Raw genomic sequence first — 72,089 nt, 5'->3', positions numbered from 1 at the left:
TGGACAGGTTCAAGTGAACTATTACTTGAATTTGTACAGACGCTTAATGTAAACGACTTTAACTTGAAATTTACGGTTGTGTTTGATGAGAGTCAGGTCCCCTTTTTGGACCTGACTGTCATTAAACAGGCCAATGGCATACTCTACACGGATTTATATAGAAAACCTACAGCAGGTAACACCTTACTATACGCTTCCAGTGCCCACCAAAACCGCTCATTCGAAGCATCCCATTTGCCCAATACTTGCGGCTACGTAGAAATTGCACATTGTCAATGGATTTTAAGAGACAGGCAGATGAACTACGCGACCGTCTCCTGGCTCGCGGCTACACCCACACCAACCTAAAGAAGGCCTATAACAGGCATGCCTTCGATCTAGGCATTCCCTGCTATACGATCCTTCCAAGAATATTAAAAAAGGTTCTCACGAGTCAGTGCGATTCATTACAACTTATTCGGCCAACCACAATGAACTGCGCAATATATTACAAACCCATTGGCATATTATTGCCGAGGATAATATCCTAAAGAAATATGTTAAACCAAAACCTGAGATGGTGTTTCGTCGAGCCAGTTCATTGAGGGATCGACTGACTCAAAGTCACTATACCACACAACATACGACCGACACATCACCCCGAGGCACCTACAAATGTGGCAATTGCCCAAGATGCCCCTGGGTGATGGAGGGACAACATTTTTTGGTTGCCGAATGGTCGGGAATTTTACCCCCCCCCCTTTTCTGCCAATTGTGGCACTAAGGGTATTATTTACCTCATGAGCTGTATCTGCGGTGCTTTCTATGTGGGGAAGACCTTTAGGGAACTTTGGCAACGGATGGGTGATCACCTATACGATTCCGATGTAGGTAAATTAACCACAGTGGGACGTCACGTGGGATTATACCATCGGTACGACCTTTCTGTTATACGTTTTTTTGTTTTGGAAGTTATTCCCCAAACTAAACGGGGAGGTGATTGGAACAGGGCCATCCTACAGAAAGAATGCCTATGGATCGAAGATTTAAATGCCATGAAGTTCCCAGGATTGAATGAAGTCAATTCCTATAAACCATTTTTACGGGAACATTAATATATGTATCTTATGGGGGAATGGCCTTGTCCCGACCCACTCCTCCCTGACCTTGCTCCCTCTCCCCTTACCTTTCCTCTGTATTTAAACTCCCCTTTTCCCATCCATCAATTGCATCCCCCACATCCTTAGGCTATAACTATGGCCTGATGTGTGGGTTATATGGCCCCTGAGCCATCACATAGATGTGACACTACGATATCCTTATCCCTTATGTAAATTTATGTGTCCTGTTTGGACTTCAGAATGTTGTGCTCTAATGTAGTTCGTTAGGCAAAATGATGGATTAATCCCCCATCAACTATATGTATCGAATAATTGTGATGTTTATCGCTGTAATTGTTATTTAAATGTCATGTATAATGTTTATTTTCCAAATCCAACTTGCCTCCGGAGTTTGACTTCCCCGATTGGCTGATTCAGCCTGATGCCCAGCCTGTCCTTCACTATTGGCGCACGGAGTGTCGTCCCCAGCAGGGAGCTCCAATCATGGCTCCCCGTTTGCAGCCTATGACCTGGCGTTATGCCATTGGGTCTACGGCCGCACACCCACGCATTCACGTGCAGGGGTTGGTGGGACGTTGGACGGCGATAACGTCGCCTATTGATGACGTCACATATTGCCGTCCAGGGATCCTTACAAAAGCGGCTGAGAAAGCCGCCTTTGTGAGTTAGCACGGACGCTCTCCCTGGGGACACACGTGGAAGAATATCAGCCACGGTAAGTCAGATCACTACCCATTCATTGGGTTTCTGCTCTGATTGACTTGCATGACTAACTGGCCCTCTGCCTTCTAACTTCCTCAGCTGGAACCAGTGCATTGCACTGTCTATACCCTGGCAGTTGAGCAAACTCTAGAATGGACTGACAGAGACTGTCTTTCTGTGCCCCAGTATAATCAAGCATATATAACCTGTATACAGCTATGGTAAGGACCCATCAGGGTCTACCTATATAAATATTATTAGATTGCTTGGTGATTGGTTTCCTTAACTTTTGATTCCCTTGATATTCCTTGCACTCCCTTAATTCTATATTTTCACGTTCACTTCAGTCACTCTGCATGTTTGCAGAATTAAACACATTTACTTATTACCCTAATCCCCCCTTTTTTATTTATATATTTATTCTTCACTTTCCCCCTCCTTCCCATTCCCTTCCTAGAATAAACCCCCCCCCCCTTTCCCCCCCCCCTTTTTCCTTTTCCCTTTCTCACTTTTATCTCACTTCAATTCCTGTCCCCCCCTTCCCCTCTCTTTTCTATTCGGCTCGTTTCTTTTTTTCTTTTTGCTCCTTTTCCCCCCCCTATTCCCGTCCATTCCCCTTTCTTCCCCTCCCCAGCCCCCATCCTCCCTTTCCCCCTAACCATTCCCGGCCCTCTTGCCTTTCCCCTTCCCCCCCCCGTTTTCCCCCCCTCCCCCCCTCCCTCTCCCCCCCTTTCCCCCTCCTCCCCCTCCTTCCCCCTCCCTCTCCCCCCCCCCCCCTCCTCCCCCTCCTTCCCCCTCTCCCTCCCCCCCCTCTTCCCCCCCCCCTGTTTTGTTTTCCTGCCCCTTCCTTCATTACTAACTTTTTTAACACAACCCTTTTCACCTCAGCAACTTTAGAATACTTTACTCTTATGGTGTCACTACACATACCCACTATCCCCCCTCCCTCCCTTCATCTTTCCCCTCCCCCCCCTCCCCCCTCTCCCCCCCCTTCTCCCCCCTCCTTCCCCCCCCTTCTTCTCCCCTTCTCCTCCTTCCCCCCTCCTCCCCCCTCCCTTTCCCCCCCTCTTTCCCCCCCCCCCCTCCCCCCCCCCCCCCCCCCCCCCCCCCCCCTTTTTTTCTTCACCTTCCCCTCCCCTCCCTCTCCCCATTACCAATTCCCTTCCCCTTCCCCCCATACTCCCCTTCTTTTATTTCACTCCCAACCTTCCACTCTCTTTAATTCACCTTCGTCACTATGTTATATCATTTTTACACACTCCACGGTGATCCCCACCCTATTAAATAACTGACCACCTCGCTACATATGAAACTATCAATGTTATTCCTTAATAGAGCCCGTTCTAAATAAATATATCCCCCTCCTTGCGCCAAAGAAGGTTTTCAACTGGGTTCCTGGCTCGATCAATTGACCAGTCTGGGTGAGTTTTTTCACTCCATTATATGGCATGTTGTTTGGATTATGTTATAAAATGTTTACAACTACTGTATAAACTTGCTTGTATATTTATATGTTTTATGCATATCTTGTAGACAAACCCTCTCCTGAAGAAGCGGTATATTACCGCGAAACCGGTCGAGACGATCAACTCCTTACATGCAGATATAGTTTGTGTATAACTTACGGTTGTGCAATGTGGGGATTGTTTTTAAATGTTGCTCTATGATACCTGTTTTATGTTCAATAAATACTTGTTATTTTTATTATACTGTGTTTAACCAGTGCCGTGAATAGTCCCCCCCAAAATCCCCTTTCCCCCTTCCCCTTGACCTGATTGGTGACAAACATTCGGTTTCAAGCAGCCAATGGTGTCTTAATTAGTTAGGTCTCCTTATTTTACATATCAGCAATGTAATTCTCACTTGCATGTATTGACAGATGAGGCATACTTTATTATAGTGTTTTTTTTTTAAGAAGGGTCTAGTTATATATCAACCTCATATATTTAATGATTAACTTTAAATACAGTAAAACTGGTTCTAAACCACACAACATACGAAAAGATATTATTCAAATTCCCTTTGTTAAAAATTGTGTTAAACAGCTTAATGAAATGGCATAAATCAGATATTTTCGCTGCATGATTATGAGATGCATAGAATGTAATAGATATTCCCTTGACAGGAATGTCAAAATAGAGCAATTACAAAGAGCAATGTTTGGCTCTCAAGCTACTAGTTGGAAAGTAGTATTTCTCTTACTCATGGGATTGGCTTTTTTACAGCCCTCAATGCATTTGATTTAAAGGGTGAAGAAAGGGGATGTTTGATGTCTGATCCCTTAAGGCTGGGTTCACACTACTGTGAATTGGATGCAGCTTACATTGCATCACATTCACAGAAAAAAACATTATTTTGAAACCATGTTATTTTGAATAGGTGTGGTTCACATATGTGCGTTGCAACTGCACTCCTCATTGCACAAAGATCGTGTGCATTTTCTAGGCAGTGCAGTGCGAATTGCAGGCACATAGGCCCAGATTCTCAAAGGAGATACGACGTGGTTCCCGCATCGAAATTTGAAAATGTTATGTTGTTTGCATAAGTCGTTTGCGAATAGGGCTGAACGTCATTTACGTTCACGTCAAAAACTTTGGCTTCTTGCGGCTCAATTTGGAGCATGCGCACTGGGATACTTTTATGGATGGCGCATGCGCCGTTCGTAAAAAGCGTCATTTACGCGGGGTCACATAAAATTTACATAACACACGCCCACATCTACCACATTTGAATTAGGCGGGATTACACCGGCCTATTTACGCTACGCCGCCGCAACTTTCTTTTGAAAATATGGCACTTGCCTGTAAAAGTTGCGGAGGCGTAACGTAAATATGATACGCTACGCCCGCACAAAGATACGCGCATCTACGTGAATCCGGGCCATAATCTTCAATGGGAACTCATCTGATTCACAGATGTGTTCTGTTCTGAACAGGAATGCTCTCCCCCTTCTCTTACACCTCTTCCCTCCTCCAGGTCATCTGAGCAACTTTCCTGTCTGTTTCCTGTTCTGAAGTGTGCAGCCATGGCCAAAAGAGGCAGAAAAGTATCTGCAAAGTCCAAAGAAACAGTGGATTGTGAGGAGCTGACCTGGCTTGTCAGGGAGAGATCCAAGATATATGACATGAGGGATCAGATCCTTTGGGTCTGGTATGGATTTTAAGGGGAACGCCATGCCAAAAAAAAGGAAAAATAACGGTGTGGGGTCCCCAAAAAATCCATACCAGACCCTTATACCAGCATGCAGCCTGGCAGGCCATGAAAGTGGAGCGAACAAGTGAGCCCTCCTCAACCATACCAGGACACATGCCCTCAACATGGGGGGTGGGGTGCTTTGGGGCAGGGGCGCTCTGTTCCCCACCACAAAGCACCTTGTCCCCATGTTGGGAAGCTAAGATTAGCTTAGGAGAGCGAAGTAACAGAACCTACAAATGGGAACAACCTTTTTTGTTATTTGCAACAGTGCACTTCACACTCTGGGAAGCACAGGATATTAATTGAACAAAAAAATTTGAATTCCTCAAACAAACAACAATAACAACAATATGGGTCAATCCTACATCCTCCTGATTTTTCATCTCACTTTTACATCTGCCCTCTCCTTTCCCTCCCTCCTCCCAAAAAAATATATCCATTATTCGAAAATTCGAATTTTGTATAGAATGATTTTGAATTGGAAAAGAAAAGATTAGAAAATAGAAAAAAATAGAATAGAAAAAAATGGAATAGAAAAACAATAGAACAGAATAGAATAAAATATAACATATTATATATTCATGGGCTAGTACAGAGGTATTGAATAAGGAGACCAAACAACAATTTGATACAACATTTTTATTTAACTTTGGTAAAATTGGCCACGGTGTCATCCATAAAATGTGGGGGCGGGGTTACAAAAATTTTCTCAATAAATAAATTAAATTACAAAAGGCCAAATTGGCTAAACTTAAAACTTTAAAATCAAATTAATTTCTGTCCATCCAGCAAAAGCTGGACGACTACTCCCCCCATACAGACGACCCCATGACTTATTATGACAAACTGACAGGTAAGGGTGGGCGGGCGGGCGATGCTGCTTGTCAGGAGATGTGACTGAGCAAATCGCCTCAGCCTCTCCCTTATATAGGCTCGTCCAGTGCAGGTTTTACCTCACGCGAACGGACCTATCAGAGAAGGGGGCTGCCGCAGCTGACCAATCAGAGGCTGTTACTACCCCAGAGCGCGGCAGCCCACTTCTCCCTCTGCTCTATCCCATGCAGGCTCAGCATACTGCCGTAGCCTCACATGGGCTAGTACAGAGGTATTGAATAAGGAGACCAAACAACAATTTGATACAACATTTTTATTTAACTTTGGTAAAATTGGCCACGGTGTCATCCATAAAATGTGGGGGCGGGGTTACAAAAATTTTCTCAATAAATAAATTAAATTACAAAAGGCCAAATTGGCTAAACTTAAAACTTTAAAATCAAATTAATTTCTGTCCATCCAGCAAAAGCTGGACGACTACTCCCCACCGGCCGGGGCCAACCGCGAAGCTGTTGGCCGAGGCCCCCCCACCACCGTGGCTGATTCGATCATGGACTGGATACCCATATTAAAAATGTCCAGGCCAATGCCTGACAGATGAATTTGGTCAACCCGAAACAACCCAGGCAAAAAACCCTCTAACTCGGAATGACGAAAGGAAGAGCCACCAATTGAAGGCATAAAACTATGAATCGTCCTATTTAGCCGTCTGCGGATTCTATCCACGTAGAAAAGGGTGCTGTGCGGCGACCATAACAGCCTGGGAACCATCTCAGAATATACTAACACTGAACCTGGGAACATTTGAGTTATGGAATAGAGATCCCTTTTCATTTCACATAACAAGTCCCATGTGTTGAATTTACCCAAGTCATTAGCCCCCACGTGGATAACTATCACTTGGGGTTGAGGCCAGACAGAAGACAAATAAGCGAGGTGGTCTTTTAAATTGCGCCACCGCATACCTCTAACACCTGACCATAAAATTAAAAATAAATCAGGATCAAGCCCCAGGTTAGCAGAGTATGATCTGGATCCGGAGTGCTTGTAAGCCCAGAACACGTAGGAGTGACCTATGACCCAAGCGATATTCCTGGATAAATCTGAAAGAGAATCATAAAGTTAGAAGACTGGGACGAACATATAACTTATATCTATTGCTGCCCCACCTGCCCACTTTTTTAACCTTACTCTCTGAAAAACCTATAGAATCAGCTGTGGTGGCAGCGCCAATTCGGAAAGAATGGGAAGAAAATTGGTACCCAGATAAATTCAAGCGCTTCAAACAGGAGGCCAAAACAGCTGAGAACTGGTACCTAGTTAGAGAGGACAAGTCTTCATGAATAAAAAAGGAATCGTTACTCAATGGTCTGACCAAAAGATAATTACGAACATGAAACACGGGACAGATAGCCTCATTAGGAGAACTGGATAAAGAAAACCACTGGCCAACCTGAGAGGACTTTGATCTGGACAAAAACAGACGGACAGAACCGACGTCAAACTGAACATGAGAAAAACGGAGAAATGAAAAAGCGTTTCTATTTGCTGCAGTAAACTCACCTAACCGAAGGGCTCCAAAGAATGCTATAGAGAAAGCAGCCTTAAAAAGCAAAGATTCGAAATTGGATGAGCAGACATCTTGAAGGATCTGAAGAAGATCGATCAAAATGGGGATAGATATGGGACGCCTATTATCTAAAGAGGGCCTAGACTTTTTGAGGCCCTTCAAAACCTGAGTGACCTGAAAGAAAGAGGTAAGAGCAGGAAGGCCTGCAAACTTAAGGAAAAAAGAAACTCCAGCCAATATTTTACCTATGGAAGCCGGGGACAGATTAGACTGAATGAGAAAGGACAAAAAAGACAAAGCCACGTAAGAAGACACATCTAGTGGATCCAAACCCAATGGTTGACAGAAAGAGCACCATTTGTGCCATGAAAGCCTATAATCCCTCCAGGTGTTTTCCGCTACTGAAGCCTTGAGATTCCGGAATATTATTCCCAAATTAAGCCCCAGAGGAAGTCTGGGCAAGGGGTGCCATGTTGATCCGCTGATGGCGCCAACTCTCGGAATCTCTTGAACTGTGAACGAGATAAAGAATCTGCTATGTTATTTTCTTTACCTGCAATATGCTCAGCTCTCAACCATATATTACAGTTCATACAATGAAGTACAAGGAAACGCAATAACCTCAGAACGGGATCAGACTTAGAGGACAGAGTATTGATGGCAAAAAAGACACCTTTATTATCCGTATGAACTAAGATTCTACGATTCCTAAAGATGTCTTCCCACACAACCACCGACACAATCACTGGAAAGAGCTCCAACAGAACTAGATTTTGAAGTATCTCCTTCTGGAGCCAATCAGGGTGCCAGGACTGGGCGCACCAGCGCCCATCCAAGAAAGCCCCGAACCCAGCAGAGCCAGCTGCATCGGTGAAGAATTCCAACTGAGAACTATTAATAAAGTCCATTTGCCAGGCCGAGGAACCATTAAACTCATTTAAAAAAGCATCCCAAATTCTTAGATCATCCTTGATGCTTTTTGAAATTCGGAAATGAGCGTAAGGGTTCACCATACCTTTTATGGCTAACGAGAACCTGCGCGAAAATACCCTCGCCATAGGGATGACTCTGGCTGCAAAAGCAAAAAGACCCAGCAAAGATTGTGCCTCCTTTAAGCACACCTTCTTACTGACAAGAAAGGTTGCAATCATAGACTTCATTTTATGTATCTTCTGTTGTGGCAATCTGAATTCCATTCGTTCGGAGTCAACCGTGATCCCCAAAAATTCAATAACTGTCGTGGGAAAAAACTGTTTTCTCCTGGGCCAGAGGCACGCCAAAGTCATGACAAACGTCAAAGAAAACCTGTAAAGCTTCCATACACACTGATGACCCCCGGGGACCTAAAAACAAGAAGTCATCTAGATAATGTAGGATAAGGCCTTGAGGGATAACGACTGACACGACCCAATGTAAGAAGGAGGAAAAAGCCTCGAAATAAAAGCATGACATAGAAAACCCCATTGGCATGCATTTATCAAAATAATATTTATTCAAAAATTGAAAACCCAAAGAATTGAAGCCTTGTGGATGCACGGGAAGAAGGCGGAAAGCCGACTTAATATCAGCCTTTGCTAGCACAGCCCCTTGCCCTGCTTGCCTCAAAAGACACAAAGCCTCATCAAATGAGGCGTAGCAGACTGGAGCCTCCACAGAGGCAACTTCGTCATTGAGTGACGAATGCGGTGGGTAAGATAGGTGGTGGATCAGTCTGAACGCACCCAGCTCTTTCTTGGGTACGATGCCCAAAGGGGACAACCGGAAATTAGAGAATGGCGGGTCATTAAAGGGGCCAGCCACCCTACCCTCAGACAATTCTTTGCAAATTTTCTCAAGCACTAAGTTAGAGTGCATGGATACCGATAGTAAATTTTTAACTGGTGTACACCCTGAACCAGTAAAGGATGGCACTAAGAAACCATTGGCAAAACCTTCAGTTAGCAGAGCCGCCATCCTGTGGTCTGGATAGCGCTCGAGCCATGGGCGCATTCTTGCCAGGCTCACCGGAGTCGGGGCCTTTCCCATGTGTGTCCTTGGGTCCTGAATGAGAGGAACTAGCGGCAGCTTTACGAAAACATCTGCTCGCCGCGTGAGTACCGCCACAATAAGAACACTCATGTTTGTATCTACAATTCAATAAGAATTTACATTGACCCTCATTGAATGCAAAGCATACACCCTTCCTGACTGGACTCTGACCATTTGAAGCGGGGCGAGGGGTGAACTGGGGCCTAGGTGGCAGCATAATGTTTAACCATAAACCAACGTCCTTAGCCCCCCAATGCAGCGATGGGTGCACTGCTAGTTTTTGACGGAAATTCTCGTCATATGAGAACCATGCGGAGCCGCCAAAGTGGCGAAAGGCCTCCGCAATAATATCCAGGTGTTGGAATAAACCTGAGCACTTCCCCGGGAAGCGTTCTCCCATAACTGCTGAATAGATACAGAACGCTTGCAGCCAGTTTTGAAATGTCTTAGGAACCGCTCTCCTCCTATCTTCCTCTGTTCTTTCGCTGGACTGCCTGTCAGATTTAGCCAAAAAACTCCTTAGAAGCAGGGAGAAGTGATAATATATCGAGATATTCACCCCTCCAAATTTTTTCTTTGACTGACTTAGACAGATGAAAACCCAGCGGGGATAAACTGCAAGGGAGGGGTTCCTTAAAGGAAGACTCGCTGACCATAGCAGCCGAGGATCTGAGGGGTAAAGTATTATTAACAGCAGGACACCTCACACTCGATCTGACAGTAACATCCTTATTTAGCAGAGAGGGATGACCAGCCTCATGCCACACCACACCAACCTCCTCCATATCAATAGCATTATCGCTATTTCCAGCACCAGTCTCCTGTGCACTCTGACTTACTGTGCATGCCTGAGTACTCAGACTCTCACCTGGTTGCACATACATATTTACATTTTGTGAGGTAAAATCCGCATCATGTATACCTTTGAACTGCTGCACAATGACAGACAAAGATTCAATTAGACTAGAAAATGCAGATAACTGGTTAACATTACTGAAAACAACTTCAGGTAAAACATGCTCACCCAAGTCCCCAGGAGGGGGGGAAGAGGCAGCGCTGCTCCCTTGCTGGCAAGAAGCACCTCTTGTTGCAGCTCCCTCAGCTTGAGGAGCTAAATTATTGGTCTTACATTTCTTTTTTCTTCCAGGCTGTTTCCTGGGGGCGCCCACGCTCATCTCTGGTACTGCAGCTGGGCTGACAGATAAAACAGAGCCACTCTCCTCAGACAGGCAACGCTTCAGCCACTCTTCACCTCCCCTGCTCTCCGCCTTCTCTAGGAGTCTACATAAGAGCTCCTCACGGCTGTCCTGCACAGCGCGCTTCATCCTGAGAGAGAGGGAGAGGCGGGCGATGCTGCTTGTCAGGAGATGTGACTGAGCAAATCGCCTCAGCCTCTCCCTTATATAGGCTCGTCCAGTGCAGGTTTTACCTCACGCGAACGGACCTATCAGAGAAGGGGGCTGCCGCAGCTGACCAATCAGAGGCTGTTACTACCCCAGAGCGCGGCAGCCCACTTCTCCCTCTGCTCTATCCCATGCAGGCTCAGCATACTGCCGTAGCCTCACATTCTATTCTGTTCTATTGTTTTTCTAGTCTATTATTTTATATCCTAATCTTTTCTATTCAGATTCATTCTATACGAAATTTGAATTTTGTTTTATATATATATATATATATATATATATATATATATATATATATATATATATATATATATATATATATAATATATAGAATAGAAAAACAATAGAACAGAATAGAATAAAATTTAATTTGTTTTTCTAGTTTATTCTTTTCTATTATCTTCTATACTAATCTTTTGTATTCATATTCGAAATCATTATATGCAAAATTCGAATTTTGGAAGATGTCATATATATATATATATATATTTATATATATATATATATATATATATATATTTATATATATATATATATATATATATATATATATATATATATATATATATATATATATATATATATATATATTACATTTTTTCTAACATTTTCCAAAATTCGAATTTCATATACTGTAGAACGAATTAGGATAGAAAAGATTAGGATAGAATCTAAAATAATAGAAAAACAATAGAACAGAACTTATAAAAACATCTTCCTCAATTAAAATGTCATATACAATGAATTTGAATAGAGAAGATTAGAATAGAGTACAACAGAATAGACCAGAAAAACAATAGAACAGAATAGAATAAAATATAATATATGTTTTTCTAGTTTATTATTTTCTATTCTATTCTAGTCTTTTCTATTCAAATTCAAATTCAAATATATATATATAGTTTTTTTTTAAATTATATATTTTTCTGTTCTGTTCTAGTGTTTTTTCTATTCTTTTCTATTCAAATTCAAATTCATACTATACAAAATTCTAACTTCTGAAGCCATCGTCCAAAATTTGAATATATATATATATATATATATATATATATATATATATATATATATATATATATATATATATATATATATATATATATATATATATATATATAATATTTCTATGCCATTCTTTTCTATTATTTTCTTTTCTATTCTTTTCGATTCTAATTCATTCTATACGAAATTCAAATTTTGGAAGATGGCTTCAGAAGTTCGAATTTCGTATAGAATGAATTTGAATTAGAATGGAAAAAATTTGAATAGAAAATATAAAAGAATAGACTAGAAAATCAATAGAACAAAAGCGAATAAAATATTATATTTTATTATATTCTGTTCTATTGTTTTTCTAGTTTATTAACTTTTCTATTACTGTATCTTCTATTCTATTCTAATTATTTCTATTCCAATTCGATTTCATTCTATATGAAATTCGAATTTTGGAAAATGGTTATATGTAAAAAAAAATTGAATGTGGTAGTTTTTTCAAATTTAGTAGATTTTTTTCAAATGCAGTAGTTTTTTCTAATTCGGTAGATTTTTTTCAAATGTGGTAGAATTTTTTCAAATGCAGTAGATTTTTTCTAATCAAATTACATTTTTCAAATTTGATCAACTTTTTAGGAAGTCGGGCAATTTTTTTTTAAATTCTAATATGAAACTAATCTTTTATAATCTTTTCTATTCAAATTTAATTTCATTCAATAAGAAATTCGAATTTCGTATAAAATGAATTCAAATTCGAATAGAAAAGATTAGAATGTAATAGAAAAGAAAAGCAAAACAAGAGAATAGAATAAAATATAATATATATTATAATTGATTCTATTCTGTTCTATTGTTTTTCTAGTTTATTAACTTTTCTATTACTTTCTATTCTATTCTAATCTTTTCTATTCCAATTCGATTTCATTCTAAATGAAATTAGAATTTTGGAAAATGGTTATATGTAATAAAAATTTGGATGTGGTAGTTTTTTCTAATTTAGTAGATTTTTTTCAAATGTGGTAGAATTTTTTCGAATGCAGTCGATTTTCTAATCTAATTACATTTTTCCAATTTGATCGACTTTTTAGGCATTCAGTCCAAAAAAAATTAAATTCTAATATGAAACTAATCTTTTATAATCTTTTCTCTTCAAATTCGAATTTTGTATAAATTAATTCAAATTTGAATAGAAAAGATTAGAATGGAATAGAAAAGAAAAACGAGAATAGAATAAAATATAATATATATTATAATTGATTCTATTTTGTTCTATTGTTTTTCTAGTTTATTAACTTTCTATTATTTTCTATTCTATTCTAATCTTTTCTATTCCAATTCGATTTCATTCTATATGAAATTCGAATTTTGGAAAATGGTTATATGTAAAAAAAATCTAATGTGGTAGTTTTTTCGAATTTAGTAGATTTTTTTCAAATGCAGTAGTTTTTCTAATTCGGTAGATTTTTTTCAAATGCGGTAGAATTTTTTCAAATGCAGTAGATGTTTTCTAATCTAATAACATTTTTCAAATTTGATTGACTTTTTAGGAATTCGGTCAAAATGTTTTCAAATTCTAATATGAAACTAATCTTTTATAATCTTTTCTATTCCAATTTGATTCAATTCTATATGAAATTCGAATTTTGGAAAATGGTTATATGTAAAAAAAAAAAAAATCGAATGTGGTAGTTTTTTCTAATTTAGTAGATTTTTTTCAAATGCGGTATTTTTTTCTAATTAGGTAGATTTTTTTCAAATGCGGTAGAATTTTTTCCAATGCAGTAGATGTTTTCTAATATAATTAATTTTTTCAAATTTGATCGACTTTTTAGGAATTCGGTCAAAAAAAATTCAAATTCTAAATATGAAACTAATCTTTTATAATCTTTTCTCTTCAAATTCGATTTCTTTCAATAAGAAATTCGAATTTCGTATAAAATGAATTCAAATTCGAATAGAAAAGATTAGAATGGAATAGAAAAGAAAAACAAAAGAATAGAATAAAATATAATATATATTATAATTGATTCTATTCTGTTCTATTGTTTTTCTAGTTTATTAACTTTTCTATTATTTTCTATTATATTCTAATCTTTTCTATTCCAATTTGATTTCATTCTATTTGAAATTCGAATTTTGGAAAATGGTTATATGTTAAAAAAAATTGAATGTGGTATTTTTTTCTAATTTAGTAGATTTTTTTCAAATGCAGTATTTTTTTTTAATTCGGTAGATTTTTTCAAATGCGGTAGAATCTTTCCGAATGCAGTTGATTTTTTCTAATCCAATTACATTTTTCAAATTTTATCGACTTTTTAGTAATTTGGTCAAAAAAAATTCAAATTCTAATATGAAACTAATCTTTTTGTTTCAATATGTTTATTAAAGGTATTTCCAATTTCCATATAACAAAAAAAAAGTACAAGTAAAGATGTACATACTACTCATATAGAAAAAAGCTGTAGAAAATATACAATAACAGGGCTAAAAATCTGTTAACAAACAATCAAAATGTTTTTTTAACAGTCTATAATACACAAGATAGTGAACCATTCAGGAGACCTGTGTACACATCCAACTAACTAATTGTATTTAATTACATTCAATACACATTCAGTTTAAGGTCAAGGCACAATAAATATCATCCAATAAATTATTTCTGTGTTGAATAACATACGGGAATCATCACTTGCAAAAATGGACAACAAAGAATACATTCTTAAGGGCCTGCAATTATCTCCAACATATCAGATATAACCAAATTAAAGGATGATATCGGGTCAATGTGAGAAGAACTTTGGCAACTCAAACTTATGATTATAGATCAAGCAAATCAAAATATATTAAATATGAATAATATTTTTTTTTTTAAGAGCAAATAGAATGCATCACAGAAGAAAGAAAATAACCAAAAAAAAAGGGGGAGGGGAGGGAGAGAGGGGGGGGATATCTCAGTGACACCCAGTATAAGTTTCAATAAGTTAGTCAGGAAGAGACCTAGGATCGACAGATAGATAACTGACCCATGGATTCTAGATAGCTTTGAATAGATCTAGTTTATCATGTAGAATAGCAGTCATATGTTCATTAACCTCTTTGCCACCGCGCCATAGACAAAAGACGTCTACAGCACAGTCGAGTTGTTCTGGGAGGACGTCCCTGGGACGTCCTCCCAGAATCCTCCTCTCGCGCGCCACCTAGAATCATCCGCGAGCGCCGGGTCAAGAAGACCCGGTGCATCACAGATCGCGGTAAATTGCCGCTGATAGCGGCCGTTTACCACGTGATCACTCCGTCAATTGACGGAGCGATCACTTTTAAACAAACCGGCGTCATGTGATGACGCCGGTTCCTTCCTCTCTCACACTGTACCGATCGGTACAGTGTGAGAGAAGAGGGGGAGAGCGGAAGCAGCAGCAGCTGCTGTGGTCTGGATTTGTGACAAATCACAGATCCAGCCATCCATCCCTGCGCAATACTCTGCAATAACACCAATACTCTGCAAAACCCCCCAAACTCTGCAATACCCCCCAAACTCTGCAATACCCCCCAAACTCTGCAATACCCCCCATACTCTGCAATACCCCCATACTCTGCAATACCCCCATACTCCGCAATACCTGCTAATATGACAGAAACAAGATTTTTTTTTTTACATAATTTTCAGTGTTTTTTCTTTTATAGCGCAAAAAATAAAAAACCCAGAGGTGATCAAATACCACCAAAAGAAAGCTCTATTTGTGGGGAAAAAAAGGACAAACATTTCAAATGGGCACAATGTTGTATGAGTAATTGTCATTCAAATTGTGAGAGCACCGAAAGCTGAAAATTGGTCTGGTTAGGAAGGGGGTTTAAGTGCCCAATGGTCAAGTGGTTAAGCATAATCCAGGAGAGCTTATTTTTAAGTTGTTCGAATGGCAATATGGCCGATTTCCACGATTTAGCTATAATCATCTTGGCTGAGAGAAAAATAAATTTTATCAGGTATTTTTGGGGTTAAGAAGTATTTTTCAGTTCATATCCCAGCAGCGCCTGTTCTGGTGATTTAACTAGATTTATTTGAGTAAGGGTATATATAAAATTATAAACTCTAATCCAATAGCGCCTCACTCTGGGGCATTCCCACCATATGTGATACATTGTTCCCTCTTTTCCACATCCACGGAAGGAAGGAGGAGAAGCATTAGGAATAAAGGATGCTAGTCTAGAGGGAACCATGTACCATCTCAAAAGTACTTTGTAGTTGGCTTCGACCATAGAAGTATTCATAAGTGAACGCGACGCTCCCTGTGCCATTTTATGCTATTCTACAAGCTCAATATTCTCCTGCATGTCCTCTTCCCGTTTTTCCATATAACTCAATTTAACGGAAGAATCAGTCAAAATAGAATACATTTTTGAAATATGACCATTCTATTTATCGAATTTATCAAAAATATTCCATTTTAGACATTGACGTTAAATTAGATTCACATGGTACATCAGTTAAAAAACATTTTATTTGATCGTAGTAGCGCGGGTGAAGCTGTGACATTTCTTATATAGGGGAGGCGGGGCCACCTGTCACGTGACTCTGCACCCTCTGACGCACCCTCTGCTACGTCACTGGGGAAGCCCAGTGTTCCCCCTTGCGTCTGAGGGGGCAGGGTCACGTGACGGGTGGCCCGCCTCCCCTATATAAGAAATGTCACAGCTTCACCCGCGTCATTCCGCTGGGCTGTGTCCGGCGGAGAGAGGAGGTCGGCAATGCTGCGCTCTGGATGGACGGATCTTCTCATCGCTGGACCAGAGATCACCCATCGCTGGATACAGACAACGTTGAAGCAGGAAGCCGGGACGAGTGGATTACCACCGCTGGATTTTTTTTTATTTATTATTAACTACTAGCCGACCGCGCACTGTCATTATACGGCGGCAGGTCGGCTCTCCTGGGCGAGAGCCCGTAGCTATATGTGCGCTCTTTGCCCCCCGCTCGCCCCCGACTCCCGTGCGTGTGCCCGGCGGACTCGATCGCCGCCGGGCACCCGCGATTGCTCGTTACAGAGCGGGGATCAGGAGCTGTGTGTGTAAACACACAGCTCTCGGTCCTGTCAGCAGGGGAAATGCTGATCTTCTGTTCATACAATGTATGAACAGAGGATCAGTGTTTCCCCTAGTGAGGCCACCCCCCCCCACAGTAAGATAACACACAGGGACATACTTAACCCCTTCCCCGCCCCCTAGTGTTAACCCCTTCACTGCCAGTGGCATTTTTATAGTAATCCAATGCATTTTTATAGCACTGATCGCTATAAAAATGCCAATGGTCCCAAAAATGTGTCAAAAGTGTCCGAAGTGTCCGCCATAATGTCGCAGTACCGGAAAAAAAAATCGCTGATCGCCGCCATTACTAGTAAAAAATATATATTAATAAAAATGCCATAAAAATACCCCCTATTTTGTAAACGCTATAACTTTTGCGCAAACCAATCAATAAACGCTTATTGCGATTTTTTTTACGAAAAATATGTAGAAGAATATGTATCGGCCTAAACTGAGGAAAAAAAATGTTTTTTATATATTTTTGGGGGATATTTATTACAGCAAAAAGTAAAAAAATATTCATTTTTTTCAAAATTGTCGCTCTATTTTTGTTTATAGCGCAAAAAATAAAAACCGCAGTGGTGATCAAATACCACCAAAAGAAAGCTCTATTTGTGGGAAAAAAAAGACGCCAATTTTGTTTGAGAGCCACGTCGCACGACCGTGCAATTGTCAGTTAAAGCGGCGCAGTCCCGAATCGCAAAAAGTGCTCTGGTCTTTGGGCAGCAATATGGTCCGGGGGTTAAGTGGTTAATAAAGGACTTTTTTCTACGGTGTGTGTGTGTGTGTTTTTTTTAACTATTTACACTTCCTTCGTGAAATGGTAGTGGTACAATGTACCCCATTACCAATTCACATAGGGGGGGCAGGATCTGGGGGTCCCCTTTGTTAAAGGGGTCTTCCAGATTGTGATAAGCCCCCCACCCGCAGACCCCCACAACCACCGGGCAAGGGTTGTGGGGATGAGGCCCTTGTCCCCATCAACATGGGGACATCCTCCCCATGTTGAGGGCATGTGGCCTGGTACGGTTCAGGAGAGGGGGGGGGCACACTCTGTCCCCCCTCTTTTCTGCGGCCGGCCAGGTTAACGTGCTCGGATAAGGGGTCTGGTGTGGATTTTTGGGGGAACTCAACCATTTTTTTTTAATTTGGAGTGGAGTTCCCCTTAAAATCCACAGCAGACCTGAAGGGTCTGGAATGGATATTTGGGGGGAACCCCAAGTCATTTTTTTTTTAAATTGACGGTGGGGTTCCCCTTAATATCCATTCCAGACCTGAAGGACCTGGTAATGGAATTTGGAGGGACCTCCACGCTATTTTTTATTTATTTTTTTATGAATGAATTTGCTCTGAATTGCCAGAGCCGACAATTTATTATAGCCGCAAGTCAGTTTTAAATGTCTTTTTTTCTTTCAGAAATTACACTTTGTGCAGAGACAGTTCTAAGTACGGGAAACATGCGCTATTTTGCATGCTAACTTTACACCCCCCAGGTACGAAATTTAAAGGAATATTTCACTTTTATTGTTTCACTTTTAGCATTATTAAATTCACTGCTCCCGAAAAAACAGACGTTTTTAAAACTTTTTTTTGCATTGATACATGTCCCCCGGGACAGGACCCAGGTCCCCAAACACCTTTTAGGACAATACCTTGCATATTAGCCTTTAAAATTAGCACTTTAGATTTCAGACGTTCAAGTCCCATAGACTTTAATAGGATTCTAAAGTTCACACGAACATTTGGTGTGTTCGCAAGTTCTGGTGTGAACCGAACAGGGTGGTGTTCGGCTCATTCCTAATTGACAGTTTACACATTATTCATCAGTTCTTTGAATTGCATTGTAGTGGTATGTATCCTCCTGTATTCAAGGATGTAGAAATCAGATTTGAGTTAGGGTCAGACTCGGGCCAATTCACCCATCCAAATCCTTAGTGTCATTAACTATAATTGGTAAATGAACTCACCCACAATCCATGATGTTATGTTTACAAAGACATAGTTACATGGTTATATAGTTACATGGTTAGTCTGGTTAAAAAGGGACACATCAAGTCCATAAAGTTCAACCATTAAAAGGGGGAAAAATATATTCCAAAATAAGAAGAAAATAATACATTCCTGTATACAGTACACAGCCCTTTATCCACAGTTGAACAAGAGGAAGGAAAAAATAAACAGCAAAGCATAAACCAATTTTCTCCAGCAGGGGAAAAAATTCCTTCCTGAACCCTGAGTGCCGGTTCACACTACATCGACATGAAAGTCGGCACGACTTTGTGAGGCAACTTGAGGCAACTTTGAGGCAACTTCAAGGCAACGTTGAGGCAACTTTGATGCAACTTCAAGTCGCCTCCAGGATAGACTTTGGAGGCAACGTCCATTGAAATCAATGGGTACAAGTCACCTAGAAGTCGCCCTAAAGTAGTACAGGAACCTTTTCTGAAGTCAGAGCGACTTCAGTAGTGTGCATTAAGATGGCTCCCATTAACTTCAATGTAATTTGTCATGTCGCACAACTTGGGGCGACTTGGGGTGACACAAGTCTCTGAGAGGTAATCAACTATTCCCTATATCAACTTTATCTATAAATGTTAGTATCCAGTTATATTATGTACATTTAGGAAAGAATCCAGGCCTTTTTTAAAAGCAATCTACTGAGCTGGCCAGAACCAGCTTTTAAGGGAGTCTATTCCACATTTTCACAGCTCTTACTGTAAAGGAAACTTTCTGTATTTGGTGATTAAATCTCTTTTCCTCTATATGTACCGTAAATAGTGCCCCATTGTCGTCTATGATGACCTTAAAGTGAATAACTCAACACTAAGTTCACTATATGGACCACTTATGTATTTATATATGTTGATCATATCCCCCTTAATCCCCTCTTCTGGAGAGAGAATACACTCAGTTCCTCTAATCCAGTGGTTCTCAACTTTTCTAGTGCCGTGACCCCTTGATAAAAAATCTCCTAAGTTGGGACGCCTAGCAGTAAAATTATTTTCGTAGTGTGGGTTGTCAGCAGCCAAGGCAAGACAAGTAATTTGCGCCCCTAACCCATGGACATTTAGAACTCCCTGAGTCCCTTTCCACTCGTACAGTATTAAAACCCCTTATAGTACATTTTAGCATGTACCACTTTTTCTCTTTATTCTCCTTTCTTTTCCTTTTATTTCTCTCTATCCTAATTTCTCGTTTTTTTCCCCATCCCTCTCTTTAGCCATCTTTCTTGTTTTTTTTTGTCTTATTCTTTCTCTCCTTTTTTCTTTGTCCCCCCCTCTTTTCCTCTCCCTTCCATGTATACTCTATTTGTATTTCTTGGTGTGTGGGGGGGGGGGGGTGAGTGGCAGTGCTGACAGGGGGATGGAATGAGTGGTAATGCTGGCTGGGGTTTGGATGAGTGGCAGTTCTGGTGGGGGGGTGGGATCAGTGGCAGTGCTGGGGGAAGTTAGGTGCTCTTGATTAAGGTCATCTGCTGATCTGAGAACTGTAGTTGGGACTTTTAATGACAACTCTAATCACAGGTAGTGTTACTCACTGTGTCTCCGGCTTCACTGTGTCTCCAGCTCTTTGGTGTCTTACAGCAGTGACACCTATGCCTAAATCAGGAGATAGGGTCTCATCCAGCCCCTCCCACTTCACATTCCTCACCAGTCAGTTGACCTCTAGTCTCTGCCCCCCCACCCATGCCGTGAACTGAATGGGCGGCTGTGAAAAGGCTGAGTGGGCGGCTGTGGGCTCCAGGAACAGCCCAGCTGGGCTTCCACAGACTTCAGGGACAGCGCTGCTGGGCGGCCGCAGAAAGGCTGGGAGAGCTGTCCTTTATAAAACTTTTCAGTATCATCCCAACTGTAAATGTATAAAAACTATAAAAACTAACAGGCCTATAGTCACTTGGTTTAGACTTTGATACCTTTTTAAATATGGGCACTACATTGGCCTTACGCCAATCCAGTGGTGCTATGCTAGTCATTAAAGAGTCCCTAAAAATAGAAAGAATGGCCCAGATTCTCGTATATGGGCGTAAAACTGTGCGGGTGTAACGTATCTGATTTACAAAAACCTCTAGGGTTGGGATTATGTGGGCAACAAAAAAATATATATATTCAAAAATTATAAAAAATATATTTTAATACATATGTGTAGAAAAAGTACAAAAGTTACATTGTAATACAAAATAATATTGTGAAAAGAAAACAAAAACACATTTTAAAGACATATGAATAGCAGATTGACACTATGCCATATTACAACACAAAATTCCCCCCTGAGGGGTGAACTGTGGAAGGTAGAGGGGAACATGTAACATGTTCCAAGTGCTGCAGCCAACTGGAAACATCCCCCTCCCTGTGACAGCAGTACAGAGAGAAGGTCCCTGTGCTAGCTTGCACTGTTTGAAAACAGCACTGCCGTGAGGGGCTCCGTCTGAACCACTGTGTCATTTATACACACAGTTCTGTGTGTGAATGAACTACATGTCTCAACATCCTTAGTGGCTATCGGCTTGTAGTTCTCAATAAACTACCACGGCATTGTGGAGCACTGTGGCAGTTGGTTGAGTCTTCCTGTTAGCGAGTATCAGCTTACCTGATGTATGGGTAAACAGATACACTGACAGTGTACATGAGTTCTGCATGGCATCAGCGATCTCCAAATCAATGGTGCAATGCTTTATAGGCTCCTACTACAAAATATAAAAAAAATGCATATTTCTTTACCTGTAAAAATATGAACATTTGTTATTAAGTGAACTTATCCTTAAAATTCAAATTTAAACTAATACATGATCTATAAACAAGGGTGTACATTTTATATTTTAAGTATTACCCAGTTACTTATAAGTTGTTTTGAATGCAATCACTCCATACATTCCAGGCCTTCATATATTGGATTCTTACACTTATGTAACTATTTGCCTTGGTCTCAATTTGCTTTACAACTTTGAACTTTATGTGACAAAAATAATAAAAATGTTTGCTAAAAATGCTGTGGTAGTAAACATTTAAAATGTATGTTAGCAGATGCAAGAGGGCTCACAAACAAAATTAATGAACTGGAATTGCTGTGGAATTTGATGATAGACAAAGATTATGATATAGTGTCTAGATGAAAACTATGTCTGGATAATGAATTTGGAATGCTACAGTGTTTTGGAAATAATAAAAAAGGCAAGAAAGGAAAATAGGTTGTCTTTTTTAAATCTTGTTTAGTCCAAAATTAAAGTGGTTCTAAGGGCAGAAGTTTTTTTTTTACTTCAATGCATTCTATGCAGCAGCAGCCCTCTCAGTTTTATCTATTTTCATTGGACAAAAGAGGCAACAGTGTCAATCCCAGCCAGTGGGGAGGGAGCAGGGGTGGGGCTGAGTCATGCTCTGTGTGTCAATGGACCCACAGACCTGGCTCGGGAGTGAGCATGAACAAGTGCCCCCATAGCAATCAGCTTGCTATGAGGGCACTAGGCAGGAGGCAGACCCCAAGAAGAGGAGGATCAGGGCTGCTCTGTACAAAACCATTGTAAATTTAACATGTTTGTTTGAAAAAAATAATATGGTTAGAATCACTTTGAAAGATAATATTTGGGAAAATTGGGAAGTCTGTATGGGTAGGAATACATATTAGAAATAATAATTGTAATTTAAATAATTGTAAAATAAATTGAAATAGCAGCAAACAGAAGTGTGTGACCTTTATTAGGATATGAACTATGCAAACACAAAGTGGTAACATTAAAGGTAATGGTTTCTGATAAGGGACACAGATTACAAGACAATAGGGAAAGAGATACCAAAAATCTGTAACATTTGAATTTGTATGAAACAAAATGAATGTACAATGGGGTCAAAAACATTTTTTTATAGGAAGACAACCTTTAGAAATATTTGATCTTGTAGATCTAGATATCTACTATTAGAAAAACAATATTTTAAGTTCAATTTTTTTTATTAAAGAAAAGCACAGAGTACAATAACAAACATCCATAGTTGGAGTTATAAAAAAATCACACATGGTACAGTTTGGAGTAGATCATTACAGTGCAGATAACAAGACCTTTTAAACAAAGACACCATTCTGCAGAACGGTACAGGAAATGGTGCAATATAAATGGGACATCAACTGTAAATACTGTACACTAATTAACACAAAAGAGTGCGTACAGGGAAAAAGGGAATAACTCCAATTCCAATACAAATATAAACTATAAACTATAAACTTATACCCTGTGAGTCGAGAAAGAGGGGATCATAGGAGAAATTCGGGCAAAGTGCCCAACCAAACCCATAATGGGACACGCTTAAGATATTTTGAACAAAGAAAGAAGAAGAGAGAATAATGAAAAAAGGAAGAGAAGGGAAAAAAGTACAAGTTGGAAAACAGGGAATATAGGAAAGAAAAGGAAAAGGGAGAGAATGTCGGCAGGACCGCACGGGACCCCGGAGAGCCACAATAACAGAAATAAAATTGTCAATAAAGGAAAATTTACAGTTCAAGTAGAGTAATATAAAAATCTGAGGGGAGCAAATTTTCGGCCCAAGGAGTCCAAATGATAGGGTGTTGAGGGATTCGGTCCAAAATTGTGGCCTCAATCTTACTATGAATCATCGCCTGAGTCACTCTGTTCTTAACTTCTAGAATATGTAATTTCGGGGACTTCCAAGCTCTAGCTATCGTCTTCTTAGGAGCCGTGGTTAATTGAAGGAGGAGGCGAATTTGAGGTCTTGTATAATCTTTTCGTACATAGTTTAAAAGGGCCAGGGAAGGATCAGGAAGCAAAGTGTCATGAAGTAATGTAGAAGCAATTTGAAAAACCAATGTCCAAAATTGTTGTGCAATAGGGCAGGTCCACCAGATGTGGACGTGTGTTCCCCTCTCTCCACAGCCTCGGAAACACATTGGAGAATAAGACGGTAAAAATTTAGAGATCCTCATGGGGACAAGGTACCATCTCATGAGGACCTTATAATTAGCCTCCAGAGCAATCACATTTTGTGTAGAGGATTTTGTGCTAGCCCAAATTTCTGACCAATCGTCTGCATCCAGAATAACCTGCAAATCCCTGGACCATTGTGCAGCGTAAAGGGGGAGATCAGCTGGTGGGGAAGTAAGATGATTATATATATGAGAAATTATTCCCGGCACATGTGGATCTGACTTACAAACATTTTCATAAAAATAAAAACTACCTAGGGAGGAGCAGGAACCTATCACTGTTCGAAGGAAATGGACTATTTGGAGATAACGAAAATATTCATTAGAGGGTAACGAGGCTTGAGCTTGAAGGACTAGGAAAGTTTTATAAGTAGCGTCAGTTACAAGACCACAAATACGATGCAACCCGGCCTGAGCCCAGAGTCTAAAGGAATTAGGTTGAGTAAGGGCTGGATAAAAAACTGGATGACCGATAAAGGAGAGTAGAGGAACATGGGGAGAGACCAATTTAAAAGATTAGACAGCGGGTCTCAAACCGTAGGAGTTAACCACAGTAAGTTATATACAATTAGGGGGAAAATATCTACTGCTTCCAAACTGACCCATAGAGTGATTTCAACAGACGCATGAAACAGAGAGATTTGGGCCAACTGGGCAGCATGATAGTAACGAGCAAAATTAGGGAGCCCCAGGCCACCACTAAGCTTATTACGAAGGACAATAGATCTGGACACCCTGTGTTTTGTAGGACACCATATATATTTAAACACTCTAGTCTGGATAATTCTATGAAAATACGAGGGGACAGCAATCGGTAGGACTCTGTATAGATACAAGAGCTTAGGAAGCAAAGACATTTTGACAGCTGCAACTCGCCCCAACCAATAAACGCATAACGGCTTCCAAATATCTAATAAAGAGGACAGATGGGATAACATAGAAAGGTAATTGGCTTTGTAAAGAGATTCCGGATCGCTAGTTAACTTAATGCCCAAGTATGGTAATGACGTTGTGGACCAAATAAAGGGGAAGCAGTTTTGCAAATTAACATATTCTTGATACGGGAGGGACACGTTGAGAGCTCTAGACTTCGATTGATTGACCTCTAAACCTGAAATATTCGCAAATGTATCCAAGACCCGAATAAGATTTGGGAGAGTTATAAGGGGAGAAGTTACAAACAGAAGTGCATCATCTGCAAACAAACACATTTTATGAGAGGTAGATGCAATTTCCAAATCTTTAATATCTGGGCTTGCCCTAATCAGGGCAGCCAGTGGTTCGATCGCCAGGGCAAAAATTAAGGGGGACAGGGGGCATCCCTGTCTAGTGCCCCTACCTATCTGGAATCTATCCGAATGAAACCCAGAGTATTTAACATAAGCTTGTGGCTGATTATACAGGGAGTTCACCCATTGTAAAAAAATGCAGACCGAAACCCCAACGATCAAGAATAACATTTAGATAGGACCAGGAAACCGTATCGAATGCTTTCCTAATATCGAGGGACAGAAAATGCATTGGAATCTTACGAGACCTAGCTATATGCTGAAGCAAAACAACCCGCCGAATGTTATCACTAGCTTGCCAACCTGGTCTTTATGTACTAACCTACCAATAATGGGATTAAGGCGTAAAGCCATAATCTTGGCCAGGAGCTTGATGTCAAGATTAAGTAAGGATATAGGTCTGAAGTTGGACCAAAGGGAATTATCTGTATTGGGTTTAGGTATCATGGCTATTATAGCTGTCAACGTGTCCCGACCAAAAGAATGTTGCTGAAGTAAGGCATTGAATGAGTTAGAAAGAAGCAGGGCTAAAGTGACAGTAAATTTCTTAAAATAAGTACCGGAGAGCCCATCAGGGCCAGGTCGCTTATAGGATTTAAGAGTCTTAATAGCTAAAGTGACCTCTTCGGCTGTGACAGGCTTCTCCAGAGACTCACGGTCAGAATCAGTTAATGTGGGTAAGGGAATATCTCAACATAACGTCTCGGCATTAGATAGGGAAAAAGAAGACCTTGCTTCGTACAAATCTGCCAGTCTCTTACGAAATTCAGCTAGAACTTTTACAGGATTACTTGTATAGGAGTTCTTATCAATTCGAAGTCTAATGGGAACGTGATTTTGTTTGGGACAACGGAGGAGTATCGGGCTTATTCGCCTTAGTGTAAATAGTGTGTTTAGACCTGCGGATGGCTTTATCAGCTGATTCAGCCAGCAGCAAATCCAACTCCGCTTTCGACTTCTCTAAAGCTATTCTATGGGATTCTGAAGGAGAAGACTGAAATTGAAGGAAGCATTGGTGAAAATGTTGCTCTAATTTGGCTACAGTAGCTGAAGTTTCTTATTACGTTTCAAGTGGGTGGACACCGAGATACATGTACCCCTGATTACGGGTTTGTGTGCCTCCCAAAGGAGAACAGGAGAGATATCAGGGGTAGAGTTATGCTGTAAATATTCCTTAAGGGCAACTTGGATATCGAGACAATACGATTGGTTGGTGAAGTGAGCCTCATTTATACACCAAGTACGGTCCCTAGACTGCGGAATCAGGGAAGAAATTGTAGTGAGTACTGCACAATGGTCCGACCAGTATATGGGCTGAATGATAGAGTTAAGCAAAATTGGGGACGATGCTACCGAGACGAAAATATGGTCAATCCTAGAGAAGGATTTATGAGGGTATGAATAAAATGTATAATTTTTCTTAGTCGGGTTACATTCACGCCAGGTATCAAGCAATGAGGCTTGCTGGAGTAGTTTCCGAAAGCGTATGGAAGGAGGGTATTGATCAGGGGCATATGGGGATTTATCCAAATGTGGTTGTATCACTAGATTCGAGTCACCACATAGAATCAATGCACCTTCACAGTGAGAGTGCAAAACCTGAAATAAATGTGAAAAGAAAGGGTTTGGGTTATTGTTTGGTGCGTAGTATGAAACAAAGGTTGTTTCAACATCTTGTAGAAAGCCCACAAGAATGATATATTGACCCTCAGGGTCTTTAATTTCAGAGGAGACCGAAAATGGAAGAGTATAATGTAGGGCAATTAAAACACCATATTTTTTCGTGGAGGCCGAAGCAGTGAACACTAGGGCTGTCGAATATAATCGATGCAGCGATGCATCGCGATTCGACCCCCGGCGATTCTGCATCGATGCGGTTGCTTTAAATAATCGATGCATGTTGATGACGTCAGCGTCGCGTCCGCCTTGCAGAGCCGAGTCGGAAAAAAAAGTTTTTTGGCGCCTTCTTTCCCGCCTCCCGCCTCCCGCTGACGTGACGACAGTGACACCCCCCTCCCCCTGTGTCGCACGTGTGAGTCGACTCGTGAGGAGGACTGGAGAGGAGACGGACGGAGCAGCACTGAGCACAGCGGACCCGTCCTCGTACCCCCAAGAGCGCTCAGAGTGTACAAAAGAAAAAAAACAGGCTGACAGTGTCTTGCAGGGGGACAGAGGAGGAGGAGACCGCAGGACTGGAGTGAAGGAGACGAGTGAGACCCGAGCTAGGCCGCAGCCACCGCCTGACACAGTGCCGCACACTCAGACACAGTGAGAGCAGCAGTGGCAGGCAGCACATGCCACATGGGAGCACAAACTGGTTAGTAAGTTACCCTTCTGCATTTTTTTGGGGGATTTTTATTATTTTTGGGGGGGAGATGATGATCTGCTTCTGCACAATTGCACACTGTCTGACTGTCTGGCATATCTTTGTATTACTGTGATGCATGTGATCAGTGATCACTCACTAAGACCTCTAACTTAGTTTACAGCATTGCAAAAAGCTGCAAGTCAAATACACTATGTGTATTGAATACACTACAGTCAGTGGCAGCTTTTTGCAATGCTGTAAAGTTAGAGGTCTTAGTGAGTGATCACTGATCACATCATTTACAAAGATATGCCAGACAACACTGTTTGCAACTGTTCAATACTGCTGTTCTTGGGATTGTCATGTGGTTTAAAGCACAACTATTTAACAATATAACATGCCTGCCTGCCTGTTTGGTTACTTAAAAAATAAAACATTTTGACTGTTCTGTCCCATACATCTTGAACTGGGTATTTTACAATTTTTAATTTTACCCCCCTTTTCACTTTCCAGTTTCGTGATGCAATCAATCAATCAATTGCTATCTTTTTTTTTTAGGAGAGGGAGACCAGCCCATCCGTTACCCGGCTCGCAGGACAGGGAGCTAGGCCGCAGCTGCCAGTGCCACACACTCCGAGTCCCTTCATCATCACAGGCAGCAGGAGAGGAGACCCGCAGGTGCCACGTGCCAGCCAGACTCTGCCACCTTGTTGTGACAGGTAGGTGACCATCACACAGATACACCACTCACAGAGACTGCAGCTGCTCACTGCCTGTTACCGTACCTAAAAAAAAAAATTGTCACTTGTGTCACCTCACCTGTCCGTTTTTCCTCACTCCTCAGGCTCAGTCCAGTCCACCACAGGCAGGAGGAGAATCGCTCCACCACCAGCAGCCAGCAGTGCCACCACCACCACCACCACCACCACCACCACCAGCACCACCGTCGTCGTTATCATCGTATCATCATTAATCAGGTAGGAAAACTAATAAACATCATCTTTCACATTATATTAAATAACTATGTCATGAAAGGTTTAATGAGTTTAAGTGACAATCACCAGACCATACCATTGCCATTTAATGTTGGCGGGACATGTTGTTGTTGTGTTATAGCAGCCAGTTTGTGATCTCAAATAATGCCAGTGTACCAGATTGGAGAAGGAGAGAGAGTGCGATATAACGTGACCGGCTGTCGCTGACTCTCTGAGACTGTGACCATTGCAATGCCAATGCATTGACCAATGACCATGACCACCACCAGTTGAGTTGACCAACCACCGGCGGCAGACGAGATGAGGGGCCAGGGCGCATTTTTTCTTTTACACATGATGAATAATGATAGTTGACACTTGACAAGTTGACAGCGACTGCGACTAACTGCGTGTGTGGGGGGGGGGGTAGAATAATAAATGAGGATTTTACATATCATACAATTACATACATACTAGAAAGAAACGTGTTACTTTTTCTGTTGATCTCGTGGCAGGCTTTAGGCTTAGTCACTCAAATTTTTTTTTTTTTTTTTAAACTGACAGAGTTTGACAACATCATCGTCACGTCAAGACTTGTGTCATCCCTACTCACAAATTCACATAGATGCCTGGCATGCATTGCATTTGCTAGTAAATAAAAATGGCAGAAGTAGAACAAAAGGAACGAGAGATAAAAAATGCACCTAGCTTTTTAAAAGCAAACATCTGGGAACATTTTGGCTTTTATGAAAAAAGTGGGAAGCACGAATTGGACAAGTCATACGCTGTGTGTAAAATCTGTCACACAAAAATTAAATATCTAGGGAATACTACTAATCTGAGAAACCACGTCAGCCGTTTTCACCCAGAAATGCTAAAACCTACCACCACCACCACCACCAAGGAAATGAACCCAGATCAGCCAAAAATTGATGCAATGTTACAGTCAACTTTGCCGCCCAACTCTGAAAAGGTAAAGAGAATAACAAAAGCTGTGGCAGCTTTCATAGCGAAGGACCTGCGCCCTTACTCTGTTGTGGAAAACAGTGGGTTTCGCTACCTTTTGAAGACGATAGAGCCGCGTTACAAGATCCCGTCACGAAGTCACTTTACAGAAAACGTCATACCTGCACTCTACCACGAAACCAAAGCTAAGATAATTGCATCAATGAGCCAAGCAAGTCGAGTCGCAATAACGTGTGATTCCTGGACTTCAGTCACGACAGAGTCTTATGTTACAATAACAGCACATTATGTTAGTAAGGACTGGCAGATTTTGTCGCATGTACTGCAAACGAGAGCCATTTATGAGTCTCACATGGGTGCTCATCTGGCAGAGCTACTTTCTCATGTTGTGGAAGAATGGCAGCTGTCCGATAAATCTGTAGTGCTTGTGACCGACAACGCGTCAAACATGATAGTTGCAGCTCAAGTTGGAAAATTCCCCCATGTGAAATGCTTCGCCCATACACTGAATCTTGCATCCCAGCGAGCGTTGAAAGTGGCCACTCTCTCTAGGCTTCTTGGCAGAGTACGTCGGATATCCACATTCTTTCACCGCAGCACTAGAGCAAGCCACTGTCTAAAAGAGAAACAGAAATGTCTTGGCTTGAAGAATCATAAGCTGATAACTGATGTGGCAACAAGATGGAACAGTGCATACGACATGGTCGAGAGGTTCTTGGAACAACAACCTGCAGTCTGTGCCACCTTGCTGTCTCCAGAAGTCAGAAGAGGAGAGTCCGATCTCTGCACTCTAAACGAAACAGATGTGTCAAATGCAGAGGACGCCGTGAGTGCATTAAAGCCAATGAAGGATGCAACCATGCTGATGTCAGAAGAGCGCAATCCAACAGTTTCTCTCATTGCCCCTATAAATGCACAACTTCTCCAGAGCATGACAGACACGATGGGAGACACACCCATGATCCATGAGATCAAGAATTCTATTAGAACAGATCTCCAGAAGAGGTACAGCAGTGAGGCCGAGAAGAAGATCCTTCATACAGCCTCTGCACTGGATCCTCGCTTTAAGGGACTGCCTTTCATCCTCACAGATGAAGAAAGATTGGAGATATTTAAAGGAGTCACTGAGGAAGCTGCATCCTTGGAGGTAATTAAATTAATTTGAAGAATTCCATCATGTTTCTTCTTGAAACGACAGTAGCACTACCACGCTTCTGAATCTGATGCGGTGCGGGAACTGTACTGTCCGTTTCCTGTGCTTTTTCATCACCCCATCAGAATCAAAGGCATTGACATTTGTGTTTTTACTTATTGTTTTTTTTTCCGTTTCTTTTTTGTTCAAACACAGATTACATCAGATGAGAGTGAGAGGACACAAGAGGATCATCAAGTGCCTAGAAGAAAACGAACTCTGGAAGAAGAGGACAGTTCACCCATCGAAGACAACCATTCTCCATCTCCACCATCTCCTCCCAAAAAGGCCAGATCGCTGCTCGTGAGTTTGCTGGGACAGTCTTTCACTGACACTGAAGGTACAATAGAACCCAAAAAGACCCCCTATGCCAAGGCTGAAGAGGAAATGGAAAACTATTGTAAAGCCCCACCTCTGCCTCTCACTGAGGACCCTTTGAACTGGTGGCGTGAGCATGAGGTCATATTTCCCCTCCTTTCTCGGCTGTCAAAGCAATACTTGTGTATCCCAGGTACAAGCGTGTCTGCAGAGCGGGTTTTCTCCACTGCAGGAGATGTGGTAACTGCAAAAAGAAGCGCCCTCAAACCAGACCATGTAGATCAATTGGTGTTCTTACAGAAAAATCTACATGTTCCCAAATGCTGAGCAGTGTTTTTAATTTTATAGATTTTGTTTATAGCATTGTCTCTGCCACTGAAATTTTTTATTTCTCTGTCTCCCCTGCCAGACTCCCCTTTTCCCTTCCCCTCCCCTTTTCCCCCTTCCCCTTCCCTTTTCCCTTCCCCTTCCCTTTTCCCTTCCCTTTCCCTCCCCTTTCCCTCCCCTTTTCCCTTTCCCTCCCCTTTTCCCTTTCCCTCCCCTTTTCCCTTTCCCTCCCCTTTTCCCTTTCCCCTTTCCCTCCCCTTTTCCCTTTCCCTCTCCCTCCCCTTTTTCCCTCTCTCTCCTCCTTTCCTTTTTTTCCCTCTTTCCTCCCTCTCTCCTCATTCTTTCCTTCCTCCCTCTCTCCTCATTCTTTCTTTCTTTCTTTCTTTCTTTCTTTCTTTCTTTCTTTCTTTCTTTCTTTCTTTCTTTCCTTCCTCCCTCTCTCCTCATTCTTTCTTTCTTTCCTTCCTCCCTCTCTCCTCATTCTTTCCTTCCTCCCTCTCCCTCATTCTTTCCTTCCTCCCTCTCCCTCTTTCCTTCTCCAAGAGAAGGAAAGAAGGGGAGAGAGAGAGAGAAGGAAAGGGGAGAGACTAAAGGAGGAAAGGAGGAGAACTTTTCCTCTCCTCCGGCTCCTAGTCCTACTAGTCCTTTCCTCAATTTTACCTCATTCTTTCTCTCCTTTCTCTTTCTTTTCTTTCTTTCTCTCCTTTTTTCTGTCTTTCTCTATCTCTCTTTCCATCTCCCTATCTCTCGTTCTGTCTCCCTCTCAGTCTCTCTCTCTCTTTTTACGTTTACCGCTCTCTGTGTCTGTCTCTGTGTCTGTGTGTATGTCTGTGTCTCTGTCTGTCTGTCTGTGTCTCTGTGTCTGTCTGTCTGTGTCTCTGTGTCTGTCTGTCTGTGTCTCTGTGTCTGTCTGTCTGTGTCTCTGTGTCTGTCTGTCTGTGTCTGTCTCTGTGTCTGTCTCTGTGTCTGTCTCTGTGTCTGTGTGAGTGTCTGTCTCTGTGTCTGTGTGAGTGTCTGTCTCTGTGTCTGTGAGTGTCTGTCTCTGTGTCTGTCTCTGTGTCTGTCTCTGTGTCTGTCTCTGTGTCTGTCTCTGTGTCTGTCTCTGTGTCTGTCTCTGTGTCTGTCTCTGTGTCTGTCTGTCTCTGTGTCTGTCTGTCTCTGTGTCTTTCTTTCTCCCCCCCTTTCCCTTCCCCTTTCCCTCCCCCCCCCCCCTTCCCCTCTTCCCCCCCCCCCTCCCCCTCCCTCCCCCCCTTCCCCTCCCCCCCTCCCCCTCCCCCCCTTTCCCCTTTCCCTCCCCCCCTTTCCCTTTTTCCTCCCCTTTCCCTTTTTCCTCCCCACCCCTCCCTCACGACGAGTTACTCCAACTCCATCCCTGTCATTGTCAACAAGACCAGTTACTTAACGGTTAACGCCAGTTATGCCACTCTCGTCCTCAACGGAATGCACTCAGTCACTGTGACTGACTGACTGGTGGGGTGCCGTCGTGGCACTGGCAGTCAGACTGGCAGTGACCGCCTGCAGGTGACTGGCAGTGGTCGACAGGTCGTGGCAATTGCAAACGATCAATGAATGTAACATTTTGTTATAATATGTATATTTGTAATTGTATAATATCATATATTCTAAGTTCACTGTGATGATTAATCAGAATATATGATATTCTAGCTTTTAGCAGCACTGGAGTGGAGAGGAGATGGAGAATGGTTTTCTATTATGCGACTGTCAGTCCGATCCATTTTGTATTTTTACACTGACGTGTTTTTTGGTGTTTTCCCAATGTGTCTGTCATGCTCTGTGAATTTCTGACTCTGTTTAGGGGTTTAACCTTCAACCAAAAGAATTCTGTATTTAATTCCAGACAACTGACGCCCGCCAAGCCACCAGAGGAAGGCAAATCCTTGAAAGAATAAATTGAAACTTAAAACCTGGAGTAAATCTTTATTGGATCACACGAACCAAAAAAAAAACACACCTACCTGACCTCATGTTGTCTGTGGCTGTGCCACATTGCCCGCTTGTCTGTCTGACCTGCTGTGGCCTGCCCTTTACCAATCATTATTCAGTGTCATGTGTGTGTTTTCTTTTTATTTTTGGTATTCTGTGGTGACTGTTTGTGATCCCATAAAGATTTGTCCAAGGTTTTCATATTCAGTTGCCAATTTTTTCGGTCAAGGATTTTCCAGCTTCCTCTAATGGTGGCGTGGCTTGGCTTCAGTTGGTGTATGCGACTATGCGTGGTAGAGTGCAGGTAAAATTTTCTGTTAAGTCACTGTGTGACGACAAGCTTTTCAATTTCTAGCACTGGGGAGAATGGTATTATTTTTTAAGATTGTGTCGGACACAATCTTCAAAAATGTGTCCATTCCATTGAATTTTCTAACTTGATGTACTGTCTATCTTTTGAATGTCAATTTTTAGGGGGGCTCAACTTAAAACCTCAGCCAAATATTCTAAAAGTGTATTTATTTGATTAAAGACAACTGACGCCTGCCAAGCCACCAGAGGAAGGCAAATCATTGAAAGAATAAATTGAAACTTAAAACCTGGAGTAAATCTTTATTGGATCACACAAATACACATTCACACAAACCAAAAAAACACACACCGACCTTCTGACATCATGTCTGACTATGGTGGCTGTGCCACATTGCCCGTCCTGTGGCCTGCCCTTTACCATTATGATTCAGTGAGGAGGATGTGTGTTTATTTGTTTTCTGGTATTCTGTGGTGTGTGTTTGTGATCCCATAAAGATTTGTCCAAGGTTTTCAGATTCAGTTGAAAATTTATTCTGTCAAGGATTTTCCAGCTTCCTCTAATGGTGGCATGGCTTGGCTTCAGTTGATGTATCGTGGTAGAGTGCTCGCTGAGTGCTCAGTGCAGGTAACGTTTTCCGTAAAGTGACAACTCTGAGAGCTTATAGCACTGATCTAGACGTACTACCCATCTGGTGCTGGTGGTGGTGCTGGTGCTGGTGGTGCTGGTGCTGGTGGTGGTGCTGGTGCTGGTGGTGGTGCTGGTGGTGGTGGTGGTGCTGGTGGTGGTGCTGGTGGTGGTGCTGGTGGTGGTGCTGGTGGTGGTGCTGGTGGTGGTGCTGGTGGTGGTGCTGGTGGTGGTGCTGGTGCTGGTGGTGGTGCTGGTGCTGGTGCTGGTGGTGGTGGTGGTGGTGCTGGTGGTGGTGCTGCTGCCAAAACAATCACGGTGAACCAGGAAGTTCTGCAACACAGACAACTTGAACACACTGTGTGACAGACAGTTCCTGACTGGCAAACATCACAGTGAGTGAACCTATAACACAGTCACTGACTGTGTTATAGGTTCACTGACTCACTGTGATGTTTTACAGTCAGGAACTGAAGTGCTCCTTTTTTTGTAGGTACTGTTTAATATTATATAATATATAATATATATTATATGGTAAAACTATTGCAAAACTTATAAACTAACTGCACCAGCCAGGCCAGCACAACAGTTTAATGTTTCAGAGACACTGACAGTACTGTTTTAAATAAATACTGTTGTCTGCTGCACTGTTTTGTTCATTCAGACTTTGCTATATGATATGCAGGGAACTTGGTATGATTTGTTTAAATAGCAGATACAAATAAATATTTTTGTGCAATTTCTGACTGATTGAATTAATTTTTTGATGTAAAATTGAAAAACAAGGGGACTTGGGTAATAATCTTGATGCATCGTGATGCATCGCCGAATCGAATCGAATCGAATCGTGGACTTGATAATCGTAATCGCATCGAATCGTGAGACGAGTGAAGATGCGCAGCCCTATCACAAACACACACCACAGAATACCAGAAAACAAATAAACACACATCCTCCTCACTGAATCATAATGGTAAAGGGCAGGCCACAGGACGGGCAATGTGGCACAGCCACCATAGTCAGACATGATGTCAGAAGGTCGGTGTGTGTTTTTTTGGTTTGTGTGAATGTGTATTTGTGTGATCCAATAAAGATTTACTCCAGGTTTTAAGTTTCAATTTATTCTTTCAATGATTTGCCTTCCTCTGGTGGCTTGGCGGGCGTCAGTTGTCTTTAATCAAATAAATACACTTTTAGAATATTTGGCTGAGGTTTTAAGTTGAGCCCCCCTAAAAATTGACATTCAAAAGATAGACAGTACATCAAGTTAGAAAATTCAATGGAATGGACACATTTTTGAAGATTGTGTCCGACACAATCTTAAAAAATAATACCATTCTCCCCAGTGCTAGAAATTGAAAAGCTTGTCGTCACACAGTGACTTAACAGAAAATTTTACCTGCACTCTACCACGCATAGTCGCATACACCAACTGAAGCCAAGCCACGCCACCATTAGAGGAAGCTGGAAAATCCTTGACCGAAAAAATTGGCAACTGAATATGAAAACCTTGGACAAATCTTTATGGGATCACAAACAGTCACCACAGAATACCAAAAATAAAAAGAAAACACACACATGACACTGAATAATGATTGGTAAAGGGCAGGCCACAGCAGGTCAGACAGACAAGCGGGCAATGTGGCACAGCCACAGACAACATGAGGTCAGGTAGGTGTGTTTTTTTTTTGGTTCGTGTGATCCAATAAAGATTTACTCCAGGTTTTAAGTTTCAATTTATTCTTTCAAGGATTTGCCTTCCTCTGGTGGCTTGGCGGGCGTCAGTTGTCTGGAATTAAATACAGAATTCTTTTGGTTGAAGGTTAAACCCCTAAACAGAGTCAGAAATTCACAGAGCATGACAGACACATTGGGAAAACACCAAAAAACACGTCAGTGTAAAAATACAAAATGGATCGGACTGACAGTCGCATAATAGAAAACCATTCTCCATCTCCTCTCCACTCCAGTGCTGCTAAAAGCTAGAATATCATATATTCTGATTAATCATCACAGTGAACTTAGAATATATGATATTATACAATTACAAATATACATATTATAACAAAATGTTACATTCATTGATCGTTTGCAATTGCCACGACCTGTCGACCACTGCCAGTCACCTGCAGGCGGTCACTGCCAGTCTGACTGCCAGTGCCACGACGGCACCCCACCAGTCAGTCAGTCACAGTGACTGAGTGCATTCCGTTGAGGACGAGAGTGGCATAACTGGCGTTAACCGTTAAGTAACTGGTCTTGTTGACAATGACAGGGATGGAGTTGGAGTAACTCGTCGTGAGGGAGGGGTGGGGAGGAAAAAGGGAAAGGGGAGGAAAAAGGGAAAGGGGGGGAGGGAAAGGGGAAAGGGGGGGAGGGGAAGGGGGGGGAGGGGAAGGGGGGGGGGGGAGGGGAAGGGGGAGGGAAAGGGGAAGGGGGGGAGGAAAGAGGGAAAGGGGGAGGGGGGAGGGAAAGGGGAAGGGAAAGGGGGGGAGAAAGAAAGACACAGAGACAGACAGACACAGAGACAGACACTCACAGAGACAGACACAGAGACACTCACAGAGACAGACACAGAGACAGACACAGAGACAGACACAGAGACAGACACAGAGACAGACACAGAGACAGACACAGAGACAGACACAGAGACAGACACAGAGACAGACACAGAGACAGACACAGAGACAGACACAGAGACAGACACAGAGACAGACACAGAGACAGACACAGAGACAGACACAGAGACAGACAGTCAGACACAGACAGAGACACAGACAGAGACACAGACAGACAGACACAGAGACACAGACAGACAGACACAGAGACACAGACAGACAGACACAGAGACACAGACAGACAGACACAGAGACACAGACAGACAGACAGAGACACAGACATACACACAGACACAGAGACAGACACAGAGAGCGGTAAACGTAAAAAGAGAGAGAGAGACTGAGAGGGAGACAGAACGAGAGATAGGGAGATGGAAAGAGAGATAGAGAAAGACAGAAAAAAGGAGAGAAAGAAAGAAAAGAAAGAGAAAGGAGAGAAAGAATGAGGTAAAATTGAGGAAAGGACTAGTAGGACTAGGAGCCGGAGGAGAGGAAAAGTTCTCCTCCTTTCCTCCTTTAGTCTCTCCCCTTTCCTTCTCTCTCTCTCTCCCCTTCTTTCCTTCTCTTGGAGAAGGAAAGAGGGAGAGGGAGGAAGGAAAGAATGAGGGAGAGGGAGGAAGGAAAGAATGAGGAGAGAGGGAGGAAGGAAAGAAAGAAAGAAAGAGGAGAGAGGGAGGAAGGAAAGAAAGAAAGAAAGAAAGAAAGAAAGAAAGAAAGAAAGAAAGAAAGAAAGAAAGAAAGAAAGAAAGAAAGAAAGAAAGAAAGAATGAGGAGAGAGGGAGGAAGGAAAGAATGAGGAGAGAGGGAGGAAAGAGGGAAAAAAAGGAAAGGAGGAGAGAGAGGGAAAAAGGGGAGGGAGAGGGAAAGGGAAAAGGGGAGGGAAAGGGGAAAGGGAAAAGGGGAGGGAAAGGGAAAAGGGGAGGGAAAGGGAAAAGGGGAGGGAAAGGGAAAAGGGGAGGGAAAGGGGAGGGAAAGGGAAGGGAAAAGGGAAGGGGAAGGGAAAAGGGAAGGGGAAGGGAAAAGGGGAGTCTGGCAGGGGAGACAGAGAAATAAAAAATTTCAGTGGCAGAGACAATGCTATAAACAAAATCTATAAAATTAAAAACACTGCTCAGCATTTGGGAACATGTAGATTTTTCTGTAAGAACACCAATTGATCTACATGGTCTGGTTTGAGGGCGCTTCTTTTTGCAGTTACCACATCTCCTGCAGTGGAGAAAACCCGCTCTGCAGACACGCTTGTACCTGGGATACACAAGTATTGCTTTGACAGCCGAGAAAGGAGGGGAAATATGACCTCATGCTCACGCCACCAGTTCAAAGGGTCCTCAGTGAGAGGCAGAGGTGGGGCTTTACAATAGTTTTCCATTTCCTCTTCAGCCTTGGCATAGGGGGTCTTTTTGGGTTCTATTGTACCTTCAGTGTCAGTGAAAGACTGTCCCAGCAAACTCACGAGCAGCGATCTGGCCTTTTTGGGAGGAGATGGTGGAGATGGAGAATGGTTGTCTTCGATGGGTGAACTGTCCTCTTCTTCCAGAGTTCGTTTTCTTCTAGGCACTTGATGATCCTCTTGTGTCCTCTCACTCTCATCTGATGTAATCTGTGTTTGAACAAAAAAGAAACGGAAAAAAAACAATAAGTAAAAACACAAATGTCAATGCCTTTGATTCTGATGGGGTGATGAAAAAGCACAGGAAACGGACAGTACAGTTCCCGCACCGCATCAGATTCAGAAGCGTGGTAGTGCTACTGTCGTTTCAAGAAGAAACATGATGGAATTCTTCAAATTAATTTAATTACCTCCAAGGATGCAGCTTCCTCAGTGACTCCTTTAAATATCTCCAATCTTTCTTCATCTGTGAGGATGAAAGGCAGTCCCTTAAAGCGAGGATCCAGTGCAGAGGCTGTATGAAGGATCTTCTTCTCGGCCTCACTGCTGTACCTCTTCTGGAGATCTGTTCTAATAGAATTCTTGATCTCATGGATCATGGGTGTGTCTCCCATCGTGTCTGTCATGCTCTGGAGAAGTTGTGCATTTATAGGGGCAATGAGAGAAACTGTTGGATTGCGCTCTTCTGACATCAGCATGGTTGCATCCTTCATTGGCTTTAATGCACTCACGGCGTCCTCTGCATTTGACACATCTGTTTCGTTTAGAGTGCAGAGATCGGACTCTCCTCTTCTGACTTCTGGAGACAGCAAGGTGGCACAGACTGCAGGTTGTTGTTCCAAGAACCTCTCGACCATGTCGTATGCACTGTTCCATCTTGTTGCCACATCAGTTATCAGCTTATGATTCTTCAAGCCAAGACATTTCTGTTTCTCTTTTAGACAGTGGCTTGCTCTAGTGCTGCGGTGAAAGAATGTGGATATCCGACGTACTCTGCCAAGAAGCCTAGAGAGAGTGGCCACTTTCAACGCTCGCTGGGATGCAAGATTCAGTGTATGGGCGAAGCATTTCACATGGGGGAATTTTCCAACTTGAGCTGCAACTATCATGTTTGACGCGTTGTCGGTCACAAGCACTACAGATTTATCGGACAGCTGCCATTCTTCCACAACATGAGAAAGTAGCTCTGCCAGATGAGCACCCGTGTGAGACTCATAAATGGCTCTCGTTTGCAGTACATGCGACAAAATCTGCCAGTCCTTACTAACATAATGTGCTGTTATTGTAACATAAGACTCTGTCGTGACTGAAGTCCAGGAATCACACGTTATTGCGACTCGACTTGCTTGGCTCATTGATGCAATTATCTTAGCTTTGGTTTCGTGGTAGAGTGCAGGTATGACGTTTTCTGTAAAGTGACTTCGTGACGGGATCTTGTAACGCGGCTCTATCGTCTTCAAAAGGTAGCGAAACCCACTGTTTTCCACAACAGAGTAAGGGCGCAGGTCCTTCGCTATGAAAGCTGCCACAGCTTTTGTTATTCTCTTTACCTTTTCAGAGTTGGGCGGCAAAGTTGACTGTAACATTGCATCAATTTTTGGCTGATCTGGGTTCATTTCCTTGGTGGTGGTGGTGGTGGTAGGTTTTAGCATTTCTGGGTGAAAACGGCTGACGTGGTTTCTCAGATTAGTAGTATTCCCTAGATATTTAATTTTTGTGTGACAGATTTTACACACAGCGTATGACTTGTCCAATTCGTGCTTCCCACTTTTTTCATAAAAGCCAAAATGTTCCCAGATGTTTGCTTTTAAAAAGCTAGGTGCATTTTTTATCTCTCGTTCCTTTTGTTCTACTTCTGCCATTTTTATTTACTAGCAAATGCAATGCATGCCAGGCATCTATGTGAATTTGTGAGTAGGGATGACACAAGTCTTGACGTGACGATGATGTTGTCAAACTCTGTCAGTTTAAAAAAAAAAAAAAAAATTTGAGTGACTAAGCCTAAAGCCTGCCACGAGATCAACAGAAAAAGTAACACGTTTCTTTCTAGTATGTATGTAATTGTATGATATGTAAAATCCTCATTTATTATTCTACCCCCCCCCCACACACGCAGTTAGTCGCAGTCGCTGTCAACTTGTCAAGTGTCAACTATCATTATTCATCATGTGTAAAAGAAAAAATGCGCCCTGGCCCCTCATCTCGTCTGCCGCCGGTGGTTGGTCAACTCAACTGGTGGTGGTCATGGTCATTGGTCAATGCATTGGCATTGCAATGGTCACAGTCTCAGAGAGTCAGCGACAGCCGGTCACGTTATATCGCACTCTCTCTCCTTCTCCAATCTGGTACACTGGCATTATTTGAGATCACAAACTGGCTGCTATAACACAACAACAACATGTCCCACCAACATTAAATGGCAATGGTATGGTCTGGTGATTGTCACTTAAACTCATTAAACCTTTCATGACATAGTTATTTAATATAATGTGAAAGATGATGTTTATTAGTTTTCCTACCTGATTAATGATGATACGATGATAACGACGACGGTGGTGCTGGTGGTGGTGGTGGTGGTGGTGGTGGTGGTGGCACTGCTGGCTGCTGGTGGTGGAGCGATTCTCCTCCTGCCTGTGGTGGACTGGACTGAGCCTGAGGAGTGAGGAAAAACGGACAGGTGAGGTGACACAAGTGACAATTTTTTTTTTTAGGTACGGTAACAGGCAGTGAGCAGCTGCAGTCTCTGTGAGTGGTGTATCTGTGTGATGGTCACCTACCTGTCACAACAAGGTGGCAGAGTCTGGCTGGCACGTGGCACCTGCGGGTCTCCTCTCCTGCTGCCTGTGATGATGAAGGGACTCGGAGTGTGTGGCACTGGCAGCTGCGGCCTAGCTCCCTGTCCTGCGAGCCGGGTAACGGATGGGCTGGTCTCCCTCTCCTAAAAAAAAAAGATAGCAATTGATTGATTGATTGCATCACGAAACTGGAAAGTGAAAAGGGGGGTAAAATTAAAAATTGTAAAATACCCAGTTCAAGATGTATGGGACAGAACAGTCAAAATGTTTTATTTTTTAAGTAACCAAACAGGCAGGCAGGCATGTTATATTGTTAAATAGTTGTGCTTTAAACCACATGACAATCCCAAGAACAGCAGTATTGAACAGTTGCAAACAGTGTTGTCTGGCATATCTTTGTAAATGATGTGATCAGTGATCACTCACTAAGACCTCTAACTTTACAGCATTGCAAAAAGCTGCCACTGACTGTAGTGTATTCAATACACATAGTGTATTTGACTTGCAGCTTTTTGCAATGCTGTAAACTAAGTTAGAGGTCTTAGTGAGTGATCACTGATCACATGCATCACAGTAATACAAAGATATGCCAGACAGTCAGACAGTGTGCAATTGTGCAGAAGCAGATCATCATCTCCCCCCCAAAAATAATAAAAATCCCCCAAAAAAATGCAGAAGGGTAACTTACTAACCAGTTTGTGCTCCCATGTGGCATGTGCTGCCTGCCACTGCTGCTCTCACTGTGTCTGAGTGTGCGGCACTGTGTCAGGCGGTGGCTGCGGCCTAGCTCGGGTCTCACTCGTCTCCTTCACTCCAGTCCTGCGGTCTCCTCCTCCTCTGTCCCCCTGCAAGACACTGTCAGCCTGTTTTTTTTCTTTTGTACACTCTGAGAGCTCTTGGGGGTACGAGGACGGGTCCGCTGTGCTCAGTGCTGCTCCGTCCGTCTCCTCTCCAGTCCTCCTCACGAGTCGACTCACACGTGCGACACAGGGGGAGGGGGGTGTCACTGTCGTCACGTCAGCGGGAGGCGGGAGGCGGGAAAGAAGGCGCCAAAAAACTTTTTTTTCCGACTCGGCTCTGCAAGGCGGACGCGACGCTGACGTCATCAACATGCATCGATTATTTAAAGCAACCGCATCGATGCAGAATCGCCGGGGGTCGAATCGCGATGCATCGCTGCATCGATTATATTCGACAGCCCTACAATGTACCCAAACAAAACGTACAGTATGTCCTTTTTTCCCACAAATATACTTTTATTTTGGTGGTATTTGATCACCTGTGTGGTTTTTATTTTTTGGTCTATAAACAAAAAAATACAGATATATTTTTTTTTTAAATAAATAAATATTTTTACATTCTGCTCTAAAACACATCCAATAAAAAATGTAAAACATCTAATGTCTTCATTATTTAAGCCAATATGTACTCTGCTACATATTTTTGGGCTAAAAAAAAAACAATAAGTGTATATTGATTAGTTTGCACAAAATGTATGTAGTCTGGGATATTTTTATCTTTTTATATATTTTTTTTATTTTTTTTACTAGTAATGGTGGCAATCAGTGACTTATAGTGGGACTGCGATATTTCAGTGGACATATTAGACCCTAAGTGACCCTTTTGACACTTTTTTGAGGACCAGGGATCAGTGCTAAACATATGCACTGTCACTGTACTAATGACACTGACAGGGAAGGGGTTAATATCAGGGGTGATTAAAGGGTTAAATGTGTTCCTAGGGAGTGATTGCTAACTGTGGGGGATGTGCTTGTACTGTGGAAAGGCAGAAAATGTATCCCTGCTTAGCAGGAACACAGGATCACTATCTTAACTTCTCACAGAACGGAGATCTGTCTTGTTTACATTGGAAGACTGCCGTTCTGCTTCTCTCCAGAACAACTGGCAGGTCCCGGTGGACATTGAGTCCACCAGACCCGCTTAGTAGCTCCAGCTGTGTCCAATCACATATATGCACCCCAGACCCGACAAGCCTGAAAATATCTAATTGTGTGCAGCCAGCTTAAGGCATCTGCATAATGTGCCCAAGATTATTTGTAGAAAGCAATGTTGAAAAAGTCCAGATTGGCTTTTGAAAGCCTCTCCAGCATTATTTCTCAATTCACTGGGGCCATGAAAAACTATGGGCTATTTCATTTTAACATTCATGAGAAATGTCTCAAAATCTGGTCAGCATGGATTCCCTACTTGTAGCCAGATCAAAGTGTGTTAAACCTTTGCGTTATGTGGACACCTGGATGACCTAATAGTAAAGAGAGGTCTTTCACATTGGAGCGGGGCGCTAGCAGGACTGTAAAAAAAGTCCTGCTAGCAGCATCTTTGGATCAGTGAAGGAGCAGTGTGTATATTGCTCCGCCACCGCTCCTGCCCATGGCTATACTGACAGCAAAGCATCTCTGCAGAGGTGCTTTTTAACCCTTTCTCGGCCGCTAGTGGTAGTAAAACCACCCCGCTAGTGGCCGAATAGCGCAGCAAAATTGGCGGTAAAGCGCCGCTAAAAATAGCGGCGCTTTACCGCTGCTGCCGCCCCCTCCCCAGTGTGAAAGGGGCCTTTGTGTGCTGAAAAACTTTTAATAAAACTATTGAACTGGATTCTGAGGGTTGTAATGTGTGTGATGTGACCAAAAATGTAATTTAATAAAATATAAATATATAATATAATATAAAAATGTTATGGGTGCTGACGTTACTAATCTTCTTAAAGCGTTACTAAACCCACAATACTAAACTCAGTTAGAATGAATGAATGACTTGTATAGCGAACTGAATCGCCTCTAGGCGCTTTTTGCAGCCAGTGTCTTCCTGCTGGGGGGGGGGGTCATTTACCCCGTAGGATCTCGACACGCTTGGAACACACAGTCATACACACATTTTTTTCATCCAAAAGGACATACCGCAAATCCGCCGTCAGATCTTTTAACCTCTAAGGCTGCATTCACACCTGAGCGTAGCGTTTTGCGGCGTTTTTAACGCGATTTGCCGTGTCAAAACGCAGCTTTTTTAGCGCGATTTACTGCGATTTTCTGCGACAAAACGCTGCGTTTTTTAACAAGATTTTGTACAGGTCTAGGGTCACCAATGTAAAATGCCCAAATATGCTCAATTCGAGCGACAAAAAAGGGTACAGAACTTGTTTGGGCTTCAGGCGCTCGGCGTCAGGCGTTTTGTAGTGGAGATGTGAACCATCTCCATAGAGAATAATGTATTTTTTCCCCTCTAGCGTTTTGGGGCGTCGCGCTTCTGACGACAAAACGCTCAGGTGTGAATGGGCACTAAGGAGCCGCATGGAGGGCAGATACCGGCTGGAATCTATTTGAAGGTATTGTTCACCGGTAGGACGCAAGGCACCACCACCAATTGCCTTTTACCCCATCCGGGGCAGCTACATCTGGTGAGTGGGGACCTATGAGGGGAGCACAACAGTCACTCTATCACTGGATCGTGAATGATCGGCACTAAGTCACACCACTTCACTACTTTTGCTAAAGACGTATGAGTGATTGCATCTGTGAACTTTGGCAGCATAACCCTTTCATCTCTGGCTGTTCAATCACCAGATCACCATGGGGTAATGGGATCTGTAGTTCAATTGTCTCTAGAATTGTTGTGTAATTTCTTTCCCACGTATATGGACTTTTTCTATAGGGATTGAGGATTTTTGAATTTTTTGGCAATTTTACATTATTTATGCTTTATCAGTCGTTTAGGATAGGTGAGCCTATACTTTTATGCACATCAGGTTTTGTATCACACCTTTGCTTCATCAGCACTTAATACAGATGGATATTATCACATCCAGCAATTTGCTGGCCTGCACAGGTTCCTGACCATTTCTATTAGAACACCAATTCACTTTATTATTTTTTCTTTTGCCTATTTATAGTACCTAGAACACCAAGGACGGTTGGTGGTCCAGGCTCAGTCACATTTGTGGCACATTTCTCACTATTATAAGGGTAACCTCAACACACCCTATTTTTATTTTTATTTTAATTTCAGTGTGTGCCCACAGGGTGTCCATTTTATATTGGAACTAGCCCTAATATAGGTTACCAGACACACACACACTTGGCTTTTGGAACCCGTATTTCCTCCACCTGGCCCCTTGATCGCTACAGCAGCACCACTTACCCTTTTCCTGTTCCAATACACACATATATAGGGCCAATTTGGACAGGATCGAATTAACCTACCTAATTAACTAAACTCAGTCTGCATATGCAGTAAAGCATCCTTGTTTCACTCACTGTGGTACCTAAGGGCTTAATCCTCTGCATTGTGTACAAAAGGCTGGTTGATCCAGCCATTCTCTGATCCTCCCTTTCTTTTACTGTCCCCAATCCATCTGTCGGTAGTATAACGCAGAAGTGGCAAGTCTGTGTGTATTGCTAGAGGTTACATATGATCGGCACAGCACCAATCAGTGCTGTCCAGACAGGGGGCCATGGCTCTGCTTGCCTCTGCTGACATACAGAGGAAAGGCAGGGGAGAATGAAAACTCCTCTTAGAAGCTGAACTAATGCCACGTACACACAATCGTTTTTCGAGTTCTAAAAAAAATACGTTTTTAAGGGGCTAGAAAAAAAACGACGTTTTTTTCAACCCAATCATTAAAACGGCCTTGCCTACACACGATCGTGGAAAAAAAATGCTCTAGAAAAGCACGGTACGACGGCACTATGAAGGGGAAGTTCCATTCGGATGGCGCCACCCTTTGGGCTGCTTTAGCTGATTTTATGTTAGTAAAAGACGATTTGCGCTTTTCTGTCTGTTACAGCGTGATGAATGTGCTTACTCCATTACGAACGGTAGTTTTACCATAACAAGCGCTCCCATCTCATAACTTGCTTCTGAGCATGCGTGGATTTTTCATGTCGTTAAAGCCCACAACGACCATTTTTTACAACCTTAAAAACGACAGCGTTAAAAACGTAGTGGAAAAATAGAGCATGTTCGAAAAAAAATCTGCCCATTTTTTAGAACCCGAAAAATGCTCACACACGATAGTTTTTAACCACTTGCCGCCCGCCAATGACATATTGACATGAGCAAAGTGGTTGTAGAATCCTGACTGGACGTCATATGACGTCCTCAGGATTTTGAGCCGCTGTGCGCCCCCTGGGGGCGCTCGTTGCGGCGATCATTGTTGCAGGGTGTCACTCTCTGACACCCCGCAACACCGATCTCACAGAGACTCTTTACCACGTGATCAGCCGTATAAAATCACGGCTGATCACGATGTAAACAGGAAAAGCCGGTAATCGGCTTTTCCTCACTCGCGTCTGTCAGACGCGAGTAGAGGAGAGCCGATCGGCTGCTCCTGTGACAGGGGGGGGTTTGTGCCGATTATCAGCACAGCCCCCCCCCCCCCGAGGATGCCCACTGGACCACCAGGGATGCCCACTGGACCACCAGGGATAAAAAAAAAAAGGTATGCCACCCTAGACCACCAGGGATGAGAAGGACACAAAAAATGGATGCCAATCAGTGCCGCAATGGATGCCAATCAGTGCCCACAATGGGCATCACTGATTGTCAGGCATTGTTTGGCATCCATTAGTACAACACATACAATAGTGCCCATCTATGCCCATCCGTGCCACCTATCAGTGCCCATCCATGCTGCCTATCAGTGCCCATCCGTGCCGCCTATCCGTGCCCATCCATGCCGCCTATCCGTGCCCATCCGTGCCGCTCATCTGTGCCACCTACCTGTGCCCATCCGTGCCGCCTATCCAAGCCCATCCATGCCGCCTATCTGTGCCGCCTATCAGTGCCCATCTGTGCCGCCCATCAGTGCCGCATATTAGTGTCCATCAATGCCACCACATCAGTGCCACCTCATCGGTGCCCATCAGTGCCACCTTATCAGTGCCCATCAGTGAAGGAGAAAACTTACTTATTTACAATGTTTTATAACAGAAACAGAAACAGAAATTTTCGGTCATTTTTTTTGCAGAAAATAAATATCCCAGAGGTGATCAAATACCACCAAAAGAAAGCTCTATTTGTAGGAATAAAATGATAAAAATTTAGTTTGGGTACAGTGTTGTATGACCGCGCAATTGTCATTCAAAGTGCAACAGTGCTGAAAGCTAAAAATTGGTCTGGGCGGGAAGGTGTATAAGTGCCCTGTATGGAAGTGGTTAAGGACATAAAAAAAATGACATAAAAAAAAAAAACATAATTTTTTTGAATCCGAAAAACGGTCATGTGTACACTCGGCATAACACTCGGTTGGAAACAGACCCAGTCACATTACCCTTGTATACCTCTACTGAGAAAAGGTATTTAGCGGTTTAACTTTGCTAAAATAAATGCACTACCATGCTTTGTATGCTGTGGGCGACCTTATATGGTAAATTCAGTGTCATGTGTTTAGTATCACTTTAAGTTCGTTTTTTAGTCATCACTTAATATACAACATTGCTTGTAGTTTAAATATAAGCTACAATAAATGCCTTAAAATAAAAATAAAAAAATGTAAGCCCTTAATAATTGCTTTGGCCAGTGTACACCTAAAGCAAACATTTGTGCATGCATGTTCTCTAGAAAACCAATTGTACCCCTGCAGGTTTATCCTGCAAAGCTCTTGCAAAGCTGTGATCTGAGCTTCAGGTATAGTACAATATAAAGAGAAAATTATATTTAAATATCCTTGCAATCAACTGTGTAGATGGCAATGTACTGTATTTCCCTTTAATATAATGACACTAAAGAAAGGTGAAGATGTCCCAATCAATTCAGGTGTTAGTTTTCCAGTGATTTATAAAAAAAAAAAAAAAAAAAAAACACAATTTTAGTAATCTGCTCTTTAAAACATAAATCTTGTAAAGTGCACATTGCTCAATCAAACACAATTTCAGAGGTTCTTAAAAGAAGAGTTATTGAAGATCATAAGACTGGAAATGGTTTCCATCATTCTATAAACTGGAAAAGAGCGAACAAACAAAAGCAAATCAATACTGTTGCTGTCCTCTATATAGGACTGAGCTGCCTACATAGAGGCGAGGATCAGGCAACTGTTGCATTTGTGTACATGAAAATAATATAATAAAAATCACTGACCAATATTACTACTTCAAAAACTTGCAGCTTGTCTAAAGTTTCATTACATATATGTTGCATATGAATAATTAATAATATTTTGTGGACACAAAAGACAAAAAAGTTGAACATTTTGGCAAATATTGATTGGAAATAAAAAAAAGAATACATATCAACATCAAAACCTCAATAGGCATCTCAAAATTTTGTAAAACTAGTGCTTGCCTGATCAAAAACAAATACTGATATACAGTACTGACATTTTTTACTGAAATTTAATTTATGTGGCTAGATAAGAAAATACCTGAATAGACCTGCCTAATTTTTGTCTGTATGTGTCACATTGTGGGGATTTCCCTACATTTCTTGTTCTGGAAACTGATCAGGAAAGAAGAGGAAATCACTGCAAAGTTAAGGGGAATTTTCTTCTAAGGCTCCATGTACACTAAAGCCCTGTACACACGATCGGTCCATCCGATGAAAACGGTCTGATGGAGCTGACTGATGGTCAGTCGTGCCTACACACCATCGGTTAAAAAAACTATTGTGTCAGAACGCGGTGACGTAAAACACAACGACGTGCTGAAAAAAAACGAAGTTCAATGCTTCCAAGCATGCGTCGACTTGATTCTGAGCATGCGGTTACATTTAAAACAAGATTGCTTTTTTCAACCTATGGATAAAAAAACGATGGGGCCCACACACGATCGGTTTGGACCGATGAAAACGGTCCATCAGACCGTTCTCATTGGTTTAACCGATCGTGTGTATGGGGCCTCACTGGGGGCAGTCATGCTGATGGAGATGAGAACTTAAGCTATGATGATGATGTCTGTTTACTTGGGGATATAACGGAAATAGAGTGCTAGGTAAGATGCATTATAACATTAGACTAAATATGTGCTTATTAGCACAGGAGATATGGTGTGCATATAGCGTACAGCCTAATTTCCCTGACAACAGTGGTCATAAAAACTGGTGTAACCATTGTCACCAGTTGAAGATTTAATCTCGCCTTTTGTTCTGGTGAGATCAGTAAAATGTCAGTGGTAAGCTAAATAAATAAAGAGGGTGAATCTTCTCAATGGGGAGAAAAACCATAATAAAACCTGAAGGAGTATATCTAAAACTGAGCATTAGATATTCCTGAACTGTATATCTAAAACTAAAAGTTTTGGCTATGCTCATACTTTATAATGTGTGTAAACCCTAAAGCCCTGTACACACGATCGGATATCTGATGGAATCTAATCCAATGGATTTTGTCATCAGATATCCGATGAAGCTGACTTTTAATCAGTCTTGCCTACACACCATCGGTCAAAAATCCGATCGTGTCCAACGCGGTGACGTAAAACACTTCGTTTTTTTTTTCTATCGTTTTTTTAACCATAGGAAAAATTTAAAACAGGTTCTATTTTTTTTGACCGATGGAAAAAAAAAAACTATGGGGCCCACACAGACAAACCGATCGTGTGTACAGGGCTTAACAATGAATTTTCCTTATTTGCCCCTTTTGTTCTGTAAAATATACAATTACATTGAAAGTGCTTTTGTAATCTATCAAGAGTACAAATAAAAAGTAACTTCTGCAATTAGACATGTGCATTTATCTAGTCATTTTGTTTTGTTAAATTTGGTTGATTCGTTCAATTTGTATTTAGGATTCGTATTTGGGATTCGTATTAAGAATTCGTTTTTTGTCTTTCAAATTTTCTTCGAATTTACTGATTCTTTTTGATTCTAAACAATAAATTTTGAATCGGTCACATCAAAAATGTTATATTGTTTTTTGATTTAAATGTGGCAAAGTGAACAAACAGAACAAAAATCTTCATCACATTTTTACAATGACTCTTGAAATCACCAGTTTTCAGCTTTTAGCGCTCTCACTATTTGAATGACAATTGCACGGTCATACAACACTGTACCCAAATGACATTTTTTGCATTTTTTCTCCACAAATAGCATTTTCTTTTGGTGGTATTTGATCACCTCTGCAGTTTTTATTTTTTGTAAAAAAAAAAAAAAAAAGACCATTTAAAAAAAAAATACAAAACCCTTTTTGTATTTTGTTTTAAAATTTTACAAACAGGTCATTTTTGCCCTTAATTGATTTATGCTGATGAGACTGCACTAATGGGCACTGATGGTCTGCACTGATGGACACTGATGTGCTGCATTGATGGGCACTGATAGGTGGCACTGGTGGGCACCGATAGGCGGCACTAGTGGGCATTAATAGGTGGCACTGGTGGGCGCTGAGAGGTGACACTGAAGGGCCCCTTACTCAGATCTGTGATCACCCGAGTCTCAGTGATCACAGTGCACGCCGCACGCACCCTGCAGGGGGAACGCGCGGGTCAAGGAAAGGGGAGGACGTCTATTGATGGCCTCCCGGCAATTCAGGTCCACGGTGTAGCCGTCATTCGGCTATAGCGCGGACACTAAGTGGTTAACAAAAACAGCATTATTTTGAAATGGTACTAATAAGATACAATCTTTGATTTCAGAAATATGTTTACAGTTTGCCTTTGAATGGAATTTGATGTAAAATTAGATTCAAATTTCAACTTCAATTCTGGAAATTCAGACTAATTTAATTTTGTTATTCGGAGCATTTGGTAAACTTTGTACTGTTTCAGGTATTTGGCTATATCCGAATCTCTGAATAACGAACACATAACGAAAACAAACTGCACATGTCTAGCTGCAATTCATAATTTCCTGTGCACTCTACAGTGTTATGTCAAGCAGTGTTATCAACCCTGTCCAGTTCAACTCTGTGAACCTATGTTATGGAATTGAGGAGAGATGGAGGTGATACGCAGTCTTAGCATGCTTCCTATCTCAAAACAACCTTGCTGTTTCTCAATATAGTACATTGAGTGAGTAGTGGTACCCTAGGACAAGATCACCAGATGAAAAGAAAGAAAGAAAATCCTGAATAAACAAATTCAATCACCACATTTAAGGATTCGTAAACTGCAACATAAAAATAAATGTTCCAGATTTAGAAGCATTTTAGTCAGTCATTGTTTACTCTGCAGGTATGATTGTGGGAAAATTTTACTCACAGCTACACTCAGATATACAAGCTAAATAATATAATCAAATTGTTCATTCAACCATACAATATCACCTAATCTAACAAATTGACCATACAGTAATACATTTTTTAACAAAAAATAAACAGCAACATTTTATAAGTTAAGTCAATAAATCAAACATAACTGAAGAATTGATAATTAGTGCAATCAGTAATCAAATAAACTAACCACATACATGAATATATAAAATAACACATAAGCTGTGATTATGATCTAACATCAACCTAAGAACACTAATGAATTCATCTAATCAAAAACCTAATCAACAAATAAGTATCTATACATTAACATTATATTAGCCATTACTAGGTTATTGCTGATTACAATTAAACTAATTAGTAGATTATTTATAATTATTCTAAATATATTTAACCACTTCCCGCCCGGCCTATGGCCGATTTACGTCCGGGAAGTGGTTATGAAATCCTGACAGGACGTTCCAGAACGTCCTGCAGGATTTCATGCCGCGCGCGCCCGTGGGGGCGCGCATCGCGGCGATCGGTGATGCGGGGTGTCAGTCTGACACCCTGCATCTCCGATCTCGGTAAAGAGCCTCCGGCGGAGACTCTTTACCACGTGATCAGCCGTGTCCAACCACGGCTGATCACGATGTAAACAGGAAGAGCCGCCGATGGCTCTTCCTCCTCGCGTCTGACAGACGCGAGTAGAGGATAGCCGATCGGCGGCTCTCCTGACAGGGGGGGTTCGCGCTGATTGGTTATCAGCGCAGCCCCCCCTCGGATCGCCACCCTGGACCACCAGGGATGCCCACCCTGGACCACCAGGGTGGGCAAAAAAAAAAAAAAAAAAAAAAAAGAAAAAAAAAAAAAGTTTAAAAAAAAAAAAAAAAAAAAAGCATAAAGAAAAAAGATGCCAGTCAGTGCCCACAAATGGGCACTGACTGGCAACAATCAGTGCTGCCACCCCAGTGTCCATCAGCGCCACCCCAGTGTCCATCAGCGCCACCCCAGTGTCCATCAGCGCCACCCCACAGTGCCCATCCATGCCCAGTGCCCACCTATCAGTGCCCATCTGTGCCACCCATAAGTATACATCAGTGCCGCCCATGAGTGCCCATCTGTGCCGCCTATGTGTGCCCATCAGTGCCGCCTATGTGTGCCCATCAGTGCTGCCTATGTGTGCCCATCAGTGCCGCCTATGTGTGCCCATCAGTGCCGCCTATGTGTGCCCATCAGTGCCGCCTATGTGTGCCCATCAGTGCCGCCTATGTGTGCCCATCAGTGTCGCATACCAGCGCCGCCAATCAGTGCCACCTCATCTGTGCCCGTCAGTACTACCTCATCGATGTCCATCAGTGCCATCTCATCGGTGCCCATTAGTGCCGCCATATCAGTGCCCGTAATTGAAAGAGAAAACTTATTTACAAAAAAATTAACAGAAAAAAATAAAAACGTATTTTTTTTTCCAAATTTTCAGCCTTTTTTTAGTTGTTGCGCAAAAAAAAAAAATCGCAGAGGTGATCAAATACCACCAAAAGAAAGCTCTATTTGTGGGGAAAAAAGGACGCCAATTTTGTTTGGGTACAGTGTAGCATGACCGCGCAATTGCCATTCAAAGTGCGACAGTGCTGAAAGCTGAAAATTGGCTTGGGCGGGAAGCTGCGTAAGTACCTGGTATGGAAGTGGTTAATGTGTTTATCAAATGCTCTTATTGATACATATCAATATAAAACAAATACAGTACATTTAAATTAGAAACATGCACATATCCTTAATAGGTGTCCAATTAAAGTGCTAACGTGTACAGTATTCCAAAAAAGTGAGTACACCCCTCACATTTCTGTCTAAACCACTGGCAACAAAAAAAAGTACACTCCTAAGTGAAAATGTCCAAATTGGGCCCAAAGTGTCAATATTTTGTGTGGCCACCATTATTTCCCAGCACTGCCTTAACCTTCTTGGGCATGGAGTTCACCAGAGCTTCACAGGTTGCCAATAGAGTCCTCTTCCACTTCTCCATGATGACATCATGAAGTTGGTGGATGTTTGAGACCTTGCGCTCTTCCATCTTCCATTTGAGGATGTCCCACAGATGCTCAATAGGATTTAGGTCTGGAGAAATGTGTGGCCAGTCCATCACATTTACCCTCAGCTTCTTTAGTGAGGCAATGGTCATCTTGGAGGTGTGTTTGGGGTCATTATCATATATGAATAATGCCCTGCAGCCTAGTCTCCGAAAGGGAAGGGATCATGCTCAGCTTCAGTATGTCACAGTACATGTTGGCCTTCATGGTTCCCTTAATGAACTGTAGCTCCACTGTGCAGCACTCATGCAACCCCAGACCATGACCATGACACTCCCACCACCATGCTTGACTGTAGGCAAGACACACTTGTCTTTGTATTCCTCACCCTGTTGCCGCCAAACATGCTTGACACCATCTGAATCAATTAAGTTTATCTTGGTCTCATCAGACAACAGGACATGGTTCCAGTAATCCATGTCCTCAGTCTACTTGTCTTCAGCAAACTTTATGCCGGCTTTATTGTGCATCATCTTTAGAAGAGACTTCCTTCTGGTACGACAGCCATGCAAATCAATTTGATGCAGTGTGTGGCGTATGGTCTGAGCACTGACAGGCTGACCCCCACCCCCTCAACCTCTGCAGCCAATGCTAGCAGCACTCATATGTCTATTTCCCAAAGACAACCTCTGGATATGATGCTGAGCATGTGCACTCAACTTCTTTGGTCGGCCATGGCGAGGCCTGTTCTGAGTGGAACCTATCCTGTTAAACCACTGTATGGTCTTGGCCACCATGCTTCAGCTCAGTTTTAGGGTCTTGGCAATCTTCTCATAGCCTAGGCCATCTTTATGTAGAGCAACAATTATTTTTTTCAGATCCTCAGAGAGTTCTTTGCCATAAGGCGCCATGTTGAACTTCCAGTGACCAGTATGGGAGAGTGAGAGCGATAACACCAAATTTAGCACACCTGCTCCCAATTCACACCTGAGACCTTGTAACATTAACGAGTCACATGACACCGGGGAGGAAAAATGGCTTATTGGGCCCAATTTGGAAATTTTGACTTAAGGGTGTACTCATTTTTGTTGCCAGCGGTTTAGACATTAATGGCTGTATGTTGAGTTAATTTGAGGGGAAAGCAAATGTAGACTGCTATACAAGCTGTACACTCATTACTTTGTTTTAGCAAAGTGCAATTTCTTCAGTGTTGTCACATGAAAAGATATAATAAAGAAAATTGCAAAAATGTGAGATACTATAATTTGATAAACCTTCCTGAAATATCTATAAATCTATACACACCTAGTTGTTTAGCAATCTGACTGGTCTGAGGACATACAATTCTGTGTTTTAATAATTAAATCGAAACTATAGAGTTTCTTAAAAAAATTATTTATAAATATAAAATAATCCAACCTAATGTAAATATTTAAACTAATTTGAACGGCCCTTCCTAGAAAACTCAGCGCTTAAAAAGACAGGTAGTGCTTATAAAAATAAAACTATAAAAAGGTGAAAAAATAAATAAATGAAAAACAGAAAAAGAGGAATATGTAGATGATCTACAATACACCTCCCTCAGAAAATAGCTAATGACAGATGGAGCTGCTACTATATCCTATGCAAAGACAGGTTTAAATTTGTAACATACAACATATAAATCAATATATATATTAAGCAGCGCTCCTAAATGGAATTTAAAAACCATTCAAAGAAAAATGGTCAAAGATATAGTCCCAAAGTTGATCCGTGATTAAGAAGAGAGGAAGATGTCTCCTGCAAAACAGAGCCAGTAATATCCTTTTTACCCCCAGGGGGTGTGGTGTTACCATGGTTACAGGCACAGCTTCTTCTTTTGAAAAACAACAAACTTACCGGCTGGATCACCAGATGAAAATAGAAGAAAGAAAACAAATGCAGCCATCACATCCAAGCAGTTGATGCTTAAGAGGATTGGATATCAAGTATTTGAATTACCCTATGCTGTGATCAGTGTGATTATACAACGCTTATTTTCCAGCGCTGTCTGGTAAGAGTTTTCCTTGCCTATCTCACGAGTGGTGGTGTTGGTAAAAAGGATATTACTGGCTCTGTTTGGCAGGAGACATCTTCCTCTCTTCTTAATCACGGATCAACTTTGGGACTATTTCTTTGACCATTTTTCTTTGAATGATTTTGAACTTTTATGCCATAGTATTTAAATTCCATTTAAGAGTGCTGCTTAACCTCTTTCCCACCACGCTATATACAAAAGACGTCTACAGCGCGGTCGAGTTGTTCTGGGAGGACGTCCCTGGGACGTCCTCCCAGAATCCTCCTCTTGCGCGCCCCCTGGGGCGCGCTCCCGGAATCATCTGTGAGCGCCGGGTCTAGAAGACCCGGCGCATCACAGATCGCGGTAAATTGCCACTGATAGCGGCCGTTTACCACGTGATCGCCCCGTTAAATGACGGATCGATCACTTGTAAACAAACCGGCGTCATGTGATGACACCGGTTCCTCCCTCTCCTCTCTGTACCGATCGGTACAGTGTGAGAGGAGAGGGGGGAGAGCGGAAGCAGCAGCAGCTGCTGTGGGCTGGATCTGTGACAAATGCAGTCACAGATCCAGCCATCCCTCCCTGCGCAATACTCTGCAATAACACCAATACTCTGCAATAACACCCATACTCTGCAATACCCCCCATACTATGCAATACCCCCCATACTCTGCAATACCCCCCATACTCCGCAATACCCCCCATACTCCGCAATACCTGCTAATATGACAGAAACAAGATTTTTTTTTTTTTTTACAGAATTTTAAGTGTTTTTTCTTTTATAGCGCAAAAAATAAAAAACCCAGAGGTGATCAAATACCACCAAAAGAAAGCTCTATTTGTGGGGAAAAAAGGACAAAAATTTCAGATGGGCACAATGTTGTATGACTGAGTTATTGTCATTCAAATTGTTAGAGCACCGAAAGCTGAAAATTGGTCTGGTTAGGAAGGGGGTTTAGGTGCCCAGTGGTCAAGTGGTTAATATATATTGATTTATATGTTGTATGTTACTAATGTAAATATTGTTATGATTGTGTGATATTGTGTTAAATGCACAGGATATGGGTTTTTTTCATGGAAAGAAAAATATATGTTTTTACTCAAAATAATAATGTTAAATGACCTCACATTAAATAGACAATTGGCATTGCCATTTAGAATTTTTTCTATAAGGCAAATAGCCAGATTCTGGCTACAAAATCTTGACTTTTTAGGCATAGATACGATTGATAACAAGTTACAAGTATTTTGGATCATTTTTGCTCAAAGCTACTTTCTTCCACACCCACCACACCATTATGCTATGTCTGCAGCTCCCACCACAATCTTGCTTTGTCTATTGACAACTGACTGCACTGAGCCATGTATGTCCTTATGCAGGGCTATTAGCTCTGTAGAGATCTGCTGCCCTCTACTGTCTGCAAGTGACTCTGTGTTCATTGATATTATATGTGTACAGCACTTCCTGTCTCTGTATCTCTGGGTCAGAAACCCAAGAAGGAGGATATGGAGAGAGAGAGGGAAATAAAGAGAGAAAGTCTCAGTCACATGCCCTGTCCATGCTGCTAAATCGAGACCAGAAGATACTATTATGCAGGTATTACTATATTCTGATAGTTTACCTCCAGTGCTTATAGCTTTGCGTGTGTGTTTCTGAATCCTTGTAACAGACAGAGTATCTCTGTCCTACTGCCATTATCTCACATGCATAGTGCCAGATAGCTAGGTCTGTATGTATGTAGTGGTCACCTTCCAGTATATTAGTAGGTGAACCTTTTTATTGTAATACAGTATAAGCATGGGTCTTCAAACTATGGCCCTCCAGTTGTTCAGGAACTACAATTCCCATCATGGCTAGTCATGTCTGAATGTCAGAGTTTTACAATGCCTCATGGGATGTGTAGTTCCACAACAGCTGGAGGGCCATAGTTTGAGGATCCCTGTAATAGAGTGTATATAGAGCTCTTGCTATTTTAGTTAACTCTGTCTCTTATGGTCTGGGATTCTATAGATAGTTCCAGTTTAGAGCTTGATAATCAGTATAGGTTAGGCATTTGACAGCCACTTCTGGTAGTTAGAGCTCCAGTTGCATGTAAAATTACTAGGGAGGCATTACATCACAGAGTAGATTGGCTGACTCTGAGTTCCAGTGCTCCACCACAGTTTCTGTGTGTGAGAAGCTGAGTTCCAGACTTTAACCAGACAGCAGTTAGAGACTCTAACCAGACAGCAGTTGAAGTATGTCCCCATCACCACTGATTTTGTCTTCAAGCCTCTGACACAAAATTGGATGCTGCACCTTGAGCATCCCCTTCTGTTGGACTTTGCAGCAACATTCACCTTAAGGTTTCTTTATTAATAACTATATATACCTGGGTATATGTGCACAAGTCTACCGGCACTGCTATTGGGCATGTTTGTACATTGGATGTATATATTATTATTAATCTTTTTTCATATAAAGCTTGTATTATTTCCATACTGGTGCACATCTACATACTTATAGTTAGTGTTATATACTGGTTTCAGTAGTTTCTATGCTCCCAACTACTTTGATTAGATTACTGGTTAGTTTCACAGGAAGGGAATCCCCTCGCTTTACAGAGGCATTGTCCTGAGTGTAGGCACTGCCACCCTTATTATCAAGCCACTTCCACTAAGCGGAGGTTTTGGTTCTCTTATTTCTCTTGGATCTCTACAGGTTTAGTACAATATCCTGTTTGGGGAGGACAATTCGTCATAACCCCCAAAAAGAAGGCTACAGCTGTATTAAAGGGGTTGTAAAGGTAAATGTTTTTTCACCTCAGTGCATCCTCTGCATTAGGGTGAAAAAACATCCAACGGTACCACCCCCCCCGAACCCCCGTTTTACTTACCTCACCCCTTGAAAGTCCCACGTGCGTCCTTGTGATCTTCTTCGGTTCCCAACCTGGCTGTTGATTGGTTAGGCTGGATGGATTGATAGCAGCGCAGCCATTGGCTGGCACTGCTGTCAATCACATCCGATGACGTGGCGTGCCGGGGGCGGGGCCGAGTGATACAGTCGGCGGCTATGCCCGCCGCTGTATCACGGGAGCGCGCCCGCAAAAGCTTTCCACCATGCGAGCTTGCTTGCATGAAGGTGGAAAGCTTTTGCGAGGAGGAGCAGAGACAGCTGCCGAGGGACCCCAGAAGACCAGATTAGGGGACACTCTGTGCAAAACAAACTGCACAGCGGAGGTAAGTATAACATGTTTGTTATTTAAATAAAAAAAATTCTGCCTTTAGTGTTCCTTTAACCACTTGACAACTGGGCACTTAAACACCCTTAATAACCAGACCAATTTTCAGCTTTCAGTGCTCTCACATTTTGAATGACAATAACTCAGTCATACAACACTGTAACCAAATGAAATTTTTGTCCTTTTTTTCCCACAAATACAGCTTTCTTTTGGTGGTATTTGATCACCTCTGCGGTTTTTATTTTTTCCGCTAATAATGAAAAAAGAACGAAAATTTTGTAAAAAAATGAATTTTTTTTCATTTCTATTATAAAATTTTGCAAAAAATGAATTTTTCTTCATAAATTTGGCCTAAAATGTATACTGCTACATATCTTTGGTTAAAAAAAAAAAAATTGGGTTATTATTTAGTCTGGGTGAAAGTTATAGGGTCTACAAGCTATGGTACCAATTACTGAAAATTTATCAATTTGATCACATCTGAAGTACTGACGGCCTTTCTCATTTCTTGAGACCCTAACATGCCAGAAAAGTACAAATACCCCCTAAATGACCCCTTTTTGGAAAGAAGACATTCCAAGGTATTTAGAAAGAGGCATGGTGAGTTTTTTGAAGTTGTAATTTTTTCCCACAATTCTTTGCAAAATCAAGGTTTTTTTTTTTTTTTTTTTTTTTTTTTCCACAAAAGTTTCATATTAGCAGGTTATTTCTCGCACACAGCATATTCATACCACAAAATACACCCCAAAACACATTCTGCTATTCCTCCCGAGTATGGCGATACCACATGTGTGAGACTTTTACACAGCGTGGCCACATACAGAGGCCCGACATGCAGGGAGCACCATCAGGCGTTCTGGAGCACCCAGACCAGTTCTGACATTTCTCTCCTACATGTAAAAATCATCATTTATTTGCTAGAAAATTACATAGAACCCCAAAACATTATATATGCTTTTTTAGCAAAGACCCTAGAGAATACAATGGCGGTCGTTGCAACTTTTTATCGCGCATGGTATTTGCACAGCAATTTTTCGAACGCATTTTTTTGGGAAATAAAACAGTTTTGTGCTTTTTAAAAAAAAAAAACATTAAAGTTAGCCCAATGTTTTTGCATAATATGAAAGATGAAGTTACGCCGAGTAAATAGATACCCAACATGTCACCCTTCAATATTGCACACGCTTGTGGAATGGCGCCAAACTTCGCTACTTAAAAATCCCCATAGGCGACGTTTTAAATGTTTTTACTGGTTACATGTTTTTAGTTACAGAGGAGGTCTGGGGCCAAAATGATTGCTCTCGCTCTAACGTTCGCAGCGATACCCCACATGTGTGGTTTGAACACCGTTTTCATATGTGGGCGGGACTTACGTACACATTCGCTTCTGTATACGAGCACGCGGGAACAGGGGCGCTTTAAATATTTATTTTTTATTTTTATTGTTCATTTTACTTTATTTATTTTAGTTTGACACGTTTTTCCCCAAAAATAAATGTTTTGATCACTTTTATTCCAATTACAAGGAATGGAAACATCCCTTGTAATAGGAATATAGCATGACAGGTCCTCTTTACAGTGAGATGTGGGGTCAATAAGACCCCACATCTCACCTCTAGGCTGGGAAGCCTGAAAAAAAACAAAAAAAAAAATGATCCTGGCTTCGATCGCAGCGGTGAGTCAGAAGAAGCACCGGAGGGCGAAGGGAGTGGGGACGTCCAATTTTGCCTCCCGTAAGAACGATCAAGAGGCGGAACAGCCGCCATGATCGTTCTTATGGTGTAGAGAATCGCCGGCTGAAAAAAATGATATCTGAATGATGCCTGTAGCTGCAGGCATCATTTAGATATCCCTGCACAAAGTCAAGGACCTCATATGACGTGGGCGGGAAGTGGTTAAAACACATTTTTTTCCCCAGAGTATTTTCTGGGTATTGCAGAGTATTGGCCGGGGTATTGCAGAGTATTGGTGCGGGGGTATTGCAAAGTATTGGTGTTGGGGTATTGCAGAGTATTGGCCGGGGTATTGCAAAGTATTGGCCGGGGTATTGCAAAGTATTGGTGCGGGGGTATTGCAGAGTATTGGTGCGGGGGTATTGCAGAGTATTGTGTGGGGGGTATTGTGTGGGGGTATTGCAGAGTATTGTGTGGGGGGTATTGCAGAGTATTGTGTGGGGGGTATTGCAGAGTATGGTGCGGAGGGTATTGCAGAGTATGGTGCGGAGGGTATTGCAGAGTATTGTGCGGGAGGTATTGCAGAGTATTGTGCGGGGGGTATTGCAAAGTATTGTGTGGGGGGTATTGCAGAGTATTGCGCGGGGGGTATTGCGCGGGGGGTATTGCAGAGTATTGCGCGGGGGGTATTGCAGAGTATTGCGCGGGGGGTATTGCAGAGTATTGCGCGGGGGGTATTGCAGAGTATTGCGCGGGGGGTATTGCAGAGTATTGCGCGGGGGGTATTTCAGAGTATTGTGCGGGGGTACTGCAGAGTATTGCGCAAGGGGTACTGCAGAGTACTGGCAGGGGGTACTGCAGAGTATTGCGCGGGGGCATTGCAGAGTATTGCGCGGGGGCATTGCAGAGTATTGCGCGGGGGCATTGCAGAGTATGGCGCGGGGGCATTGCAGAGTATGGCGCGGGGGCATTGCAGAGTATGGCGCGGGGGCATTGCAGAGTATGGCGCGGGGTTTTTGCAGAGTATGGCGCGGGGTTTTTGCAGAGTATGGCGCAGGGTTTTTGCAGAGTATCACGCGGGGGGTATTGCAGATTATCGCGCGGGGGGTATTGCAGATTATCGCGCAGGGGGTATTGCAGAGTAATTGCGCAGGGAAGGCAGAGTATTGCAGGGGTTAATGCAGAGTATTGCACAGGGAAGGCAGAGTATTGCAGGGGTTAATGCAGAGTATTGCACAGGGAAGGAAGAGTATTGCAGGGGTTAATGCAGAGTATTGCACAGGGAAGCCAGAGTATTGCAGGGGTTAATGCAGAGTATTGCACAGGGAAGCCAGAGTATTGCAGGGGTTAATGCAGAGTATTGCACAGGGAAGCCAGAGTATTGCAGGGGTTAATGCAGGGATGGCTGAGCAGGGATGGATGGATCTGTGACTGCAATAGTCACAGATCCATCCACAGCGCTGCTGACACCCCGCGCTCCCCCCTCTCACACTGTATCGATCGGTACAGCGAGAGGAGGGAGGAACCGGCGTCATCAAATGACGCCGCTTTGTTTACCTGTGATCGCGCCGTCATTGGACGGCGTGATCACATGGTAAAAGACCGCGGTTGTCGGTCAATTACCGAGATCTGTGTAGCGCCGGGTCTCATAGACCCGGCGCGCACAGAATTTTCAGTGTGCGCGCCCGAGGCGGCGCGCATTACTGCTTCTGGTGGGCGCCGTTAAATAACGGCGACCCCCAGTTAAGCAACCACCTTGCCGCCGTTATATGACGGCGGCTGGTGGTTAAGTGGTTAAGTAAAAATTACCTTTTCTAAGGTTTGATTGTCAGTATGCAGTTCAACTGTTGTCTGTGCCATGAATAGTTACAATGAATTGTGCATGTGCATGATTGCTATAATTTTGCACAGGAGACATAAGAGCTGTGACTACCACCGTTGGATACAAAAAAAAAAAAAAAAAAAGATATCACCAAGTTGCATGTGTTTTTCCACACATGCAGCTTGGTGATATCTCCCAAGCTACAGAAGTGATGAAGTAGGAGTAGCACAAAACGGAAAATTGAATACTTACCTTCCCGTAATTTTCCTTTCCTGGTGCCTGTCCATGGGAGCATACATATGGTTGGTAACCCCGCCCTTAACCAACCCACAGGACCAATTATAACTCTTTAAAAGAATGTCAGCCTCTGCCATACATCATTCTTGTAACTAGACTCAAACATTTAAGGATTATGGCAAGGGAGGGCGTATATGCTGCCATAGACAGGCACCAGGAAAGGAAAATTACGGAAAGGTAAGTATTCAATTTTCCGATTTTCCTGGTGCCTTCCATGTCAGCATACATATGGTTAATAACTCGCTTAAAGGTAGGGTAGCTGCCAAAATATTTTTAACTTTCGACTATAGAGACAGCTCAAGAAGCCCCTCTGCTTCTCTAGTTTTATTTTTTATATTATGATTTTTTTTTTTAAGTCGTGGGAAGCAAGTGCAACCAGGATTAGACCATAGTAGGTCATGAATGAGGCAAAAGACGACCATTTTGTCGCCTGACAGAGTTTCTGGGAAAAAAAGGCGCTACAGTTGCCCAGGAAAAAGCTATTCACTGTGTAGAGTGAATACTTATTGATTTCTGGAACCAGAGGACCACTAGCTTGATGTGTCTACCGAATGAGATAACTGATCCAACTTGCCAAAGTTGTCCTTCGTATTTATATATTTCTAGATCGTTTAGGGATCCAAGAGGAAGCCTGATGATCTCACGATAAGTCTTGTGTCAGACTACTGCAATGTCTGAGAGTTCTTGACATATCCAGCTTGTGTAATTTCGGGGATGCTGAATCTTTCCCTAAAAGTTGGGAGCACCCATTCCTGGTCAAGGTGGTTTGTAGAGGGAATTCTAGACACGAACTGCTGAAATTTATCGGAGGAGCACCCTGCTTGGAAGAACGTAATACCAGAGTCCATCTCCTCTAGGGTCTGGGTACCTGAAACTCTTCAGTCAGTGATGATGGTGAGTAAAAAATTTGCTTTGAAAGCAATGTCTTCTAGAGAGCAATCTTGTGCTTATGCGAGCGGTGGAGCTGTAGCCGCACCGAATACCCAAAGCAAAAAAATGTTTTTTTTTTTTTTTTTGTTTTTTTTTAGGATGTAGCGATTCACCTGGAGATCTTAAGCTAAGAACTGTTTTTTTGAGAAAGAAAACACTCTATAAGTGGATTTCAAACCCATCTGATGACTGGCAAGGATAAACAGGCTGAGGCCTGAACCTCCAGGGAGCTAAGTCCCAGAGTTTAATCTAACCGGGATGCCCAGAACTGAGACAGCTAGTTTCAGCAAATTTAAAAACTTTCTACCAAATCCTGCCGTAGGTATTAATGGTGAAAGTTTTATAGGCTTGAAGCAACCTTTGCAAGACTCCATCGGAGCAACCTAATTATACTAGCTTTTCTTTGCCTAACTTCCGGACGCCCAACTCCAGGATCTCTGGAAGTGGATGGAAGAGAAGAGGTCTTCCCAGGACCTAAGTTTATGCGTGCTGAAAGGATTGCCAAGGGACAATTTGAACAGTATAGAGAACTGGGGCCTACTTGACCAATAAGGACCTACTGTTCAGATGAATATATGTCTTTCTATTAGGTGATGGTGCCCAGCTGGACAAGGGGCACCCAACCCCGCCGATCCCTGGACTGGAGTACCTTGTGACGAAGCGAGGTGCCTTGATATTTGAGATATTTGGACCCATTGGAAGGTCTACTTGTAATAAGGACCAATTGCTGGTACTGGCAAATTTCCTTGAAGAGTGATCTGCCAGGTAATTCTGGAGAATTGGACTATAGGAGGCTCTGAGGCTGGAACAACCCCTTCTGCCTCTGAGTATTATCGGAGTTAACTCCTTGGACAATGATCTGTTATGTGTGTCCTTTTCTTGGCTCTGAATACAGGTTAAGGCTGGCTTGTTGACCAATTGTAGCGGGATGAATTTGCCTCTCAGAGAAAAAGCCTAGATGAGACATTGCTATGTAAGCTGCACCTGACTGCAGAATGTTAGAAAATTTTAGCTCTGCGTATTGAACTGCCACTTGTCCTGGAACAACCAACTTCCTCAAGTGGATACCTCAATCTTGTCCTCTGATGCAAGAGTGAAAAAAAAAAGGTGCAACCAAGCTTGTAGTGACTCCACAGGTTGTGAGAGTTCGTCTTTCATCATAAGCAGAGACTTCTGGGATAAGAATTTCCTTTCCTTCTTATAGAGAGAAAGTCTCCTGCTGAAAAATGCAGAGATGCTACTGTGCCCACTGCACTATTGAAATGTAGGAGAAGAAAAACCCCAGGAGATTCGGCCATTCTTTGCCGACTTGATTCTGCTTGTCACCGTATTTAGGTCATGATTAGAGGCATTTTCTCCACAGAGGGAGACGTCACCCCCTTAAGGGTACTGAACAAGGTTCATAGAAAAAAACCTTTTCCGCTTTGGCAAAACTGACCCCCTTTCCCCCTTTTTTTTTTATGAAGGTAGTTTACTGACCAACCGTAAAGTTAAAGTGTACACCACCTTCTAAAGGTGAGTTTGGGATGCTTCATTGTGATGAGGTGGGAATAGTGTACCACCTTGTTAGCATAGGATACGTAACCTCTTCTCCTGAAGAGAGTCACTATTGTCACTAGCCCCTTTGTAAAGGTTCTGCGCTGACGATGTGCCGAAAGGTAGGCTGTGGATGAGGGTCCCCAATTTTTTTGGGGACGAGGAGGAAAATGATGAGTAGGTAGGCATTATTGAGGTCTACAAAGACCACCTGTGTGGAATAACTTACTGTATCAAGCATAAAGCCTGAATTCAATTTTAGTTCCTTCAGGGTGTTGACAACTTCGTCTGACTCGACGCCTTGTTTCCGGGCTGAAATCATTAGACCACATCTTTGCCGTATCGGAAACAAAGTCACTGTAGCTGCCGGAATACATGCCTCATTGTCTGCTTGACCACACTTTTTGAGGTCAACCTCAATCTTGATCCAGTAACTTCTGAATGAAGCTGCCTTTCTGAGGGCAGTGTCGTATCCCCTGCTACCTTATTGGTAGAAATGTCCACCAATGGAGAGGAAACAAAACAGCTGCCACTATGCCAGCTAGAGGATATAACTCACGGGATTGGTTATAGGTGAGCGCCCCCCCCCTTTTTTTTTTTACTGCGACTATATGCCTAAATGCCAAAATTCAAATAAGGAAGAGTATCGTTCTTCCATTGCGCCATTGACTTCTCACGAATCGATCTGCAGCCTGTTGGCTGAGCCGGGGCTTTCATGGAACCACTGGGATTCTTGGCTCCTTTTCCTGGCTGTTTCCAGAGAGCCAGTACTGCATACCCCCCCCCTTTTTTTTTTTGGAAGAGGTTTCCATCCATGGGCCCAGCAGGGTTTTGGGCGGGCGCACAATGCTAAGAGGGACGTATTTTAGCCGAATGCCGCGAGGGTCTGCGGCTATGGGGTGCGTGAGCAGAAAAGTATTTTCTCTTTGAGAAACTGCGCTCCCTGGAACTTCCATCTTGCACATCTCCATCATTAATTGATAGTGCGGGCTGAAAAAAAATAAAAAATAAAATAAAAAAAAAGACTGGAGACTCTGGCCCAGATTCTCAAAGGACTTACGACGGCATATCGCCATGTACGCCGTCGTAAAAGTCTGAATGAGAGCAGTCGTAGAATCAGTTACGCATAAATTCGGCTAAGATACGAGTGGCATAAGTCTCTTACGCTGTCGTATCTTAGTTGCATATTTACGCTGGCCGTTAGGTGGCGCTTCCGTAGATTTCCGCATTGAATATGTAATTAGCTAGATACGCCGATTCAAGATACGTTTTTTATGTAAGACATATGCCGGCGTAAAGTTACCCCTTATAAAGCAGGGGTAAGTCATGTTAGGTATGGACGTCGGAAACGTACAAACAGCGTCGTATTTTACTTTGTTTGCGCAAGTCGTCCGTGAATGTGGCTGGACATAAGTTACGTTCACGTCGACTAGGCATTAAGCGGGCGTAATTTAATTAGAAAATTTGACATGATACTGAGCATGCGCGCGCATGCGCCGTTCAAAAAAAGCGTCATTTACGTGGGGTCATGATTAGTTTACATAAAACACGCCCCCCTGTTCCTCATTTGATTTAGGCGCGCTTACGCTGGCACATTTACACTACGCCGCCGTAACTTTAGACGCAAGTGCTTTGTGAATACAGCACTTGCCTCTCTAAGTTGCGGCGGCGTATTGTAAATACGATCCGCTATGCCCGCTTACATTTACGCCACCCTACGTGAATCTGGGCCTCTGTCTTTTCCCCACACAGGGTGCCCGAATGCTCTTTTTATTTAAACTTACCTGGTAGTTGCAGCCACCTACCTAATGGAATGCTGAGGATCTTTTTAATTATTAGAACAGCTGTCGGAGGGGGACACCAGTTAGCAGTGGCGGCTGGTGCTCAAAATTTTTGGGGGGGCGCAAAGGAAAAAAAAATTGCAGTCTCACTGTGCCCAAACGCAGCCACTGTTACATGCCATCAAATGCAGCCACTGTGCCATCAATTCGCACCACTGTGCCATGCCATTAAACGCAGTCACTGTGCCATGCCATCAAATGCAGTCACTGTGCCATCAATTCGCACCACTGTGCCATGCCATTAAACACAGTCACTGTGCCATCCATTGTCACCACTGTGCCATGCCATTAAACGCAGCCACTGTGCCATACATTGTCACCACTGTGCCATGCCATTAAACGCAGTCACTGTGCCATCCATTGTCACCACTGTGCCATGCCATTAAACGCAGCCACTGTGCCATACATTGTCACCACTGTGCCATGCCATTAAACGCAGCCCCTGTGCCATACATTGTCACCACTGTGCCATGCCATTAAACGCAGCCACTGTGCCATCCATTGTCACCACTGTGCCATGCCATTAAATGCAGCCACTGTGCCATCCATTGTCACCACTGTGCCATGCCATTAAACGCAGCCACTGTGCCCTTTAATGGTCGCCGCTGTGCCAATTGTCCCCACTGTGCCGTGTGCCCTGTAAATTGTGTTCTTCCTCCCCCCCCCCGCCACTTACCTTTACTGGAGTCAGGCATCCACGTCCCACAATGTCTTCTCCCGCCCTCGATGACTGACAGGCGTCTCAGCCAATCAGGTTACAGGTAGCCAGAACCGGCCAACCTGATTGGCTGAGGCGCCTGTCATCTTATTTAAGGGGCGTACAGTCTGTGCGCTCCGAGAATAAGATTCCGGGACCCGGGGGCTGTATTAGGAAAGCCTATCAGAGCCGTTGGCTTTGATAGACATTTCCCTACAGCCAACCAGCTGGCGTTATTCAGATGGCCGGACATTGAGCGCCGACCATCTGAATACACAGCGGCAGCGGCGAAAATAACATAGATTCGTGCAATGCATGAATCTATGTTATTTCACTCAGTGGCGGTGAGAGCCAGAGGGGGCGGCGCTCCAGCGCCCTCTATGGACGAACCGCCACTGCCAGTTAGAATAATTCTTTGATTTTTTTTTTTTTAACGGAAAAGAAAGACGTATTTACCCATATATATATATATATTTTTTTTTTTTAACGTAAAAGAAAGACGTACTTATATATATATATATATATATATATATATATATATATATATATATATATATATATATATATACACACACACACACACATACATTATATATATATATATATATATATATATATATATATATATATATATATACACACACACACACACACACACACACACACACACACACACACACACACACATACATACATACATACACATATATACATATACATTGAGTACACACATATAGAGAATATATGGTATTACTCCAGTGTAAATGCATGGATTCCTCTTTCTGCAAGAGGATAAAAAAAAAGTGTTTTTTTTTTATATCAATAAATATATAGACAGACATACATACATACATCTACATATATACATACACACAAATGCATCTATGTACAGTACCTATCCACATATATACAGTACAGACCAAAAGTTTGGACACACCTTCTCATTCAAAGAGTTTTCTTTATTTTCATGACTATGAAAATTGTAGATTCACACTGAAGGCATCAAAACTATGAATTGACACATGTGGAATTATAAATAACAAAAAAGTGTGAAACAACTGAAAATATATTTCATATTCTAGGTTCTTCAAAGTAGCCACCTTTTGCAGCAGACACATCTCTAGGACTGTTAAGAGGAGACTGTGTGAATCAGGCCTTCATGGTAGAATATCTGCTAGGAAACCACTGCTAAAGAAAGGCAACAAGCAGAAGAGACTTGTTTGGGCTAAAGAACACAAGGAATGGACATTAGACCAGTGGAAATCTGTGCTTTGGTCTGATGAGTCCAAACTTGAGATCTTTGGTTCCAACCCCCGTGTCTTTGTGCAACGCAGAAAAGGTGAACGGATGGACTCTACATGCCTGGTTCCCACCGTGAAGCATGGAGGAGGAGGTGTGATGGTGTGGGGGTGCTTTGTTGGTGACACTGTTGGGGATTTATTCAAAATTGAAGGCATACTGAACCAGCATGGCTACCACAGCATCTTGCAGTGGCATGCTATTCCATCCGGTTTGCGTTTAGTTGGACCATCATTTATTTTTCAACAGGACAATGATCCCAAACACACCTCCAGGCTGTGTAAGGGCTATTTGACCAAGAAGGAGAGTGATGGGGTGCTGCGCCAAGTGACTACCTCTTGAGAATGCCAAGAGTGTGCAAAGCAGTAATCAAAGCAAAAGGTGGCTACTTTGAAGAACCTAGAATATGAAATATATTTTCAGTTGTTTCACACTTTTTTGTTATGTATAATTCTACATGTGTTAATTCATAGTTTTGATAGTGAGCCCCTTCACCATGTCGTTTTGGTATACATAAATCAACCCATACCTGCGGTGTTCCTCCATTGACAGACAATAAGTAGGCAAAATAACACAGCCTAGCATTAATTAATTAATTAGCGTCAGCAGCTTGTAATCTCCCAGGTTGAATATGGCCATGGGAGGCAGTCTTTTACCTTGGAGCAGTCTTCTCAGTCAAACAGGTTAGAGGAAATACCTGAACTCCAGACCCAAAAAAAAGATCCACAGAAAAATGGGTTTGGGTGCCTTTAGCAGCCTAAGATATGGGACTCCATATACAGGAGAGCATGAACCTGCAATGCTTAGGCCGACATAGTGGCCTGGTAAGGGCTGATCCAGGTGATCCACGATCCCGTAGGTTTGAGGACAGAAGAAAGAATGGTGTATGGGAGAGGCTGACACTCTTTTAAAGAGTTATAATTGGTCCTGTGGGTTGGTTGAGGGCGGGGTTACCAACCATATGTATGCTGACATGGAAGGCACCAGGAAAATAAAATTAGCATGACCACAGCAATGCAGATGCTTTGAGTTTTGAGAAAACAACAACAAGTGATTCTTTAAAGCGGGGGTTCACCCTGGCTAGTATGCCATCCAGCATACTAGCGCAAGCTACAGTATGCCTTTATTTTATTTTTTGCGCCGTACTCACAGTTTAATCCCTTAGTTAAGTTTCAGTAGGCGTTCCTATGCAGAGGGGAACATGATTGATGGCCGGCTATGGCGCGTCACGCTTCCCGAAAATACCCGAAATAGGACTGCGCAGTCAGCTCCTAGTCTGTGCGCAGGCGCCGTATAGCGCCGTGAAGAGCCGAGTCCTACTCCGGGTATTTTCGGGAAGCGTGACGCGCCATAGCCGGCCATCAATCATGTTCCCCTCTGCATAGGAACGTCTATTCCTCACGGGGAGTCTGAAACTTAATCAAGGGATTAAAGTGTGAGTACGGCGCAAAAATAAATAAATAAAGGCATACTGTAGCTCACGCTAGTATGCTGGATGGCGTGGTAGAAACTTGTTTTTTAGGGTGAACCTCCGCTTTAAGTATACATTTTAATGGTGAGTATGGGTTATTTCCATTTTTAACAGCGTATAACAGTGTCACAATGATCCCCTGCTCCTGCCATGAATGGAGAGAACACAGTAGGGGAGATTATAACTGAAATATAACTTGAGCATGCGAAATATGGTGCAGCTCTGCATATAAACCAATCAGCTTCCAGGTTTTATTGTCTAAGCTTAACCGCTTCCCGACCGGCTCCTGTACAAATACAGCAGCAGGATGGCACTCCTTTGCGCCGTATGTTTAAAGGTGTGCCTTAAAGATCTATATCAGGCACGCACACGCCATATGTGCATGGCCAGTGGGTGTGATCGCCGTTGCCCACCTGCGATCGAGGGCACTAGAGGCAGACCGAGGATTTGTGTGTGTAAGCACACAAATCCCTGTTCTGATAGGGGAGAAGAAACAGAGTGTCTGTTTCTACTAAGTAGGAACAACGATCTTGCTCTTCCTCTAGTCAGTCACATCCCCTCACTGTTAGGAACACACCTAGAGAATGCACTTACCCTCTTGACGGCCCCCTAGTCTTAACCCCTTCCCTGCAAGTGACATTTATACAGTAATCAGTGGCTATTTTTAGCTCTGATCACTGGTCCCAAAAAGTGTCAAAATTGTCCGATCTGTCCGCTGCAATGTTGCAGTCCCGATAAAAATCGCTGATTGCTGCCATTACTAGTAATAAAAAAATAATAATAATAAAAATGCCATAAATCTGTCCCCTATTTTGTAGACACTATAACTGATGAAGACATTTTTTTAAATTGGGATATTTAATATAGCAAAATGTAAAAAAGCATTGTGTTTTTTTCAAAATTGTCGCTCTTCCTTTGTTTAAAAATAAAAAACGCAGAGGTGATCAAATACCACCAAAAGAAAGCTATATTTGTGGGGAAAAAAAGGACATACATTTTAATTTGGGTACAACATTGCAAGACCATTTTCAGTTAAAGCGATGCAGTGCTGTATCGCAAAAAGTTGGTTGGTCAGGAAGGGGGTAAATTCTTTTGGGGCTGAAGTGGTTAATTGAACAAACTGAAATTAGAAGCTGATAGGCTACCATGCACAGCTGCACTGGATTCTGAGTGCTCCAGTTTTAGTAAATCTCCCTCAATATATTTTGCTGCAGAAAAAAGGAACATTTATTTCACCAATACATTTTTCCCAGTTATCACCATTATTGGCTAATCATAATAATCAAATGATTTAAAACCAGATTTTTAACATATTTCTGCAGACACACAGTAATTAAGTATCACACAACTGAATTCAAGGCATAACCCACCCACACAGTTTTGGCAACTCATATTTTGAATTTGCACAAATGTGGAAACATACTCTATAGGATAGAAAATCTAGTTTTAAAGCGGAGTTCCGGCCACAATTTCACTTTTTAAATATAAATACCCCTGTAATACACAAGCTTAATGTATTCTAGTAAAGTTAGTCTGTAAACTAAGGTCTGTTTTGTTAGGTTGTTACAGCATTTAGACACTTTATAAAATAGAAATTGACTGGGGCCATCTTAAGTGTGGGCATCATGAAGCCAGACTGTATGACTTCCTGGATTTCAGCCTTGCAGATCTCGCACATGCTCAGTGCTGCACAATAGGTTTCAGATCAGGTTTCAGCACCTGTACTGTCCAAGTCACATGATTCTTCGAGACTGGGGAGTGCACAGACTCCTAGAAAGTTACACCCACTACATACAGTCTGTGCGGTGTAGGTTAGGAAGCTTAAGCACCTAGGTGCAGGAAGTGGGAAGATTAACTATTCTGCCTAGCAACAACACTTTGAAGGCATCTAAAAAAAAAAAAAAATTCTTAAAGGACTAATGAATTTTTTTTAAAACTACTGATGGAATGTTATATTTATGGGTGGAACTCCACTTTAAGCCCTAGAGCAAGGTGAAAATAGTTACATGGAGGAGGTGGTGGAGTGACTGTTTCCACATACAGTACAGTATATGGAAAAACAGTTGCTGAGAATGACTGGTGTGCACATGAATTCAATTGTGTTATATTGGAGGTGGACAAAGTGAGACACATTTTTGCTGGCACATATGCTGCAGGCAGGAGCAGCTTTTAATAACTTCCCATTGGTCGTTTTACGGAGGTATATAGTG

At 42.3% G+C, this 72,089-nt stretch overlaps 2 protein-coding genes across 5 annotated transcripts; one reads left to right on the top strand and one right to left on the bottom strand.

Moving 5' to 3' along the window:
- Window positions 1-26,922: 26,922 nt before the first annotated feature.
- LOC120920472 (E3 SUMO-protein ligase ZBED1-like) lies at window positions 26,923-31,283 on the top strand. Its single transcript, XM_040332586.1, has 5 exons — window positions 26,923-27,437; window positions 27,987-28,147; window positions 28,273-28,405; window positions 28,967-30,515; window positions 30,717-31,283. Exons 4-5 carry the CDS (start codon window positions 29,064-29,066, stop codon window positions 31,203-31,205), a joined length of 1,941 nt encoding a protein of 646 aa, XP_040188520.1. The 5' UTR covers window positions 26,923-27,437; window positions 27,987-28,147; window positions 28,273-28,405; window positions 28,967-29,063; the 3' UTR covers window positions 31,206-31,283.
- Window positions 31,284-37,738: 6,455 nt separating this feature from the next.
- On the bottom strand, window positions 37,739-41,772 carry LOC120920447 (E3 SUMO-protein ligase ZBED1-like). Of its 4 annotated transcripts, XM_040332564.1 has the most exons (5): window positions 41,582-41,772; window positions 40,872-41,032; window positions 40,614-40,746; window positions 38,505-40,053; window positions 37,739-38,304 (listed from the first exon to the last, which is right to left on the bottom strand). In XM_040332564.1, the coding sequence occupies exons 4-5, from the start codon at window positions 39,954-39,956 to the stop codon at window positions 37,816-37,818; spliced, it is 1,941 nt and encodes a 646-aa protein (XP_040188498.1). In that variant the 5' UTR covers window positions 39,957-40,053; window positions 40,614-40,746; window positions 40,872-41,032; window positions 41,582-41,772; the 3' UTR covers window positions 37,739-37,815. The 4 variants fall into 4 exon arrangements, with proteins under 4 accessions (XP_040188498.1, XP_040188490.1, XP_040188505.1 ...); XM_040332556.1 differs by lacking the exon at window positions 41,582-41,772 and having other exon boundaries at window positions 40,872-41,388; XM_040332571.1 differs by lacking the exons at window positions 40,872-41,032; window positions 41,582-41,772 and having other exon boundaries at window positions 40,614-40,838.
- Window positions 41,773-72,089: the final 30,317 nt, after the last annotated feature.

This window comes from Rana temporaria, chromosome 1, assembly GCF_905171775.1.
Source record: "Rana temporaria chromosome 1, aRanTem1.1, whole genome shotgun sequence".
NCBI classification, from domain to species: Eukaryota; Metazoa; Chordata; class Amphibia; order Anura; family Ranidae; genus Rana; species Rana temporaria.
The sequence above is the reverse complement of the archived record's forward strand: the minus strand, read 5'-3'. Positions and strand labels throughout refer to the sequence as shown.

Bases quoted from the DNA above. Each gene is read 5' to 3' on its own strand.
- LOC120920472 (XM_040332586.1), top strand. From the start codon at position 29,064: ATGGCAGAAGTAGAACAAAAGGAACGAGAGATAAAAAATGCACCTAGC. The intron at 30,516-30,716 runs GTAATTAAATTA...GTTCAAACACAG, and splicing joins AGGAAGCTGCATCCTTGGAG to ATTACATCAGATGAGAGTGA.
- LOC120920447 (XM_040332564.1), bottom strand. From the start codon at position 39,956: ATGGCAGAAGTAGAACAAAAGGAACGAGAGATAAAAAATGCACCTAGC. The intron at 38,305-38,504 runs GTAATTAAATTA...GTTCAAACACAG, and splicing joins AGGAAGCTGCATCCTTGGAG to ATTACATCAGATGAGAGTGA.